Source organism: Pelobates fuscus, chromosome 1 (assembly GCF_036172605.1).
Source record: "Pelobates fuscus isolate aPelFus1 chromosome 1, aPelFus1.pri, whole genome shotgun sequence".
Classification (NCBI taxonomy): domain Eukaryota; kingdom Metazoa; phylum Chordata; class Amphibia; order Anura; family Pelobatidae; genus Pelobates; species Pelobates fuscus.
The window spans coordinates 419,799,633-419,871,721 of NC_086317.1; the positions used below are offsets into that span (position 1 = coordinate 419,799,633).

A 72,089-nucleotide genomic window follows, 5' to 3' on the forward strand; every position below is an offset into this window, starting at 1 on the left:
TACTTCCTGATATTATTTTTAAACCTTTGTCCCTCTAATTTAAGACTATGTCCTCTTGTTGTGGTAGTTTTTCTTCTTTTAAATATAGTCTCCTCCGTTACTGTGTTGATTTCCTTTATGTATTTAAAAGATGCGTGGAGCCCAAGGTAAGGATACTGACTGGGATGCAAGAAACTCAGGTTTGATCCCAGCCAGAACCAGATATACACAATATTGTGTATAGCACAATGGTGATCCTTCTACCTTCTAACTTAAATAGCATTAAAGCCATTGATAATTTGGACACAACTCAATTAGGTGGGTTTAAACGTGTATAAACATTCATATTTCATTTAACACTAAATGAAGGGACAGCACCATGGGACTTCATGCACTATAACCAATGGAATGAGATTAAATTTGTATGGTGGCTGCCATCAGAAATGTTGGGGCCCCTGATGCAGCTCAAGGTCTGAGCCCCCGAGTCCTCCCTCAAGTATGCAGTGTGTGTATAGTGGACGCAGATTGTATGTTTGTGTAATGGATGTAGTGTTTGTGTGTATTAGATGCTGCAATGTGTATAGTGGATGCAGAATGTGTTTGTGTAGTGTATGTATAGTTAATGGAGAGTGTTTGTTTTGTGTAGTGTGTGTAAATGTGTAAAATAAGCATTTTTTTTTAAATTTGTTTATTCCCTTCTCCCTGCTTCTTACTTGTGGCCAGGGAGACAGAAGGTTGCACTCCCTGGTGGTCTGGTTGCATTGCAAGTGTAAAACTGTTATACTTTACTTAAAGGGAAACTGTAGACACCAGGGCCTACAGTGTCCATTTAAGTAAAGTATAACAGTTTTACTATGTGGACCAAGAGTCCTTTTCTGTGAAGTGATGGGAGAGTCTAGAGTCTCTAGACAGTGGCAGAGAGCCAGAGATGATAAAAACTGGTATGAGTCAACAATAACAAACTACAGCAAGTATGTATATAGGTTATAGTTGTACAATAACACCATATTCTACCAAAACTCTTATGAGGTCATGTGGCACCCCTGGCAGTATTGTCTATTGGTACACCCCTCGAATTGTTAGTGTTTTTTGTGTATTGCTCTATCTCCAGTTTTGTCTCTCTGCAAATCCTCTCCTTTTTGTGTTTCTCCTGACTCTCTTACCCTACTATACATAACTCCTTAGACTTTTAAACACTTATGTGTCTCTTGGCACGCTTACTCTTTGTGTCTCTCCTAAACCCTATTTAAGTCTTTATGTCACTTACCTCTTGTGTGTTTTGTACCCCTTACCCCTTCTGTGTCTATTAATTTCCCTCAACCGCGTGTACATGGGCGTCCGCTGGAATTTTTCCAAGGGTGGATGGAGTGGGGGAAACATACTTATAATGACATCCATGCTTGGCCCCTTTTTGACAGTGACATGAAGGGGAGGGGCATAGTCATTATCACATAAAGCCAGGGTGAATAGCATTTTCACAACTATGGTGTCAGAAATGTATGTATTCCTGACACTATAGTATTCCTTTAATCAAATTAAAGGAACCTTCTGGTCACCATAACAACTTCATCTAAATGAAAATTCTATGATGCCAGGAAGTCCCTGTGTGCTCTGTTTTCTTTAAGGGGTTAAACCTCTCTCAAATGGTTTAACCCCAAAGACTTCCTCCAGCTCCAGATCTCCAGGTTGCTCAGTGGTATCCAGCTTCTGAAACAGAGTATCAAGAAGTGCAGATTGACATCAGGCATAGGTGCCACTGATTGGCTAGAGTCAGCTGACGTTCTAAGCCAATCGCTTCCCAGTTCATAAAAATGTTTTACTTTTTTATAAATTGGGAGCTACTGATTGGCTTAGAGTGCCAGCTGACCGCTCTAGTCAATCAGTGACACCCCTATCCAACGGCACTCTGTGCTTCCTGACACTCAGTTAATAAAAGACACATTAACACTGAGATTTTTTTTTTACCTGGAGAAATGAGAAGGTCCAAAGTTTGCCTGCCAGGCCAAGGTTCCAAAGCCTTATGATGTGGTGTCCAGAATAAAGTGGAGGGATCACTTCACTTGTCCTGCCTGCTCCAATCACCTTTTATTCTTCTTCATTTGACACAGTCTTCTTATTCTTCTTGGCTTCTTCTGCTCCTTTACCATTCTGCTACTTTCCGCTTCTTTTGCAACGTTTTGCTCCTTTCTCTTTCTGATCCCTTTCTGCTCCTTGCAGACCCTTTCTGCTCCTTCTCCTACTTTACCTTTGTGCTCCTTCTGCCCCCTTCAGCTCATTACTTCCCCCTTTCTGCTCCTTGCTGCCCCTTTCTGCTCCTTGCTGTCCCTCCCTGCTCATTTCTGTTCCTTCTCCTTCCTGCTCCTTCTCCTACTTTACCTTTGCATTCCTTCTGCCCCTTCCAGTTCCTTCCTGCCCCTTTCTGCTCCTTGCTGTCCTTTTCAGCTCCTTGCTGGCCCTTTCTGCTCCATTTTCTACTTTACCTTTGTGCTCCTTCTGATTGTTTCTGCTCCTTTACTTTTGTGCTCCTTTTGTCCCTTCCTGCCCCTTTCTGCTCCTTGCTGCCCCTTCCTGCTCCTTGCTTACCCTTCCTGCTCTTTGCAGACCCTTCCTGCTTCTTGCTGCCCCTTCCTGCTCATTTCTATTCCTTTCTGCTCATTCTTCTACTTTAACTTTGTGCTCCCTCTGCCCCTTTTAGCCCCTTGCTTCCCCTTTCTGTTCCTTCTCCCACTTTACCTTTGTGCTCCTTATGATTCGTTCTGCTCCTTAACTTTGTGCTCCTTCTGTCCCTTCCTGACCCTTTTTGCTCTTTGCTGACTCTTTCTGCTCCCTGCTGACTATTTCTGCTCCTTGCAGACCCTTCATTCTTCTTGCAGACCATTGCTGCTCCTTGCTGCCCCTTTTGGCTTCTTGCTGTCCCTTCCTGCTTCTTGCTGACCCTTCCTGCTCTTTCCTGACCCTTGCTGACCCTTCCTGCTCATTTCTGTTCCATTCTGCTCCTTCTCCTACTTTACCTTTGTGCTACTTCTGCCCCTTCCAGATCTTGCTGTCCCTTTTTTGCTCCTTGCTTCCCTTTCCAGATCCTTGCTGGACCTTTCTGCTCCTTCTACCACTTTACCTTTGTGCTCCTTCTGATTCTTTCTGCTCCTTTACCTTTGTGCTCATTCTGTCCCTTCCTGACCATTGCTGACTCTTTCTCCTCCTTGCAGACCCTTCCTGCTCCTTGCAGACCCTTCCTGCTCCTTGCTGCACCTTCCTGCTCCTTGCAGACCCTTCCTGCTCCTTGTTGACTCTTTCTGCTCCTTGCTGCCCCTTCCTGCAACTTGCAGACTTGTTCTGCTCCTTGCAGATCCTTCCTGCTCCTTGTTGACTCTTCCTGCTCCTTGCAGACCCTTCCTGCTCATTTCTGTTCCTTTCTGCTCGTTCTCCTACTCATCCTTCCTGCTCCTTGCTGACCCTTCCTGTACGCTGCCCCCATGCCTCACTTACCTGATTTGTAGGCTGCCCCCCATGCCTTACTTACCTGATCTGTATGCTGCCCCATCCCTCACTTCCCTGATCTGTAGGCTGTCTCCCCATCCCTCACTTATCTGATCTGTAGGCTGCCCCCCCCATGCCTCACTTACCTGATCTGTAGGCTGCCCCCTAATGCCTCACTTGCCTGATCTGTAGGCTGCCCCCATCCCTCACTTACATGATCTGTAAGCTGCCCCCCATGCCTTACTTACCTAATCTGTAGGCTGCCCCCCCCTCATGCCTCACTTACCTAATCTGTAGGCTGCCCCTATATCCCTCACTTACCTGATCTGTAGGCTGCCCCCCTCAATGCCTCACTTGCCTGATCTGTAGGCTTCCTCCCCATCCCTCAGTTACATGATCTGTAGGCTGTTCCCATCCATGCCTTACTTACCTGATCTGTAGGCTGCCCCCCATGCCTCTTTTCCTAATCTTTAGGCTGCCCCCCATCCCTCACTTACCTGATTTGTAGGCTAACCCCCACCCCCCCAATGCCTCACTTGCCTGATCTGTAGGCTGACCCCCCCCCATCCCTCAGTTACATGATCTGTAGGCTGTCCACCCCCCATGCCTTACTTACCTGATCTGTATGCTGCCCCCATCCCTCACTTATCTGACCTGTAGGCTGCCCCCCATGCCTCACTTCCCTGACCTACAGGATAATTAAAATCCTTAAAAAAATCTACTTTAAAAGGTACAGATCTATTCTAAAAAAAAAAATTGCTGTGATCCGCCATCAATGCTCCTCATAGAAACATATGCTTCTCTATGAGAATTACTCACTTCTTCATTGTTCAGAGTGCAGGAAGCAGTAAGCCCCCATGGCTGTCCACTTGAGGTGGATTTATAAAAGTGCTAATTTCTTTTACATTTTTACTAAACATAAAATATTGCAGTTAAATCTAAACTATGCAGTTCACGCATAATGGACTTCAACAAGCTGAAGAATTTTAGGGGCCTGAAGCGTCACTTTAACTTTAAGAACACAGCCCTAATGTGATAGAAGTGATGACTGAAAAAGGAAATAATAAAACAGGGCTTCTTGGTAGACATGCGTATGGTGTGAAAAAGTGTCACTGCATACTGCACTTTTTTAAGAATACATGAGAAAAGGCATCAAGAATAGGCTAAGAGGGTGTCTCAGATGCAAGAGCTGATATAGGAATGCAGGGTAAGCGTTACCACCCATTTGCATTATGAGATGGACAGTAAGGATATATCAGCACCTAGTGAGTAAGCTATCCAGTTTACTTGCCGAAAGGCAACAGGTTGAGCAAAGTAGCTGCTTAAAAAATACAGTAGGTTGTCACTGTGAGATAACTTTTACCTAAAATTGATAGGCAAAGGTTAAAATATACATGCTAAACATCAGGTAACAATGAAACTTAAACCGCTAGGGCCATAATATGGAAACATGGTGCTGTTTAATAGAGGATCCTCAGCTAAAGGGCCCATGAAGTAGGCTGAGAGACATTGGGTAAGGACAGTCACCCTATACCCAAAGTGGGCACTAGCTGCCTGAGTATGCTGTGTCGATTAACGTTATAGTCCTAATAGAGCCATTGCAAGTTTTCTTCTTGTCTTGGACTCTCATCATGATTGCCTGGGCCTCCAAGCTCGAGGGGCTCCACACCATGGTCCTCTCCTGGTTTGTGTCCCCACAGGACCTGCTCCGGGTGAATGGCAGTCTGTATCCTGAGACAGTTAGCAGCGAGCCCGCATAGGACGTCCCCTGGGTTTCTTATACTCCATGGACGCCATCTGGAGCAGTCTTGCAGGAAGATGTCCCCGGATATAGGGCAAAAGCTCGACTTCGAACCGCCGCATGCTTTACTCAGAACACTTCAGGAACAGGAGTGAGGGTATGCTCAGCATCAGCTGGCATCTGCTTTTGAGGGGGACATTCCGTCTGTCCGGTCATGCTTGGAATACGGAAACCAGGTGCTCGTGTTCCCACTGGTAAGTTGCTTCTCAGCCTTGCCTGTGGTCTGTAGGGGTAGCTGTATTTCTCACTGCCTTGCTGCTAAACTGGACCAGAATCTCTCAAATATGTGGTCCAGCACTGCTAGTGATGCTGCCACCCACGAGGCTGTGTTTCTGGTGCCGTTCTCTGCCATCTTGGTGGCCATGTGGTCTGACTGAGTGGTTACTGGAGGCTACAACTGTGATTGTGAGTGGTAGCAATAGGTGGACTCCTGGGACCGGGATGACCTCCACTGGTCCAAAGGGGGGGAGTAGATCGGTCAGATGCAATCAGCTGGAAAGAGCATCATGAGAGTGGCCGTCTCTCTGACGCCAGCCCTGCTAGTAGGCCACGGAATTTACAACTTGGGCAATCTAAGTGAGGGAAGCCCCAAGATTAGTATCGCTCAATACACCAGTGCACCCACTAATCAATAAAAGCAGTTTTGCCGATTGATCTGCTGCCTGCCTGTAATAATTTGATTAATAGCTCTGCCAAGCTCAGGAGCTCATGCAGCACACATTCAGTCTGGTTGGCAGTCAGGCCAGAAATCAGACAAAATAAAATATTTTGCAGAAAGGATTAATCTCGACCAATTGTGGATTTGGCTCGGTAGCATTTCGGTAATGAAGAACTGATTCAGGAAATGAATCAGATTAACCAAAAGGGTGTGAAATGCGCTAATCTGTGTACTGCTAAATATATTTATAGTATAAATATTATATTTATATTTTGCAGTACACAGATAGGAGCATTTTGCTGCCATAGTGGGGAATACAGATTTGTTTTTGTTTTTCCAGATTTTCCTTTTTTTTCCTCTTTATTGGTCACTTCTCAATTCTTAATGCATGGATAAAAGAAACATTTAGTGACTGTCCTCTAGCCATCAATAATTTTTTCCCCATCAATCATCTATTTTTTTGCTGCCAGGCAAATTGGCTATATTTTGGTTTGGAGCTCGGGAATTCAAATGATCACCCGGTTAGCCCAAATTCAAAAGAATTGACGTTGGGAACAAAACAAATCTACAATGTCAAAATTAAGAAGATTGCCCTAAATTACTAAGTTTCTACTATTGAATTATGTGTTGCAGATACAGCAGCACTTGTTTAGCTCAAACCCAGTTATGGGAAGTATTGGAAAAGCAGTCGAAATATATAATAGAATAATATTTTTCCATGCATACATACTGCAAACCAGCCCTGCTTGTGGTTGGCAGTGGGCTTACAGATGAGGACGTGGAGTGTGATCATGAAAACATTGTTAGATTATTTTAAGCAGCAAATATGCACAGACACGACAGAAAGAACCCACAGCGTCAAAATCGTTATTTACCTGATCATGGCAAAAAGTAACACTGAACCTATTCAAGTATGCTGGGCAAGAAGTTGACTTATTGCTGATTATTATTCTTACTTTTGAGACATGTGTCGGTTCCTAACCTGTATATCGATAGAGAAATCAAGCATTGAAATAAATTGTTTGCATATCACGGCCAATCAGATCGAGTAATCTCAGATTAGTGAAGCTCAGTTCACAAATAAACAATTAAGATTATTTGCAATTAACAGCTAGTTTAAGAATATCAATTCTTCCCCAAGTAGCACACAAGCCAAAGTCAAAGCTGAACCAGGAGGTCTCACAAGTATCAGAACAATGTACAATGAAGGGCTATGGATATCCTGCATATCAAGGTGTTCTGCTACATCGAATGGGATACACACATGACAGTTTGATACACCAGCTAGACTTCCTAAACCACAAACGCCATTTAGAGGTGAATGCTTTACTATAATGACACCAAGGGAGTTGAAAGGCTTGATCACTGACAGCAGACAATATTGAAAACCACAAAACAGATTATATCTTTAACAAAATAACCATCATGTTTATTTCACATTTATTCAAGACTTTAGAGGTGTTATTACTATTTGTTATTACTATTTTAATTGTTCGTTGGTTAGCAATAAAAATGTGAAACGTTTTAGAATTATTATGTAAAGTATTGACAACTTGCTCTTCCTCTTTTAGTACATTACTTTATACATACCTCCCATCAGTCTTTGATTATTACTACATTATAAAAATTGGGCCACTGCCCAATCCTGCCACCTTAGATTGTTCACTAGTGTCTCACTTCTTACCCAAACAGAAATCAGAACATTCACCTTGTGTGAGACAGCCCTGCATATAGGAAAGTGAGACACACTATATCGATACTCTCTCATTTTGGTGTGACTGCTACTTTTTCAGGTTGGAAGTATCTCACATGCATTGTCACTGATATAACCCAAATTGGCCTTTGCCACCCACCGCCACATTCCTGCTTCCCAATGTTATATTTCCGACTTCCTGTTTTACTTCTCACCTGGATGATGTTTTCAATTTCGAAAGTGTCTATTGTTATACATGAAAAAATGAGTTTGATGTGTAAATCTAGCATTTCTGATTTTATTTATTTGCGTTCTTTATTATGCCACAATCCAACATTTGACATAACTTACACAGGATATGAAATTCACAATATAGCATTCACATATCACAGAGGGGTGATGGGGAAATCATTAATTTAAAAATCACTTTGTATTTTTACTAATGATGTCCTTCGCAAAGGCATCCTGTACTCCTGTATTAGAGTTATGATCCTATCCCTTATGAAAGGAAGAGGATTTTATGAAGCTTGTACATATGTAATAGTATTGCTCAGTTGGCGCATCACCTCATCATTGTATTTAATAAAATTCATAATCACCAATTGGCTGGCTAGATGATTATGGATATACCGCTTTCTTCTCATTGTAGGATAAATTATCTTGACGTCCTTCTGTTCTAGTCCATTTTAGTTTTGAAACAGCTTGCTCGACCACTTTGATAAGTCTCAGCCGTAACATTATTTTGAGGTGGTACAAAAAAACTCATAGATTTGCACCTTGATCAGTAGTAGAAGAGTCAGTAGCTGCAGTCGTCTTGGGGACAGCTCTCTGATCATTTGGCATAACTTACACAAGATATTCAATTCACAATATAGTGTTCACATACCTCAACTGTCACAGCAATGAGATCCCACAGTAGAGGGAACACTAGAGAACTTCTACTGGTCCATGCACATGAGCAATCCAGACCCGAAAGACCATCACCTCTGACTCAATCAAATCTACCTTCTGGTAAAATATAAGCAGTAAGGATTATGTGTGCACATATCATTCTAGCATACATGTAGTATGGCTCTCCAGACAATCCTTTTGCACCCTACTACAGTGCTGACCTTTTATTTTATTTTTTATTTTTTTTAACAAACCTTACCATGGTATAGAATTTTTTGGAGTAGTGTTACTGTATTGCTGCTAATTAGTTGAGACTTTAGAAAAGTAGGAGGATGCTATCAAATGTTTTATTTTCCAAATGACCGTAGCTTAAAATCAGCAACATTGCATGTGTGTGTAAATATGATACTCTGTTGATGTTGCATTAGGAGAGTGCTGTGAATTGGCACCTATTGTTGAAAAGAATTTCTACACATCCAGTGAGAATAGCCTTAGTGCCTGCCTGAGCTTGTTTGAGTGTCTTATTTCAGTGTGTTGTTCATAACATACAATGCCTGACAGTGTGACTGTGTTGTACTTTTTTCCGTATCACAGTTTGTGTGTTAATGAACCATGTGTAACTCTGTGTACATACAGGTCTAATTGGTGGCATACTTAGTGTATAGAAAATGATACATTAGCATATTTTATAGCTGACACCCCACTGTATTTTGAAGACAACTGGTAATAATTGCAGCCTCTCCCTCCAGCTTCTTGGCACACCCAGATTGAAAGCTCCCGCTCAGGATAGACAGAGATATTCTGCGCATTCTTTTGGAAGCAAGGTTTTTCCAGAAGTCACAAACTTTTACAAAACCGGCAAAATGGCAAGTTACTCTCAGTCATCTGACTATGATGAGGCTCCATGGCAATCAGATAGTTTCAAGGGAAGAAAAAGCCCTCTCACTAGCACCCCTACGTCAAGATGTTACACTAAAGAAGAAGTTAGTTATACAAATGGCTCCTACTCTGAAATCTTAGAAGAGACCTTTACATCAAAAGTAAAGATTACAACGGAGAGTTCATCAGCACTACAGTTGGAAGACGCAGAGAACAAACTGAGTAACACACTCTCTTCCTATGTTGATAAGGTGAGCATTGGGGGAAGTGGGAGTGATGATTTCATCCTTGAGTCTTTGCACGAACATAAGGACGAAATGCAGGAAGCACGGAGAAAGCGAAGTGCACACATAAACAAGACAAAATATAGGAGGCTTATGCAAAGCATAATGCTACAATCAGGCTTTGTCAGCCAGGGAGAATCAGCTAGATGACTGATAATTATAGGAATTCACAGATGCTTGATCTTCTTGGGCCCTTGATGGACTGGATAGAACTACTGTAATAAGTATGTGTTTACTGCTTACATAAATAGCTATTACCTCGTATCACTCACTTCAGTGTTTCCCAAACTAGTACTCAAACCCACCATCAGTCCACGTTTTGTCAGCATCTCCATTGGGATAAAACAGGGAAATACATAAATCCTGGATTGTTGGTGGGCCATGAGGACTGGTATAGGAGCCACTAACTCACTTGACTAATGTTATACACAACTTGAAAATTGATGCAGGGTAGTGATGGCTAAAACTGCATATTTTTATAAACTACATTTTCCAAAATGCTCAGACTTTAAAGGACCACTATAGGCATCCAGACCACTTCGGCTCAATGAAGTGGTCTGGGTGCCAGGTTCATCTAGGGTTAACCCTGCCTGCTGTAAACATAGCAGTTTCAGAGAAACTGCTATGTTTACATATGGGTTAATTGAGCCTCTAGTGGCTGTCTCATTGACAGCTGCTAGAGGCGCTTCCGCGCTTCTCACTGTGATTTTCACAGTGAGAAGACACCAGCGTCCATAGGAAAGCATTGAGAATGCTTTCCTTTGGACTGACTGAATGCGTGCACAGCTCTTGCCGCGCATGTGCATTCAGCCGATGACATCCGAAGGGATTGAACTTAGATAAAATAGAGGATTGAATTTAATATGTATAGAACTATAAATGGTAGAAGGCTGCTTTAAAATAAGTTGTGTAATGCTTGAAAACATTTAGATTACAATGTGTTTTTTAGTGCTGTATTAAGGATATTGAGTATATGATAACACTTATTTTGCAAAATTAGACGTAACTTGATGGAATGAAAATATCTGTTTCTTTTTAAAAAGATCCTTATGTAATTTTATTTACATGGCAAAATATTGAACAAAATAAAATGAAATGTATCCAAAATAGTTGTGAAATGTATCCTGTATAAACATGGAATTAATTGGATCAACACTGTGGACCACTGACTTCTAAGAGTTAGCAGTGACTTGCAGCATCACCCTGGTGGTTTGAAAGGATAAGTTGAAGTGACAAGTAAAAGATAAAGGAGACAGGGATGATATCATGTGCACCAAGAATAGGAGTTGAAATCTTATTATTCACAATTTTCACATAGAAAAATAACATGCTGCGCATCTTACATTGTACTTTTTATAGTAAGGATCATGTGTCATTAAAACTCATAGTTGGGTCCACAGAAATGATTCAATTAATATTAAAATCAGCTAGAACCAATTAATTTTAAAATCAGAACAGGGACATATGGTTGTAACATATTCATTCTCACCTTGCGGTATTCAATCCATGCGTCTGTGTACCTGACTCCTGCAACATCTTGATGGATGCCGGCCGCTGCGGATCCATGCCAAATTATAGCCCCATGTCTGCCCACATTGATGACGACATTGGCGTGCGTGTGAGACACGCATGCACGTTCTGGGGTCAAAGGCCGATTTCGGCCAGTCAGATTTGTAAAGGGCTTATTTAAATGCAAATTAACTTTTCCTCATTGCCCTGTCGTGGTTTCCCTTAGTGGTTGTCCGAGAGTGTGTTCCTGAGCATTTATTTCTGGTTATTGACTTTGGCTTCGTTTTGACTTCACTGTATTTTGGTATCAGTGACTTCTGGCTTTCCCTTATCGTTGTGTCTCATTTTGTTGTCCCCGACCTCGACAAATATTCTGACTATTCTTTGGTATGTTAGGTCCGGCCATTCTAAGGTTGGGTAAGACGTTACCTTTTAGTCCTAGGTGTGATACAGTTCTATGTGCTGGATCAACTAGTAATCCTGACAATGGTGCCCATTGCTGGCCCTATTCAACCTGCTTGACATCAAACGACCATCTGTTTAAATGAGAAAATCAGATTTAGACTAATTGTGGTCACACTTTTAAACTGCAAAGATATAGCTTTAGAACTAAAATTAAATGATAGTTCTTACAATGCTGAAAAACGCACTCTAAACAGAATAACAGTTATAGCTCAGGGCAATGTTATGTGCACTGTTATGTAGAGTCTCTGCATCAATCCCACAGTCTTATGCCAAAATACTTAAAAGTGTTTTGATAAGAAAAACATAACTCTCTGTGGAACCAAGAGACCAACCCCTATTCAGCCAAATTGATCATGCAGAATTAATTATTCTGTCTTATCAATTAATTCTTTCATCTTCGTCCAAGCTAGATGGAAACTATTGGCTGAGAAATTGACTTTTATAATGTTAAGTGTAAGTGCAGTATCATTGTAACTGAATAGCGGGATGTCTCTGGGTGCAATTAAAGTAGTACTGTCACCATCTGGGGGGGAGGGGGAACAGGTAAAGGTGAGATGTACTTATCCAAACCTGTCCCTTGTGTGCGTAACCATCTTGAACTGGTGAGTCCTCTTCAGAGACGACGCCACTACTGTACTCTCCCACTTTATTGAGGTCTATAGAGGATCCCGTGAGCTTGGGAGCTTGGCCACTGGTAACGGCTATCAGAATTAAAACTTAGACTCCCACCTGAGTCTAAGAAAAGTAAGGCAGAGGGGAAATGCAAAGATAAAAAGTCCGTTCAGTATATGTCTTGACAATGTTGGAATATCAGTGAAATACACACATCAAATACTAATTTTTTGGGGGAGTGACAGTGTTTCTTTAAGAGCTCCGTTTTAAACTGTGCAACATAAAACAGTACTGGACAGTATTCAGCAGCTCTATACTACATGTGAGCACTACAGTGGGCTATAGCATTTATTTTGCTTACCGTATCACTTCAACAAATGTGAAATAGACTATATATCCTTTACTTTCTCTATTATAGATTAGATATTTGGAGAAACAGCGAGAAATTTTAGATGAACGCTGGACCATGCTGCAGGATGTAAAGGACTCCCAAATTGATCTGGAACCTATTTACTTATCATACATCAGCCGCCTTCTAGGGCAGGTGAATCGTGTGGCACAGAAGAACCACCAAACACAGACCAACTTGCTGGACATGATGGATTCCATAAGTGACGTCAAGGATAGGTTGGTTGGGTTGCTATGGATACATTTTATAAATGTTAATGATTGTTATAATCATGAAGAATGATATTACAAAGAGCATTAAAAGCTGCATTGGACTAACATTGAACAAAAGGACGCCAAAGATCACATGGCAGCACTTGGGTACATTTGTCCTGGCCTGTCTGAGATTAGTGGGAATTACATTGCAAGGCAGCTGCCACTATAAATTAAATCCTTCTCCCATTACTGATATATTGGAAGAGGACTTTAGAACCAGGGACACTGGGATTCTCTCTCCCAAGTGCTTCTCTCCCAGCATGTCATTAACCCCTTAAGGACCAAACTTCTGGAATAAAAGGGATTCATGACATGTCACACATGTCATGTGTCCTTAAGTGGTTAAAGGGATAATGTTACAATTAAAGATAGCAGCCATAAATAGCAGTTACTGCCTGGGAATTTACCTTCCACCAGACACGGGGATATGTATAACTTGGTGCTGCCCTAAAATTAAAGGCGTTCGAAAACTGGTTCTTTTTTTAGAAGTAACATTAGCATAACATTAACTCCAAGTATTCTTAAATTATTTTACCTTAATTTCATGTTTGTTTGTGTCTTGTGTTTATTATGATAACCAGAACTCCTTGATGGAATTTTCCCATAACACAAGTTCCATAGGTATATAAACATATATATAGTGGGGTAAGGATTTCCTAATGTTAAAGGGATTATCTAGTGCCAGGGAAACAAACCCTTTTTAATGGCACTAAAGAACCCTGTGGTGCCACCCTCCCACCCTATCATCCCATGTCACTGAGGGGGTTAAAACCCCTTCAGTCACTTACCTGAATCCAGCGCTAATGTCCCTCGGCGCTGGGTCAGGCTCTGCCCATACTCCTCCCCTGCCGACGTCAGCTGGCGCAGGAGATCAAATACAAATGCGCGGCAATGACCGCATTAAGATTTCCCTATAGGAAAGCATTATTCAATGCTTTCCTATGGGGATTCCGGTGACACTGGAAGTCCTCATGCATAGCCTGAGGACGTCCAGCATCGTTAAGATGACCAAAAGTCGTCTAAGCACCCCTTGTAGACAGCCACTAGAGGAGGACTTAACCATGCAAGGTTATTATTGCAGTTTCTCAGAAACTGCAATAATTACCACTGTAGGGTTAATGGACATGGGACATTGCACTCAGACCACTTCAATGAGCTGAAGTGGTCTTGATGCCTACAGTGTCCCTTTAAGTAAAACCATATCACACTCTGATTGAAAGAGGTGGGGGTTACATTGTTCTGTCTTCACAGTCTCTTTCCAGAAACATCAGCAGAGGGAATGCGGCTGCCTCAGAGCATAACTCCAACAAGCATCAGAGATTAGGGTTGCTGCACTGTAGTGTCAGTCATACCATGCACAATGTGATGTCACCCACCATGCAGTACATTATTACCATAGCCTATTTTAAAAAAGGGTTGTTATTATAGACTAAGTTAATATTTAGAATGCTATCGATAATTTTTTAATTGCATAATATGTACTTTTTTTTCCCCTAATCTGTTATTTGTGGAGGATATGTATAGGATACCATAAAAAAAAGGTTGCAAGAGAATATTGAAAATGGACAACAGCTCAAGTAGCTTGCCCTATGGTGGGTCTCTGCTCAGATCTCAAGCTCCCAAATGCAGGCCAGTTCTCTCTCCCCAGATGACTGCTTTGGCCTTGTTAGGCCTCGTCAATGAGGTTTAGCCAATATCCCTCTAGGCAACGTGAGCAAGAGATCCACATCTGGATTACCCTTTATATTTAGGGAGAGCAAAAAACAGGATGCAAGAGAATACTAAGAGAGACCAACAGCTCAAGTAGCTTGCCCTTCGGTGGGCTCCAGCTCAGATCTCAAGCTAGTTTTAACTCATCTTGTGCCATTACAAAGAGAACCGAACCTAGGCTATTTGCATATGACTGATCCCACCCAAAAGGGCGGTCCTGTTCTGAAATGCAGGGCGGCTCATCTTGCACGAGAGATCATTTTGGCTTTCTTAGGCCTTGTCAGTTAGGTGTTGCCAATATCCCTCTAGGCACCACGAGCAAGTGGTTCATGTCTAGATTACCCTATAAACAACAAGGACAGCAACAAAGCAGAGTGGAAGAGATTACTGAGAACGGATAACAGCTCAAGTAGCTTGCCCTTCGGTGCGTCCCTGCTCAGATCTCAAGCTACTTTTAGCTTCTCTTCTGCAATTCCATATTGGACTGATCCCACCCAAAAGGGTGGTCCAGATCCAAAATGCAGGTCAGCTCTCTCTGCACAAGAGATGCAGCAATGCCAGATGATCATGTAAGACTTGTAGGCCTTGTCAGCCAATTTCGCTTTAGGCACAATGAGCAAGGGGTCCACATCTGGATTACCCTTTAAACTTAGGGAGAGCAAAAACAGAGTGCAAGAGAATACTGAGAACAGACAACAGCTCAAGTAGCTTGCCCTTTGATGGGTCGTGTATTGAAGTGCACTAAGTGTAGGTCTGCTTAGTGTGCCTTGTACAGAAGCAAAATGATAAGTAAAATCAATCCAATATAGTAATCTGAGTATCTCATGCCTGTGTAGTAGTTATACTTACCAAAGTCTGTAGCATTTAATTAGGAATATCTACCTATGCATCTAGGTCTGGTGATTTGGACTGTTAACAGAAATCTTTGGGCCACTTACAAATCAAGCGCACAATTATAAACATATACAAAGCTACATACTGCCAGACAAACACACATATACATACTACCAGTCACACACAAAACGATACACATTGCCAGACACACATATATGTACACACTCAGATGCACGTTCACAGATACACACTGCCAGACATAAAATACACAGAGATATATACTCCCATATACACACACTCAGATACAAACTGCCAGGCAAACATACAAAGCTTTACTCTCCCAGACACACACACTCTCAGCAGGGCATTTGGCAGCTGGGGTGGATCCTTTATTTAACACCCCCCTCCCCATCCCCCAACTTTAAAATGTAAAAAAACATATGCGAATATATTTAATGTATTTAGCACTGAACAGTGTTTGTTTGAACGTAATCATGTTTTTGTATGGAGTATGTGTGAGTGCCTGTAGAGGTGTGTTTATAGGTAGTGTTGGTATTTGAATGCAGGTGTTCATTTGTGTGTAGTGTTGGTTTTTAATATGGTGGTGTGTTTGTCTGTAATGTTGACATTTAAATACAGCAGTGTATTTTCGTGTAATGTTGGGAAAACGCTGAGATGTATGCACATATACACCCACTGACACACATGCAGATACATAGACACACATGTGCACACTGACAGACAGATACACATACACACATGCAGATACACAGATAAACAGCTACACACACTGACACACATACAGGCACACATACAGATACACAGGGACACACTGACACACATGCAGCAACACAGACACACAATACCTAAACACAGATACAAACACTGACACACAAACAGATACACAGGCACACAGATACATACTCTGACACTCCTACAGATACACATATGCAGATACACAGACATGCATAGAGATACATAGACACACAGGTACAGACATAGACAAACAGATACAAACACACATACAGATACATGGATACACAGATTCAAACACTGACAAACATACACATACACAGATACACAAACAGACACAAACACTGACCCACATACAGATACACATACAGATAGACATAAACAGACACACAGGTACAGACATATACGCATACAGATACACAGACACATACAGATAGACATATACAGACACACAGGTACAGACATATACACATAAAGATACAGAGACACATACAAATAGACATACATACAGATACATGTAAACAGACACATGTACAGATTACAGGCACAAATACAGATACACAGATCCAGAAACACAGATACCCATATAGACACACATACAGATACACGGATACACGGATACACAGATACAAACACTGACAAACATACAAATACACAGATACACAAACAGTCACAAACACTGACCCACATACAGATACACAGACACATACAGATATACATATAAAGACACACAGGTACAAACATATACACATACAGATACACAGACACATACAAATAGATATATACAGACACACATGTACAGACATAGACACATATACCGATACATGTAAACAGACACATGTACAGATTACAGACAAAAATACAGATACACAGATACAGAAACACAGATACCCATAAAGACACACATACAGATACACAGACACACATATACACACATACACACAAATACATATATACAGGCACACAGATACTCACACTGTCACACATACAGATACACAGGTATAATTGTGTGTGTATAGTGGTTGCAGTGCGTGTATAAAGGCAGACTAACTTGTCGGGCCCATTACAGCAGACAAAATGCCGCCCCTGTCAAAGTGCACCTTGGGCAACACAATAATGAGTGGCACCCAAGGTGGATTGCCCCCACCCCCTCTTAGTACACCACTGACTCTCAGGAACCCATGCACATGATGCAGGTTGGTGGCTTTCTTGGTTTCTAGTGATCAGCTTTATCTTACAGTTCAAGGCATCCTTCTCTGCTGTCTAAAACCCTTTGAACTAAGTTGCAGCTTTCAGTTCATTGTGACTAGGTAAAAAATATCTATTGGCCAACGGAACCAAATAACAATATACAGCACCCTAAACAGGCACTAGAGCTTGGCTGTGCCTTTGCGGAGGTACTTCCTATACCTCCTAATGGTGGTCCTGCCAGTGATGCTAACTTTCAGCTCTGCTCCTGTTATGGACATTATTATCTGAAACTATAGCCACATTGATTTTGCGGGAGACTTTACACAAGTCAATTTGTGCTTGTACTTGTTCTAATTCTTTATAGACAACTAGGCCACCCCCTGTTTAGTTATAAATCACTTTAAAAAGTTACTTTATTTCAACTCTAGAACAGTCTCCTCAGTACAGTAATAAATTATTATGTTTTTTCTCCAATTCGGTGCTACCTAAAGAAAAGCAGGGGCACAATACGGTCCATTCCCAGCCATCTGTCAGTTTGAGAGCCACTAGAGGCATGGTAAACCCTGTAATATATTTCCTATGCTATCTAAGCCTAAATTGTCCAAATTTTTGATTAATAATTCTTAATTGATTTAAATAGTTTTTCATCTTTGCCTACGTGTTGTAAATAACTTGTTATTGAAGAAAGTAGTAGTTGATCTGATTTTTTTTTGTTACCATACATTAGCTTCAAGTGCTGAATTCTCTCCAAGCTTGTTAAATTCCATTGCTATTATTCAGTAGGTAATGTCATAGCTTAATTTGCCTATAAATCTAATTTTAAAACTGGGGAGTAGACATGTTAATTAAATTTAATGTTCGTTACATTAATTTCCCTTTGAATTGTGCAGAACAATTTTACTATAATTACTAGATTTGGCTACAGCTGACATCAATAGAAAACCTCAGCAAAGTTAATTCAACGTAGTCTGATGTCTTAATATTAGTTTTTTTCTATTTGAAAAACTGTGGCTCTTAAGATAAAATTTGAAACAGTAACAAATCTAATACAAAGTTGTTAATCTGCTGTAAATGTAAATTTAAATAGAATTCAACTACCTACTAATATGTTCTATAATCTATCTATACTATAGCATTCTATTTTTGTATAGTTCATTCTCAAATATTTGCAGCAACATGAATTTGGAGTGTTTCAAACACTATCCTACATCTGTTAGTCAACTAAAAGTCCCCTGACATTTTGACAGCTATTTGCTCAATTTTCAAATTGAAGTCTTCACAAGTGTTGTAGTCTGAGTCAAGTCTGAGGTCCGGAATTTGGCTATACAACCTTTTATTGCGTATAATCTGCTGGCAGGCTACCAACATCATAACATTCAATCTAATACCGTCTCAATCACATACACTGCACAGTTGTTGTCTTGTAATACTGATGCTGGAGGTTTTGAAGAATTAGAAACGTGTTTTTGATTCAGATGTTGCAGACTAGAGTTTGAAATTAACTTTGAACTCATTTTGATTCCCTAACAATTCACATTTAGAGAGTGGTTTACTTACTAGGCTGAGAGTGACTGGAGTGTTTGATGCTTGATGGGAAAACCCAGGAATAGCTTGAAGGACCACTATAGTGCCAGGAAAACAAACTAGTAGTTAATAGGTCCCCCCCACCCCCTCCCCCCACCCTCATGGCCCCCCTCCCGCCGGGCTGAAGTGGGAGGAAGGGGTTAAACGCTTACCTTTCTCCAGCGCCAGGCTCCCTCGGCGCTAGGGACTCTCCTCCTCCTTCAGAAGTCATCGGCTGAATGCACATGCGCGGCAAGAGCCGCGTGCGCATTCAGTTAGTCCATAGGAAAGCATGCTCAATGCTTTCCTATGGACGGCAGCATCTTCTCACTGTGAGAATCACAGTGAGAAGCGCGGAAGCGCCTCTAGCGGCTGTCAGTGAGACAGCCACTAGAGGCTCGATTAACCCATATTTAAACATAGCAGTTTCCTTGAAACTGCTATGTTTACAGCAGGCAGGGTTAACCCTAGAGGGACCTGGCACCCAGACCACATCATTGATCTGAAGGGGTCTGGGTGCCTGTAGTGGTCCTTTAACATATGCATAGCCGCCTTTTTCTTCATATGCTTAACAAACCCACCCAAAAAACCACAAACACTCAGACAGTTTTATTTGGGAAAATTATCACAGCTTTAATAATAATATAAATAATACTTACATTACTTTAAAGTCATTGTCCACATATTAACATAACATATCAACCCCAACTCCTTTAACAATCATACCCCAGACAATGACCCACATCACAATAAGTAAAACCACATTATGACATATAATTAACATATAAACATAACCATTGCCACTGAGGGTATGTTTTCCAGCTTTCTTTCATGTAGGGGCATACCGAGATACACCCTACACACACCAGGTTCGGAGCTACCAACGAGCTCGAACATACCAATACCCTTCCAACCTAACTGTTCTTAGCGAACTAAACTATTTTACATCAGGACAACCAACCTACACCCCAACTTATCTATCCATCCCTCGCCGCTGTGACCAAATGAGAGCAAACAACAATTAAGGGAGAGAGGGTGGGACAAAACAGGTGAGGATTAATTAAGATGGCCCATGATCTAAAATGGCCACTACATATACTCCTCCAGCAAAATCCCACCTCTAGTTATACTAGCCAGTGCCTCCCACTACACCCCTCATATGCCTGTCTCCTAGAAATGACAAGGCCCATTTTCCTTAGCTGTGTTGCTCCATGGGCTACAGTATGTAGGTCCAGCAAGGCTGGTGATTGTGGGATGGCCATCCCTGTGACCGCCATGCCCATATTCCTCAGGCAGCTGTGGGACGTCGACTATAAATTGTGCATACTGCTTTTCCCTGAAATACATGCTGCTACTCCTGATGCTATCACAGCACAGGATCACAATGACAATCAGTTACAGTGGTCCCAAGGCATGATTAACAGCTGATCCCCAGCTTCTGCAGTGTTTTCCGGGATCACTTGTGCACAACAAGAAAATTTGGTGACTAAACCAATTTTTCCATCAATATATTTTATTTCAGTTCAGCAGAATTTCCACCATATGGCAATTTAGCCCAACAGAACTTCAGTTCGAAACACCGATTTGGGAAATGAATCGGACAAACCAAACGTGAGCAAGAATGATAGGTGCATTTTCCTGCCATTTGGTCACATATGAAGTGATAAAAAGTAATCAATAGAGGGAAAAATAGGAGGAGCAGTAAAAAAAAAATGTATATTTATATATTAACACACAAAATGGGCGGTAGCAATGACTATAGTACACATCAGCCACTATACATAGAATAAAAACAAAAAAAGAGTTTCCTACATTAACAATTCACCTTGCTTTTTGAGCCAAAAAGGAAAATCTCTAATGGGACAGAGAGGGGTATATTTCTGAACTATTATACACCTATTAACCCTTAAAAGGGAACGCATGGGGATGATGGCAGCTCTGTAACGGCTATATAATTCAAAAGCAAATACAAACATGCAAAATTAAGCCCTGTGACAAAATTCCCACAACTGCTAGGCGACAGCAATAATTATAGTACACATTAGCCCCAATATATAGCACAAACACTATTAAAGAAACCACTTTTTATGGATGATTTGCACTTTGGAATGTAACGAATCTCCAAGTTTAGAAGCGAGCAAAGAGGAATGTCAAAATCAGGGCACATCTCTAATCTGATCTATAAATTGCCCTCAAACAAGACAAATATATACATTTGGAATATTGCTGTACTCAGCAACAGTAGCAGAATACAAAGCATTGTCTTTACAGAAGTGGCACATATATGATCTGTCAAATTAACCCTGAAAATGTTTAGGAAAATCACAAACAAATTAACTATACCTAGCAGTTTTGGCTGGGTTGGTGACAAAATGGTGAAATGAAAACTGGCAAAATACTGGTAGCTATGTATATTCTTTTGTGTAGCGATTTTGATTCGGTGACTGCTATGAAAGGGATAATATAAGTGCATGGAATTAGTGGTGTATTTAGGTTTTGTGCTGCCCTAGGCAGGACGGTGCTCGGGCACCCCTCCTAATTTACATTTTCCCCATCCCTTCCTGTCAAGGCCGCACTTTGACAGACGCTCACTCACTGACAGACGCACACTCACTGACAGACGCACACACTCACTGACAGATGCACACACTCACTGATAGATGCATACACTCATTGACAGGCACACACTCTCATATACACTGACAAACAATGACATACACACACTTACTGATTTGACACACTGATCGACAGACATACACTTATTCGGACACACACTCACTGACAGACTCACTGACAGATGCACACTCTCACTGACAGACGCAAGCACTGACTGACAGGCAGACTCACGCACTGACTGACAGACAGACGCACACACTGACTGACCGACATATACACACTGACACACACTCACTCAAATTCACTGACACACACATTCACTGAAACACACACACACACCGACACACACACTTACACATATTCACTGAAACACACACACACTCACATTCACTGACACACACATTCACTGACACACACTCACTCACATTCACTAACACAAACTCAGTCATTCACTGACACACACATTTCCCCACACTCACAATTATTATTATTATTATTTTTTTAAATTTAAATCAACCCAGCCTCCCTACATTTGAGATAGCTGGGTGAATTTCTCACCTGGGGTCCAGTGGGGCTGCTAGGCAGTAAGGTGGATGGATGTGCAGTTTTCAGCGAGGGAGCACTTTCCCCTGAGCGCTCTACTCAGCTCCCTTGCGCGACCTGCAGAGTGATGCCGGGAGCTGGAATATGACGTCATATTCCGGTTCCCGGCATTACTGTGGGTCGCACAAGGGAGCTGAGCAGAGAGCTCAGGGTAACTCCCTCGCCGCCCGCCCGAGAAACAACTGCCTGCTGCCCCGGGGGAGCCCAAAGGTGGCCAGCCGGCCTGTTCTTGGGCTCCCATAAAACGAGACAAACAAGATATTTGCCTGGGCATTTGGGGGCAGCGTTTTATTTTGCCGCCCCCTGGAAATTGCTGCCAAAGGCAAATGCCTTGTTTGCCTCGCGGTAGACACATTCCTGCATGGAATACAAAACGATTTGCATTAACCAAAATGGCATGAAAATTGGCCAGTCAGTGTACTGCAAAATATATAGACAATGTTAATATAATATTATAGATATATTTTGCAGTACACACCGATAGGCATATTTTTTAGAGGGCAACAAGAGGAGAAGTAGTAACAAAATGTATATTTATATATTATATATTTATTAAATACTTTGCTGCAGAGGGATATAGATAAACTGGGGAACAGGGCACTCAAATGGCAGGTGAAATTTAATGTTGAAAAATGCAAAGTTATGCACTTGGGCATAAAAAATGCACAAGCAACGTAAACCCTTAATGGAAGCAAATTAGGAATTGTTATAGACAACAAACTATGCAACAATGTGCAATGTCAATCAGCAGTGGCTAAGGACAGTAAAGTATTGTCATGCATGATAAAGGGCATTCATTCTTAGGATGATAATATCATTTTGCCTCTTTATATTTCACTGGTAAGACCACATATTGAATATGCTGTGCAATTTTGGGCACCTGTTCTAAAGAAGGATATTATGGCACTAGAAAAAGTGCATATGCGGGCTACAAAATGAATAAAAAGAATGGAACACATGAGCTATGAAGAAAGGTTAACAAATATGAACCTCTTTAGTATAGAAAAACATCACCTGAGGTGGGATATGATAACATTATACAAATATACTTGGGGCCAATACACACCATTGTGTGGAAATTTATTCACATACCGGACTTTACATAGGATATGAGGTCATGCGTTTAGACTGGAAGAAAGAAGATTTCGTCTAAGGCAAAGGAAAGGTTTTTTACTGTAAGAACAATAAGAATGTGAAATTCTTTGCCTAAAGAACTGGTTTTATCAGAGTCCATATAGATGTTAAAACAGCAACTAGATGCATACTTGCAAAAACAGAATATTCAAGGATATAATATTTCAATGTAGGGTAATAGCTGCTTGATCCAAGGATAAATCTGACTGCCATTCTGGAGTCAAGAAGGATTTTTTTTCCTAGGTTGTTGCAAAATTGGAAGTGCTTCAAACTGAGTTTTTTGCCTTCTTTTGGATCAACAACAAAAACCAAATGTGAGGAAAGCTGAACTTGATGGACTCAGGTCTCTTTTCAGCTATTTAACTATATAAATATATAATTATACATTTTAGTTTTAACTGCTTCTCCAATTTTTCACTCTAACAAATGTGTACAGCAAAATATAATTAAAAAAAAATAAACACTAAATTGGCAACCTATTTTTCAGTTAGCAATCAGCTTATGCGTACATCTCACAAGTGAAACTTTTGCTTTAAACATAAGTCTAAATTAAAAACAAACACGTATAATTGAAAAAAAAAATGCAGCCGTGGTGTGTCAATTAGATATTTTTGAGTACTGTTAGATTTTCAAGACACATATTTGAAGGAAACAACCAGGATATTTTTCATGTTTCAATAAAGAACCTAAATAAAATTCACACCGATAATAGATGATCATGTTTATTTTTGTTGCTTCATCTTCTAACTCTCCCTACGTTATTATCTATGTAACAAATAAACATTGTTCCAGAGCAGCACAGCTCTATGTGACAATAACTCTTTGTGCTAACTGCAGACTGTTGTCTAAGTCTTCTGGGTATCGAGGTTTGATAGGAATCTTCCTGTTGTGGTTAAAGAATAAATTTCAGTTATCATCATTATTAATTTATTATGGATTTTGTTTTACAGCCAGCTATTTTTTAAGGGGGAATCTGCAATATAAAACAGTCACAAACATGTTAGTATATGGGAAACAACGCACAAAATGTAACATGCCGTACACATAGATACTTACTAGCATATTCGTACTGAGCAAAAAAAGATGTCATATTAGGATTAAAAATCAATAAATAAGAAATAATATAATAAATTACTTTAGTGCCCTTCTCAACCCAAACCATTATATCTAATCTAATCTCACTCAAGCTCAGATTAGAGTCCATTTGTAAAAAAAAAAAAAAATAGGCATTGGTTTAATATTATTTAAAAAAGCTTTTCAAACAATGTCATATTTTTAAATAAATGTTTAAAGGGATTTTTCCAAAATATTAAAAATATCAAAATATATTTTATATATTTTGTGTTTATATATATATATATGTATATATCAAAAACATAGGAAATATGCAACAAAACGTTAATGTTTTTCATTATATTAAACAATTATTTCACTATTATGCAATATTTTTTATATATTTTTATATAATACTTTTTTTACATGATATATTTTTACATTATAATATTTAGCAAAGCCAGTTATACAGAGATGCGGTGAGCCTCTTCATGTGTAACTTATAGCATTTCTACACCTACAAAACTCCAGCACTTACATTCACTCTGAATCATATTTTGTTTAATGATTAAATTGACAAATTGCCACGGACAGCAATACCAGTAGCCAGAGAGCTATAATTTTCATATGATGCACCAGGTATGTGTTCATTCACCTGCTTTGCCAGTTCTGGGCTGAACAAGCTATATATTTATATATATTAATTAGTATATAATTATATCCAGATTTCTCCCAAACTGTTTCAATGCGTATTGACTCTATAATCTGAATTGTATTGGTGGTATTCCAAAACAGAGACACCAAATTACTGGGAGGAGACCCATAATTTAATCTAGATAATACAATCCTGTTTGTGTTTTGCTACAGTATTACTAAGGTTGGTTTAAATGTCATCACTATAATAAGGGAATTTTAAAAGGAGCTGTCATCACTCGCTTTAGTTTGTATCACACCTTAGAGTTAGAACATGGTTAGTAACAATCGCCCCTATGCATTTGCATTCCAAACGCTATGCTTAATTTACCATTTCACAATGCATTACAAAGCATTTTTCCAGTTACCTGTAAATATAACTTTAATTACAATGTGTTTAATAGTAGAAAACACCACAGTGGGTGCATATTTTGTTTTAGTACTGTGTGTGGATTTTTTTTAGCAGCACACACTGGTAAATAGTTTTCAAGTGCATTCATAAAACTGTACAGCATGTTTGCCTCTTACATATATTTATATTAAAGTGGTACTCTGCATTAATAAAGTTTTATGAATGTTTAAAGAAATACTATAGTGTAGGAATACAATTGTGTATTCCTCACACTATAGGTCTGAAAGCGCCATTTAGGTTGCCGGCCCACCCTTACCCTCATTACCTGCGGATCTCCTCGTGGTTGGCCCTGCCGCCACTCCTCCTCCTTGGCTGAGATCATCAGATTTGATGATTTCAGCCAATGCAATGCTTTCACATAGTAAAGCATTGGGACTGGGAGGCTTTTGTGCATGAATGGCAAAATGCTATGCTGGCCAATCAGCATCTCCTCATAGAGATGCTTTGAATCAATGACTCTCTATTAGGAATGTTCAGCGGCCTACATGCAGAGCGTGGGGACGCTGAAGGTCCGTGCTGCGCAATTTGCAGCACTGACACAGGAAGCACCTCTAGTGACCATCTGAGTGATGGCCACTAGCAGGGCCGGACTGGGAACTAAAAGCAGCCCTGGAAAAAAATTCTATACCAGCCCAATAATGCGTCGCGCCAACATAGTGTGCTGATATAGAGGGTGAAAAAATAACTTAAAATTGAAAACTATTACTCCAGCGAAAGAACGCATATAGGGCTTCCAAATAAACAAAAGAGCGCCTTTATTTTAAGCAGACATTCATTTGCATGTAATCAATGTTTCTGTACAACTAATTTGGCCTATTAAGGACAATTTAGTACTGGGATTGAAATGGTGAATGTATGCGGTTGCACAACTGAAAAGAAAAATGAAGTTATCTTGCTCATTTTGAAGTCCTATGGGTACGCTCTTCACTTTGAATATGTTATTGTGCATGAGTATGCAACTAGCAACAAGACTTGGCCAATACGTGCTCTTTACAAATATGTATGTATTAATGACATTTATGTGTGTATTATGTATATTAATATATTATAGGCATAATTATATATGTTGCTAATACACACATCAATATACATGCATATATATATATGTGTGTTTTACTGTCAGGATCACATCAATTACGTCTATTACGTTTACCTCGTTTAGTGTATCGTCTCCAATTGTCTCCTTTTTGTCTCTTACAGCGACCCTTGTCCTGTGTTTCTTTTACTTCATCCCAGTCCCTGTGTGTTTCTTTTTACCCTTCTCCAGCCTCTGTATGTCTCTTTCCCCCAGCCCCTTTGTCTCTTTCTCCCTTTCCAAATCTCATCTGTGTGTCTCTTTCTAACTCCAGACTCTGTGTGCCTCTTTCTTTTCTCCCAGCCACTCTGTGTCTCTTTTTCCCCCAGTCCAGTGTTTCCTCCCACAAATCTTGTGTTACTTTGTTCCCCTTCACTTCTGTATGTCTTTGTTCCCCCAACAAACCTTCTGTGTCTTTCTCCCCTCTCCTCCATGTGTCTGTCTTCCCCCTCTCCTCCCTGTGTCTCTCTTCCCCCATCTCCACCCGTGTCTCTCTCTCTTGCCCCCTTCCCCTGTCTCTATTACCCCTCTGTCTCTTTGCCCCCTTCCCCTGTCTCTATTACCCCTCTGTCTCTTTTTACCCCCTTCCCTAGTGTCTCTCTATTACCCCTCTGTCTCTGTGTCCCCCCCCTTGCCCTGTGTCTCTCTATTACTCTTTGTCCCCCCATCTCCTGTAACTCTCTATTACCCCTCTCTTTGTCCCCCCATATCCTGTCTCTCTCTATTACCCCTCTCTTTGTCCCCCATTCCCCTGTGTCTCTCCATTAGCCCTCTCTTTGTCCCCCTTCACTTGTCTCTCCATTACCCCTCTCTTTGTCCCCCTTCCCCTGTCTCTCCATTACCCCTCTTTGTCCCCCTTCCCTGTCTCTCCATTACCCCTCTCTTTGTCCCCCTTACCATGTCTCTCCACTACCCCTCTCTTTGTCCCCCTTCCCTGTCTCTCCATTACCCCTCTCTTTGTCCCCCTTACCATGTCTCTCCATTACCCCTCTCTTTGTCCCCCTTACCATGTCTCTCCATTACCCCTCTCTTTGTCCCCCTTCCCCTGTCTCTCCATTACCCCTCTCTTCGTCCCCCTTACCATGTCTCTCCATTACCCCTCTCTTTGTCCCCCTTACCATGTCTCTACATTACCCCTCTCTTTGTCCCCCTTAACATGTCTCTCCATTACCCCTCTCTTTGTCCCCCTTACCATGTCTCTCCATTACCCCTCTCTTTGTCCCCCTTCCCCTGTCTCTCCATTACCCCTCTCTTCGTCCCCCTTACCATGTCTCTCCATTACCCCTCTCTTTGTCCCCCTTACCATGTCTCTACATTACCCCTCTCTTTGTCCCCCTTAACATGTCTCTCCATTACCCCTCTCTTTGTCCCCCTTACCATGTCTCTCCATTACCCCTCTCTTAGTCCCCCTTACCATGTCTCTCCATTACCCCTCTCTCAGGGACCTGGCCACTAGAGGTATCACTAAACAGTAATGTTTCTCTGAAAAGGCAGTTTTTTAATTAAAAAGCCTGCAGGGACACACAGTAGACATCAGAACAACCATATTATGGTTGTCCTTTTAATGCTCCTTTTGTTTAAGCAAAAGGTGCCGCCTGGCACTGGAGTTTCCCTTTAACTCCTAAATGGCAGAGAATTGAGAAGTCAAACTTCAGAGGCATGGTCTATACATCAAAATTGATTAATTAATTTAAAGTTGTTTTGGTGACTATAGTGTCCCTTTAACTAATTTAGTCACATATTTTGTACTGTGTCCTCTTAATAGATATGAAGATGAGGTATGCCTCCGTACAGACGTGGAATATTCCTTTGTGGATCTAAAAAAAGTAAGTAAAGTAAAGTAAGTAATATATATATATATTCAAAACAAAAACGAAAACAGAAGATTTCCAAGACACATATTTGAAGGAAACAACTGAAAATACCAGGATATTTTTCATGTTTAAATAAAGAACCCAAATATCCTTTAATGTTAAAACATACCTACAAACACAGGCTCCCTAGCGTGGCCAGTCAAATGCTTCTCAAATACAAGCATTTAATTGGATCATTCTCAACAGTGTGGGGGAGGGAATGTGAGTAGATGGTCATGACTGGATACTATTTAAAAATATATATATAAAAGAAAACTATCTTTACAACATAGGGAGGCGGGGAGGATTGGGAGGGACTGAAAGGAGGGGGGAGGGGGCAGGGAAGAGCAAACTACCTCTTGCAGGCAATCTGCCTGCAACGGGAGAATCTGACCATGTCTGTTGCCAGCATTCACTGCATGCTGATGACAGACACGAACTGTGCTCAGAATAGACATTGGCAGATTGGAACAGTTTAGTCACACCTCCCTGCATGTGACTTGCACAGCCTCCCTAAATACTTCCAGAAAAAGAACATAAATATTCTAAAGGTTCCTTTATGGCACACTCTGTGACTTAAATTTAGAATTACACATTTAGCATTTCTAATCTCCTGTTTTATTAATTGCATTCTAGACCCAGCAGGAGCCACCTGTTTGTTACATTTACAGAGCAAGAGATAAAAATTTAAAAAGCAAGTTAACATCTGATCGAGCATGAAACCCTTTTTATCGTGCAGGCTGTGTGAGTCACAAGCAGGGGGCGTGTGGTTAGGACTGCATACAGATAAATAAAAGTGATATAACTGCTAAATGGCAGAGAATTAAGCAGTGAGACTGCAGTGGCATGATTTATACACAAACTGCTTTATTAGCCTAACGTTGTTTAGATGTCTATAGTGTCCCTTCAAGATTTATAATACACTGCGAGACAAGCTGCAAGCACAAACGGCGTGATCAACATGGTGGAGACGGCATACAACAAAATTCATCTGGAGGAGAAGTCCGGCATATTACTTCGGCTTGATAGTCTCTTCGAAGCATTTTGGCAGAAACAACAGCACATATACTTCCTACCTGACATACAAGCTCACCCACAGAGATTGACTGTGCAACTAACCCGGGGCCCTTGTGACCAAGGCCCTATAGCAGCCCACCTCAGGTGTCGTAGACCGCACTGCCAACGCCAGGGAAAAGCAGCACCCGGACTGAAGCGTGGCACCATCAAGTCAGGATGGAGCTCCTCCAGATGGGCTGTGGCACAGAGCAGAACGCACCATACTGTGCATAACTTTTCATCAGGATACCACCTTGCCAGCTTTCCTAATACGCGATCTCTGACCGCCGCCATAGTGTGGGACTATAACCTGCCATCAGTGGGCATAGGCTGAGAGATGCTCAGTAGGCCTCAATTCATCCTTGTTATGGACTTCCACACCACATATAGTACATTAACATGTGTTTTTCTCCAAGTTTCTACTCTCGCAGAGCTTTCTTGCTCTAACTTATTTTATTTTAGAAAGCTTGTTATACAGCCCTTATTTCAATTGTCAGGACCAGATTTTAATTGTCCTTTAACAGTTGCCAGCAGTGACTGGTTGAACAAATATTCTTGTTATGCAAGCAGATCAATAAACGGATGTGTAATAACTGTCTGTAGATGTGATCCCATTGCCAGGATGTAAAGCTTGTTCTAAGATCACTAAAGAGATAACATTTATCAAGAGTATAGTAATAATAATAATAATACTAATAATAATAATAAAGTATTTAACAAGGAAGAATACAACTTTTACAAGTTTTCAAGTATCTCCTGACGTCTAGACATTACTAATTCGCTCAATGTTTCTAGTTTAAGCAACCTCAGAAAGTTTAAAGTCTGAGTTGGCCTTGCCAAATGTAAAACCTGTAAGGCTTCCCACTGAGCTATCTCACAATTTATAAACCAAATATTTATTTTGTCCTCTTTTCCTGTAGAACAGCATAGTAAACAAATATTAAGTGGAGAGTGATTGACTGTGGGACGGATTGTCAGCTGCTCAGCTCATATTGAGTTCTCATTGCCTGATCTACATTTGGTACCTTCCAATCTGGAAGACATTTTGTGAAAAGAGAGACATGGGAAGGGTCGTGCTTCAGAAACCACAAACCTTTTGTTTTTCTTTTTTCTTTAAAAAAACACTAAAGAGATTTAAACTTGGAGAGAATACAGATTAAATACAAGATACCAATCTTTCAAATGTTCTTTAAGGGACACTATGGGTGATGTAGATTAATTTAGAAATAAACAAATATGTTTAAATGTCTATCTGTTCCTGTCCAAATCTGAGATGATTAAATTGCGTATACGCAGAAGTAAGCTCACACTGACACATGGAGTTCAGGTTAAAAGCACTTCAGAAAATTTAATGCCATCTAGTTGGAAAACAGTTATGCAGACCTTTTTAAAGGCAAAATGACATCATCATTGAATATCAGATAATAACAAATAAACATCATTAATTGGATTAAATGTTATGTGACTATATCAGTGTCCACCCATCAATATTATTAATTGGCTCAGGGGTTTGAGTGACCAGCTAGGTGTCCTCCCACCGGGAGGTGGTATTGTTCTGGACAAGGGTGTGGACAGAAGGCTCAGGCGCCATCTTTCCCAGCATGAGGTTTACTCGGTGGAAAGGGGGGCTTGAGCGTCATTTTACACAGTCAGTCTCATGATCAGGTGCAAGGTTCTTTTATGAATAGAACATTTCATTAGTACAGTGTTCTCATGGTCTTGGCTCTGGCCTTGGTTATACTTTGTTGCATGTTACAGGAGATTCAATAATTCCGGAGTCAGCTATGTCTTTATAGAAAATACAGTCTCTGTTCATTGTATTAAATGTTGCAGGGAAATTCTGTCATGTAATGTAGTTTAAGATGGAGAATCTGTCAGGTGATGAGGACAAAACGGAGGGTTTGTTACAGTGTGAGGTTAAAATGGAGTTAGTACAATAATTCAGTACAAGTTCAATAAAGATTTTTTATAATTCTACATCAGTCCCCCCTATGAAATGTTAATATTCTAAAAGATAAACTTTATTGGTTAGTTTCAGAAGACAGGTTAGCCCAAAGGCACAAAACCCTATGAAGTAACGGTTCTTAAAGTCTTCTTAGTTCTTCAGAGGGACATCATAAATAGACAAGCTTACATTACCATATGGACCTGTGTTATCTGGAGTATAGGCACAGCAAGTCATGGTGACAGGTAAACGTTATTGGTTGCAATAGATATAATAAATGCAAATCAAAATATTATTATTATTATTAGCAGTGACGGTTGGGAAAAATGGACTCAAACTTTCCTTTTACTGCAAAATCATCTGGTACCCCCCTTGGCACACCTATGGCATCAATATATATATATATATATGTGTCAAACTTTCCCTTTAGAGGGGTGCTCCTCTTTATGTTCTGAAGCATGAATGTGGTGTGTCAAGAGTACCTTGTCATGTATTATGTGTATGGACATAATAACCTTGGCTAGGGCGCATTTGCTTATGCATTGTAGTATTAAACCTGTCCCACGCTACATCAGCGTAGGTGGATTCGGATCATTTAGTCAATATTAATATCACCACAAACTCAGGATGGGCAAATAATCCTGAGGGAGCTTGGCGTTTGGATCTCTTTAGCTTCACGAGGTCTCCTTTTGGGGTCCTCGGCTTTCCATCGATGGCAGGTGGTCAGGCATTATTATGGCCATCAAACACCTACTTGTTGGTATCTTTTTTTATTATTATTTTTTTTTTAACAAGTCATTTTTTTCTTTAGAGTCAAAAGTGTGTCAAAATCAACAAATGTTACTTCTCATGTTGCAGAGAGAGAGAGAGTCTTGAATCTGGAACAATGAATCCACTGAGTGATCTCTGCAACTTTCACAATGCACTATTGGGTATATGGTCTTGGTTGTCACATTGATGACCGGCTAGGCTTCTGGCCATCCTGACAAAATGTCTATTATAACTAGTGCATATTTGACCCAGCAGCTCTTTGTCACCTGGATTCTTGAAAGGGATATTGAGAGTTAGCTAGGTGCTAAGGATTCTCCTCCTCTTCTGCCTGAGCTGTCCTTGGCACAAATAATACAGGATCGGCAGTAACTGATGATTAGAGGAGTAATTCTAGGTGCTTTAGAGTATTTAGAGATCAAAGAGTTCATGAGAGTCTTGGATAGGTATAAAGTTCCATGGGCTCACTGCCCAGTACATGTTTTTGGGTAAACAGAGCTTGAGAGTGTTGGAGTACAGCCCGTCTTCAAGGGTTGCCCCTTTCTGTTTTTCCAGCTTTGTATTTCTTCAGGGTCAGCAGCTGCTTGTCATTCTTTCAGAAGCTTGAGATCTGTAGGTAGGATCTACATGGTGAGTATAGAAGTTTCTTTAGCGGACGCCATTCTGTCCACTTCCCTTGGTGCACTTGTGGCTTGGTTGGCAGCTTTTAGTCAGCTGAGTGGTGCTTCTTATCTTCCAGATTGATCCAAAATAATGTGCTGCACCCAGGGCATATCTTGAGTCAGTGTAGGTATTGGCATGTCTTCCTTCAGGCATTTTGTATGCCACTGAGAAGGCTGTCAATTCAGCGTCTTGAGCAGATGTGAGTGAGGAAAGTGAAGATGCTTGACGTACCTGATCTTCTGTAGCAACAGCAAATCCAGTATGGTACCTTTCCTCTTTATCCGCAAACAGAGTGGAGTCAGGATCTGGTAAAGCTACTGCATGCTCTGTTGAAAGGTGTCTTGTTTCTTCTTTCATCTGTTCAAAGCAACCATGAGGAGCAGTAGAAGAGGTTTCCTCACCTATTTCTGTGTGAGATTGGGGGGTATTTGTCTTTCTATTTACAGTTCTCTTGCTGACCCCCCTCTGTAGAGAGTTGTGAATTGATTGTTCATGTTTTGTTCTAATGAGTCAGGTTCCTTTCATGAGATTTCTGGGGACTTAGTGTAGAAAAAACATGAGGGACAGCCACCTCCCTTACAGGTGTCTTACTTCCATGGGAATCTGGGTCAGGACCGCACTATTTCCTTGAGAGTGTCCAAAACAGTTCTTTCATGTCTGAATAATTTTTCGTTAGTGTGGTATTCCCCCCTGGGAAGTGGCGGAAGAGTGGCCAGAGCAACTTTTCTTCAAAATATAATGTCAGGTAGAGGCAGAGTTGTCTATGAGCGGAGGAAATTGGTGAGGAATAAGAAGGGAGGAAGCATATAAAGGATATAGATATGGTGGTGGGGAGATGGAAGAATGAGTAGTGGATAGAGTGAGAGGGAAGAAGGTGGAGTAGGAGGAGGAGAAGGTGGAGTAGAGGGAGGAGTAGGAGGAGGAGAAGGAGGAATAGAGGAGAAGTAGGAGGAGAGAGGAGAAGGTGGAGTAGAAGGAGAAAGTGGAGTAGAGGGAGGAGTAAGAGGAGGAGAAGGAGAAATAGAGGGAGGAGTAGGAAGAGGAGGAAGGAGTAGGAGGAGTAGAGGAGAAGTAGGAGGAAAGAGGAGAAGGTGGAGTAGAGGGAGGAGTAGGAGGAGGAGTAGAGGAGAAGTAGGAGGAGAGAGGAGAAGGTGGAGTAGAGGGAGGAGTAGGAGGAGAAAGTGGAGTAGAGGGAGGAGTAGGAAGAAGAAGGAGGAGTAAGAGCAGGAAGAAGGAGTAGGAGGAGGAGAAGGTGGAGTAATAATTCTACATCATGGGCAAAATAATCACTTCATCCTATTGAAGGTGTTATAGCATAGAAACATAGAAACATAGAATGTGACGGCAGATAAGAACCATTCGGCCATCTAGTCTGTCCAATTTTCTGAATACTTTCATTAGTCCCTGGCCTTATCTTATAGTTAGGATAGCCTTATGCCTACCCCATGAATGCTTATACTCCCTCACTCATCATGGACTCTAGTCACTATAACTACTTAAACATACATGACCGTTTATTGTGTCTAAAGTTTCCATGGAAACTGTGGAAAGAGAGTCCTAAATGTGTCTATATTATCTATTTTGTACCTTTCTGAAAATGTGTGTATGGCAAGAAAGCTTCTGAATGTTTTAATAAACATTGTGAAAATATCTCCAGTAGTTACATTCTATTAAATGACCAGTTAAGGTTTCCGGTAAATGTAAAGAGTATTGTATATCAAGTTTGTTTACAGAATATATTGTTCTTCACAGGATGTGGATACCTGCAGTTTGGATCGTACAAGGCTGGAATACAAACTAAAGGAGATGAAAGGGATGATAGAACTGATGAGAAACGTATATGAACAGGTGGATAAAATTAACTTTTGCCAAATTATCTTACATATGCCGTAATCGGACGTGGGCTAAGTACCCCCCGTCTCGTCTTTCCTCCAAGCTATACATGTTAAGTTCCTTTAACCTTTCTAGTGCATGGTGGCAGGTGATGTGAAAAAAAGTATCCCACTTTCTATGATAGTTCTATATGGTTTGTTGCGGTGAATGTTAACAGGGACGTCCAATCTTCATTAGAAATTGAACAGCCTAACTCCTTTTCCCATCCTGATTTAAAAGAAATGTTCTCTAAATATATATTGAGGATATTAGGGATTGGTAACATACCGAAAGGGATTAACCCCTTAAGGACACATGACATGTGTGACATGTCATGAATCCCTTTTATTCCAGAAGTTTGGTCCTTAAGGGGTTAATGCCCTTTAGGTGCATTTTTTAATAAATTAGAAAAAAAAACACCATCTGCCGCTGATCCTCTAGATAGCATTAAAGACGCCAGACAATGCAGAATCCTAAAATATTTATGAAAAATCACAGTGTGGAATATTATATTTTAACTGTATAGAAGTAAAATGTACCATCAAATCTTGGGTGAGAAACTCCTTCCCTGAGCCAGGACATTGAAAATGGGTCATGGATGCGTATTCCAGCATGACAATGATCCAAAACACACAGCCAAGGTAACAAAGGAGTGGCTCAAGAAGAAGCGCATTAAGGTCCTGGAGTGCCTTAGCCATTCTCCAGACCTTAATCCCATAGAAAATCTGTGGAGGGAGCTGAAGGTTCGAGTTGCCCAACGTCAGCCTCAAAACCTTAATGACTTGGAGAGGATCTACAAAGAGGAGTGGGCCAAAATCCCTCCTGAGATGTGTGCAAACCTGGTGGCCAACTACAAGAAACGTCTGACCTCTGTGATTACCAAGAAGGGTTTTGCCACCAAGTACTAAGTCAAAGGGGTCAAATACTTATTTCACTCATTGACATGCAAATCAATGTATAACTCTTTTGAAATGCGTTTTTCTGGATTTTTTTTTGTTTTGTTATTTTGTCTCTCACTGTTAAAATACACCTACCATTAAAATTATAGACTGATCATTTCTTTGTCAGTGGGCAAACGTTCAAAATCAGCAGGGGATCAAATACTTTTTTCCCTCACTGTATATAATTCCTGAATTAGTCCAAGGAAATGGAAAGACTTATACAAATGCACACATTTTCCTTTATCTGTCAATGTCCATGTCTCTGTCAATAGCAGTTGACCTTCAGGTTTTCTTGTGCCTATCACATGTATGGCAATGTCTCAGTTCCTGAATGTTTATACATAGGAATCACAACTAAGTCAGAATACAGTATTAGTATTGATTGATATTTGCTTCACATTTTTATTTTTAATAATTCCAGACATCCGTATTGGTGCTGGGTTGCACACTATGTTATATTGTCCTGATGATGATGTCTGAAGTTCTTCATAATAGGATGTTTATTGATTGGAGCTCAGTAATTTGTGTCCATATGAAAAGTCAGGATCATCTCTGTCTTTCCATAGAAAGGACACAGATTAAATAAGCACAACGGGGCATTTCCTCAGATGGAATTCAGTTCAAATATAGAATGTTAATTTACCAAAAATTGTACTTTGCATTAGTATTCACATTCAAATAGAACATTGTTATTTCCATTGTATTTGCAGGAACTCAAATCAGTGATGGAAGAGACTGGGGACTTATCAGTGGTATTGAACATGGACAGTCGTTGTTACTTGAACCTGGAGGACATTGTGAAAGAGGTGAAAGAACGATATGAAAACATTGCAGCCCGCAGTCGAGAAGAGGCTCAAGCATTGTCTAAGAGGAAGGTACACATGCAATTAAAAATTTAATTTGGTACTGTATAATGTACAATCGATTCACTGAACTGAATTTCATTAATGCATTAATTCAGTTTGTCTGAATTTCGTCATAATAGTCTGCATCTTTAAAACAATTACACAATTCATACCAGAGACATACCAAGCTTTGTAAACTTTCTGCATAGTTCCACACCCCCTTATTCCTTTATGTTTATCTCATGAGCCTTGTGTGTTTCTCCTAGTCCCCCCTTAACATGTTGTGTTATCTTACCCCATGTTACTTCTTGTGTATCTCTCAACTGCTTATCTTTTAGGTATCTCTTAACCTTATGTACCACTTTACCCTCTTACCTTTTTTTGCCCTCACAAGCATCCAAAGGCACATGGATACTGATATATATATATATATATAGAGAGAGAGATGCAATCATACATGCAATCACATACAAACATGGACACATGTATAGTCACATACATAGACACACAAATGCACAGACACACAATCCTATACCATGACATTCAGAACATAATCACACATTTAAACACACGGTCATGTGCATACCAAGTTTATTCAGTGAACTATGAATTGTAATGGTCTCTTGAATAAAAGTTCAGAATTCCATTCTATTTTGCAATTTGGATTTCAAATTCAAAAATTAAATTAATCACACTTCTGAATTTGCAGCTTAGGGAGTTAACCCCTAACCCCCTAAGGTTTGGTGTATTTCTTAAAGTGAAATATATTTGCTTGCTTGCAATGCTTCTCCCGGGGGCTCTCGTTGTAAATCCTATTTCTGCAGCTCCAGCCTAGCCTCCTGTTCCAGGCTCCTTCCCGCTCCCCTTTTGCCTACATCTTATCTCCAGGCTCCAGTAACACCATGGCCACCACTTAGTATCCAGTTGATCTAATACTACAGCTCCCAAACTCCTTGCAAACCTTAAGGCACTGTGGTGCTTTTATAAGCCATAACAGTGTTTGCATGGGTCATAGAGTGTGTCTGCATGGCTCAGTGTGTGTGTTTGCATGGGTCAGTGTGTGTGTGTGTGTCTGCATATGTAATTGTGTCTTTGCATTGGTCAGTAAGTGTGTGTGTGTCTGCATGGGCCAATGTGCTTGTTTGCATGGGCTAGTTTGTGTTTTTGGCATGACTCATGCCCAAAGCTTCCTGATTGGACATTCAGAGGTAGTGCAATGCAATAAGGTACTGGGCTTGCAGACCTTGGGGTTAAACTGTTAGTTAAATGTTTAACCCCTTAAAGTAAGACTGGGCCCAGGACCTTCATGCTTTATAACAACTTATATGATCACTATAGTGTCAGGAAAACAAACTTGTTTTCCTGGCCCTATATAACCCTTAGGTCCCCCCCAACCTTGGCGCTGAAGTGGTTAAAACCCCTTCAGTTACTTGCTTTAATCCAGCGACGGGCTCCCTCAGCCATGGTGACCTCTCCTCCGCCACTGATGTCAGCTCCCTAGTGGAGCGAAATGCACATACGCGGCAAGAGCGGCAAGATCATTCAAACAGTCCATAGGAAAGCATTTCTCAATGCTTTCCTATGGACGTTCTGCACACTGAATGTGATTTTCGCATCCAGCATCGCAGAAGCGCCTCTAGCGGCTGTCAGGAAGAAAGCCACTAGAGGCTGGATTAACCCTGCAATGTAAGCACAGCAGTTTCTCTGAAACTGCTATGTTTACATCTGAAGGATTAAAACCTAGGGGATCTGGCACCCAGACCACTTCATTGAGCTGAAGTGGCCTGGGTGATAATAGTGTCCCTTTAATTACAATTAAGTTATTATGGTGCCAGATTAGACCTTTAAAAAAGATCTAAAAGTGACACCTCCTCATCACCTCACACTACTAGAGGATAGTGAAGCCCTTACTCGGGTGAGTAGTGTAGTGTAGGTAAGTTAAACAACACAATTCTCCACGGCCTTCTATGTTCAATGGGTTGTCATTACCTGTATAAATCTCATGTGACAGATCATTAAATGGGGATCTTTCATTTATCTGAACTGCACAGTTGGAACATAATTCTCTGAGAGCTGGACGTTGTGAGGCAGAACTGGAGAGCAGTCGCAGCCACATTACTCAGCTTAACGGCAAGATTCAGCGAATAAGATCAGAGATTCTCACCACTCAGACTCAGGTGAGTGCTCTTGTCTGTTAAAGTTATGCTTTTGAAACATATCCAGGTAGTAATACATTAAATATTGTGAATGAATCAGAACCAAAATAGTGACCTCTGTACTATCCCTGAGTCCTAATCCTTATGATTATTTAAATAACACAGTAGCACTATGCACCACTTGATATCTCTGCAATTAAAGTGTAAGCTCACCTACCAAATTCAAAACAAACCTCTTGATAACAGTTCACCTGTTGCTTTCAGGCAAACTCTCTAGTTAGACAAGGATATTCCTATAAAGTAATTAACCCTTAATAGGGCACACATGAGGTGGGCAACTATACTTTAATAAGGTCGTGGAATAAAAAAGCAAATAAAACACAGAAATTAGTCTTGCCACAACTTGTACAGGATCAATTTCTATAAGATTCATAAATGCATACACAAAACCAGAAAGGTTACATGCTGTTGTTTTTGGTTTTATAGTTGCAGTGTTTTTTAGTATTCCCAATGTTGTTTTCTTCACAATTGTATAACCAAATGAATGCCGAGTAGGAGAATACTTTAGGTATTGATCACCCATATTAAATGGTAGTAGCAAGGACCAAATGGCATGGCCTGTGCAGGTTTTACTTACTTCTATTTTCTCGTTATTTGAAAATGTGCACTTGGAGCTTTGTTGGAGCTTGTATGGTGGAACTCCCCTTACTTACAGACTAAAGCAGGGATAGGCAACCTCCGGCACTCCAGTTGTTGTGGACTACATCCCCCATAATGCTCTTACACCCATAATGCTGACAAAGCATCATGGGAGGTGTAGTCCAAAACATCTGGAGTGCCGAAGGTTTCCTATGCCTGGACTAGAGTCACTAGACTGTGAGCTACTGTGAGCTGGACCCTCAATTACTCCTTCCTCATTTGTATTACCTTATATATGTGTTCATTGTGCACCATTTAACTAATGCCCACTTTACAAATAAACTAAACCAGGGGTGCCCAAAAGCTAGACCCCGAGATGTTGCAGAACCACAACTCCCATGATGCCTTTATAATGACAAAGCATCATGGAAGTTGTAGTTTTAAAAACATCTGGGGATCTAAGTTTTAAAAATATTATTGTATGCAATCCCATTAATCAATGCAGTGTCCACTTGGTCGAGTGCAAGGCAGTACACCGAAGCTCATCATAGTTATTTAAATAGATGTTATAACCTCTAATTTAACATGTCATTCTAAGCACCATAACAACTGTGCATTATTGAGAACTCTTTTTGCAGAGAATACTTTGGTTCCGGTTTTTGTAAATACTGCTGCAGCGATAAGACTGCCCCATGGTGCGGTGATGTCAAACAGGGAGTTTATTTTGTCCTTTGCTATCTAAACTCCAACTTGTAGATATAGTAAATGCATCTGAGCAACTAGGCTTTGGTTGCACACATGCGTGGTCTGTAGCTCCCTGTAAATAGCTCAGTTCACAATGTTAGAGGCTGTAGCTTTGGGGTGGTTGCTTTAGTCATTTATTATTTTGAATGCATTTTCTGTGCTATCTATACATGTACTAAACCTGTTTTGTCTCTGCTCTGTTTGATATATCAGTGTGTACATCTGGAGCGAGAAGTGTCAGACAGTAAGGCCAAGAGTGAAATTACCCTCAAAGATGCCAAAATGAAACTGGAAGAGATAACAGATGCTCTACAGAAGGCCAAGCAGGACATGACTCGCCAACTGCGAGAATACCAGGAGCTGATGAATGTGAAACTGGCTCTGGATATTGAGATCGCCACGTACAGTAAACTGCTTGAAGGGGAGGAGAGCAGGTAAGACAAACATTAAATAGGATAGATGTAAATCAGTCAGAAAGCAAGTGTACAGTGCTTTCTAAAAGCCTCCAGGCTGTCATTCAATATTCATTACATGACAGAAGGTATATTGAAATTACACTCTTTATTGTATATCTTTTTACATTCTGAAATTCATGATCATGTCTTAATTTTACATAGTGATGAAGTTCGGCATTAACATATCTATATTACTGCTATTGATCCAAAAGAAGGGAGGTGGAAATGAAATTGAAGCAACTTGCAATTTCATCCCAAAACGGGATACAAAATCCTTTTTGAAAAAGGTCAGAAGGAATTGATCTAGCTGCAAAAAGATCTGTATGACAGTCTTATCTAGATCAGCCTTGTACAAAATCTTACAAGGTACACACTCCATCCAGAAGTGGTTCTAAGTCAGCATCGGTAAACATTCCCTTTCTTTTTGTGGTTTTACCAATAATCAGACTGCTTTTTTGCAGCTTTGAGATATGAGTCTGTCATGGAATGGATGAGAAATTACATACAATAGGTGATAGGTGTGCTTTTTGGTCATGCTCATGTAAAAGTTGTGGAGTAACTTTCCAGAATTTTTATTACTATGTTTACCTATCCCTATATTTAACAAACATGTAGAATTTTTTATTGATTGTGGAAATCTATACCTCCTAATCCTGCAGTTGGGTGCCTCTATCTTTGCTATACGTCAATCATCGTTATAAACATTGTCCTTTGCACCTGGCATTCAGCATAGAGAAAGCATATAGAGAAGAGGAAAATAAAAAAAAATAATGTTTCTATATCTGTAACATAAATTTAAAAGAATTGGAGTATTTCATGGAAAAAAAACAAGTTACGAGTGATGTATATTTTAGAGATGTTGCAGTTACCTTTTAACTTGGAAAACAAAATGTGTACCTTGTACAAGTTGTTCAAAATGGAAACACAATATATTGAAAATAAATTCTTCCTATCAACAGACCTCTAAAACAGACAGTGTTGCAACTGTGAGCAGGCACGATTAGGAGAATGTGGAGTGCAGAACTGTTACCAAAACGGTGAACTGTGCTGTCACTATCAATTTCTGTCAATTTCGTAGTTCAAATTTGATAAACAGGACTGATGCTGGGGCTGAATAATTTATCCCACAAACTGCTGCTGGACATGCATTTATGGTATTAGATCAAAATCCACTCACTAGAATGGTAGTGTCTAGATTGGTGGAGCCTCTCCCTGATTTGTGAGTCTATATGTTGCCATTGCTTGCCTGTGAAAATGCAGCAGTAACATGAAATATAAAAGTGAGCTTTTTTGTCTTTTATTTTTGCATATTCTTAATACATTAAAACTGAGGGGGCACTCGCAGAACAGGAGTGTCCATTATATTACAATTTCTGTAACTCAATTGCTATATGATGGATTAAAGGAACACTATAGGGTCAGGAACACAAACATGTATTCCTGACCCTATCGTATTGAAACTACCATCTAGCCTCCCCTGCCTCCTCCCCCACTTTGCTTCCCTAAATATAGTAAAATCTAACTTGTATTCAAGTTTGCAGCTGCTGTCTCTGTCCCTGATATGTGCTGCTTGTCTGACATCATCAGAAGTGATTTTGTGAGCCAATCACAATGCTTTCCCATAGGATTGGGTGATACTGTCAAGGAGGAAGATCAGGGGCAGAACCAGCACAAGTCAAACTCAGACGTGGCCAATCAGCATCTCCTCATAGAGATGCATTGAATCAATGCATCTCTACAAGTAGTCATGCCCTTCATGTCGACAATATGAGCTCTGATAGGCTAAAAGCAGTCAGATGACACTCTCATTCAATCACAGCTGCCCATTGCTACTTAGGCTAATACTTCCTCATCAGCCAAAGCAGCATAGAGGGGATGGCATGCTGAGAACTCTTGTTTAACATGAAAACCTTAAAACTATTTAATGCTGATTGAAATGACACCACCAGGGAATTCCAGACACTATAACCAGTTCATTGAAGTGAAGCAAATACAGTGCTCACAGTCTACCTTTAATATCATTTACTGTGAAGGCATTCCCTTCCTAGTTACAGTTCAAAATGTGATAGAGCCTACTCATCTTGCTGACACAACATCTCACAAGCAGATGGGAAAAAAACTGAGACTATTTTCTCACTGAGCTGAAATGTTTAGCACTTAAATCCCAACAGAAATATAAGTGTGTAACCACTTCATGGCCAAATATACAGGCTTCCTTTATGCAACCTCTTTTCTTACCATATACTTGCAGAACCAAACTAAATAACTCCTTCACTACAATGAAACTGCAGATTGCCATGTCTGGCCCTGGAAAAGCTACTGATGAGAAAACCATTTAAAACTGTTTTTTGCTAAGACAGAGTGTTGTAATAAGACAGGAAAGTATAGTGCCAGACGTATGTGCATAGCGTCCTATATCATACAACTCGCAACAAAATCGTAAGTGCTATGAGCCACGTATGTGTAGGCTCAGAAGCAATGCCCCCATCAGGAGCACATACCGGGGCAGGATATTAATAGACAGAGAGCCAAGGGTCCCATCCCTCATTTTGAAGTCAAATTCCGATAGATTGCTTTGGAGATGAGATTGCTCAGTGCTCACAAAGGCTGCCCAGGATAAGGCACTTTAATGAATATCTTTCTGGCTCGGGATGGTGCTCAGTTAAATGACAGTCATTTAGCATGGTGGTCAAGCCCTCTGTCCATGGGCGTAGGAACCCAAATAAATCTGGGGGGATAGCATTTTTATTCGGTAAACTAGGAGTTGTTTATCCCATTGTACAGCGCTACGGAATTTGCTGTCGCTATATAAATGATAAAATAATAACATTAAAGGGTCACTAAAGGGAAGGGGTTTTACTTACGCGGATACAGCACCGGGATCCTCCTGATGCCGCGCCCCCTATTTCGTCAAAATGACAAAATAGCAAGGTGCTAGCAGGGAGCAACAAAACGCTTCTATTCAGAAGCGTCATTGCTCCCTGGTGCGCATGCGCAGCTTTGCCGCACATGCGCAGATACTTCATAGGGTGGCATTCATGTCTTGACTAGGAAGCACCTCTAGTGGCCATCTGAGTGTCCACTAGAGGTATTCCTCAGCAGCAATGTAAATACTGCCTTTTTACGAAATGGCAGTGCTTACATTAAAAAGCCTGCAAAGACATGCTATAGACACCAGAACTACTACGCTTAGCTGTTGTGGTTCTGGTGACTATAGTGTCCCTTGAATATAGAGGGGGAAAAAGAATCATCACAAATGTAAGAAATAAAATGTCTGTATAATTATTCTAAAAATTATTTTAAAAAAATAAAAAATATGCACATTCCCAGCTTAATTTTTAGCACGACACATGACACCAAACATTTTGTACTTTGCAGGTTGCTTTTTATATTTTTTTATACATATACAGATTGTGTAATACTGCCCCTGACTTAGGGTGACCACATTTCCTAACTGCTATTCAGTGACACTGTCAGAAATGCATTCCATACATTTTACTACCCGTCTCTACCAGGGCCGGACTGGGAAATCAGCCCTGGAAAAAAATCTATACCAGCCCAATAATGCATAGTGTGCTGATATAGAGGGTGAAAAAACGTAACTTAAAATTGAAAACTCTTACTCCAACGAAGGAACGCATATAGGGCTTCAAAATAAACAAGAGCGCCTTTATTTTAAGTAGACGTACATTTGCATGTAATCAATGTTTCAGTACAACTACTTTGGCCTATTAAGGACATTTTAGTAATGGTACTGAAATGCTGAATGTCTGCAGTTGCACAACTAAAAAAAATGAAGTGATCTGGTTAATTTTGACGTTCTATGGGTGCGCTCTTCACTTTGAATATGTTATTGTGCATGAGTATGAGTATGCAACTAGCAACAAGACAGGGCCAATACGTGCTCATTACACACACACACACATATATATATATATATATATATATATATATGTAACGGAACGCAGTATATTAGTCCACGATATCCGTTGGTATCTTCAGGAAATCCACAGTCAAGACAGAAAGCACGGCAATATTCCCCATCCTCCCAATAACCGGACGAAACACAGTTTGGGAGTCAACTAACTCGCTTTATTCACAGACTTCTGTATTTATGCAATTCCCCGTGCAAGGGGTTTCCTTACAGTTATTACAGGGGATTTCTCCCATCAGGCATTGTAATTATCCCAACAGGCATTGCGGCACGAGAGGGATACTCCCACTAAAATGGACGATTAAGTGGATTATCCCCTCGTGGCGCAAAACCGACAATTTATACAGAAATCTATATTTTATACATTTTTACTCGCTTTTAGACGAGGGACCGTTCGGTAGATAGCTGGGGTCGGCGGGCACATTTAGTGAGAATACCGCTCCGATCCCAGCTAGACCAACCGAACGCCGCACAAAATACATTCAAACATGGAGTTCGGTCCAACAGTACCGGACATTTATGGGGAACACAACATATCAAACGCGGCACTCCCGAATGCTCTGGAAGTCCAGCGGTGTTCGGATCATTGAGTAGCCGTTTTTGGTTCCAGGCTCTCGACGACCGAACACCGCTGCAGAGACAAAGGATCCAAGATGGCCGACCGCCGCATGGTCGGTAGCCGATCGGCGGCCACCTAGGAGAGCCCTTGGTTACCGATTGCAACATTGTTGCAATCGATTAATTGGTGCCACACGACTGGTGAATGTGTGGTCTACCCGCAGTCGTACGGTGAACGGCCGGAATAGCCATGTTCCGTCAACGAATGCTTTGTGTGCTGGCAGGGTACGGCGGCCAGTATGCGAACGGCTGTAACATAGCCTTATTACAGGTAAAGATTTACAGTATACATTCAGCCTATGGACAACCTACAATACATATAGTTCAGAAGTGGCTAGGTTTGCCACAATGCTCCCCCAGAACCAAGCCGGCATACACAGTCTGATCCCAACGGATCGGCTTGGGGATGTCCGGGGGAGTACTCACAGATCATTTTTCTAATTCAGTCTGTCTGGATAACCCGTCGGCGTTACCGTTTTGTTTTCCTGGCCGGTAGTGAATGGTAAAGTCAAAGGGCTGCAGCGCCAAACTCCAGCGCAGCAGCCTGGCATTGTCCCCAGATACACGGTTTAGCCACACCAACGGGTTGTGATCTGTGAGTAGGGAAAAAGGTTGTCCATACAAATACGGCTGTAACTTTTTAAGGGCCCACACCACGGCCAGGCATTCCTTCTCAATGGCGGCGTAGCTCACTTCACGGGGTAACAACTTGCGACTTAAGTATGCTACGGGATGCTCTCCGCCATCGGCTCCCACTTGGCTTAGCACTGCCCCCAATCCAAACATTGAAGCGTCTGTGTGGACAAGAAATCTTTTAGTTGGATCAGGAGCCGTTAACACAGGAGCATTAGTTAGGGCGGTCTTGAGCTGTTGGAATGCCTGCTCACACTCTGGGGCCCAGACAACCAGTCGAGGAATGTTCTTTTTGGTCAGGTCCGTCAGGGGTTTGGCCAGGGTGCTGTAGTCGGGTACAAATTTCCTATAATACCCTGCAGTCCCTAGGAACGCTAGCACCTGGGTTTTGGTCCTGGGGGTAGGCCACTTAGCTACGGCCTCAATTTTGGCTGGCTCGGGTCTCTGCTGCCCACACCCTACTCGGTGTCCTAGATACTGCACCTCGGCCATCCCTACGTGGCACTTACTTGGTTTTAGTTTTAACCCGGCTTCCCCAATACGGTCTAGGATCGCCCCTATATGTTGGAGGTGATCTTCCCAGGTCTGGCTGAAGATGGCTATGTCGTCCAGGTAGGCACAGGCATAGTCCTGGAAGCCGTCCAGTAGCCGATCTACCATCCGCTGAAAAGTAGCCGGAGCGTTTTTCATTCCGAAGGGCATGACCTTGAACTGGTACAGGCCAAACGGAGTGACAAACGCCGACTTGGGGATGGCATCATCGGCTAAAGGAATTTGCCAGTATCCCTTACATAAGTCAATGGTAGTGAGATACTGACCCCGTGCCATCTTATCTAGTAGTTCGTCTATCCGGGGCATCGGGTAGGCATCAGACACTGTTTTGTCATTCAGCCTCCGGTAGTCAACGCAAAATCGGGTCGTGCCGTCCTTTTTCGGCACCAGGACTACCGGCGATGCCCAGGGGCTATCTGAGGGTTCGATAACCCCTAACTGCAGCATTTCCTCCAGCTCGGCCTTCATATGGGTCCGGACTGATTCCGGAACCCTATATGGCGCCTGTCGCATAGGTAGCTGTCCCGGAGTTTCAACTCGGTGGGTGGCCAGCGGAGTGTACCCAGGTAAATTGGAGAAGGTAGCCCCTTTAGCTACGATCAGCGCCTGTATCTGGGCACGCTCGCGAGGGCTTAGCCGCTCCCCCAGTTGAACTCCCCGGGAGGGCTCTACCGGCTCTTCCGGTTCTAGTAGATCAGGTAGTGGCAAGTTCTCCTGATCTTCTATGGCGGAGGCACAGATTGCCGTCACATCCTCTATCCGCTCGTGGTAGGGTTTGAGCATGTTTACGTGAAGCATGCGTCTCTTCCCCACCCCTGAGCAGGGGCCGATCACATAGGTAGTGTCGCATCGCTGCTCCACTACCTGGTATGGGCCTTGCCAGATGGCCTGCAGCTTGTCTGTGCGGACAGGTTTTAAAATTAAAACCTTCTGTCCCACTTGAAAGCTGCGGTCCCTGGCTCCCCTATTGTACCATCGCCGTTGACGTTGCTGGGCTGCCTGGAGGTTGGTGTGCACAGCCTGGGTTAGCGCCTCCAGTCGGTCTCGGAACTCCAGTACATACGATACGATAGGGGTTTCGCTAGCGGTACTCTCCCCCTCCCAGTGCTCTCTAATCAAGTTTAAGGGCCCCCGTACTCTTCTCCCGAACAATATTTCAAATGGGGAGAACCCGGTCGATTCTTGGGGAACCTCTCTATACGCAAAGAGCAGGTGAGGTAGGAACCTCTCCCAGTCTTTGTGGGTTTCCCCGAACGTCCGAAGCATCTGCTTCAGCGTCCCATTGAATCGTTCACATAGTCCATTGGACTGGGGGTGGTAGGCTGAATTGACTATTGGCTTAATGCCACACACCTTCCACATCTGTTGGGTAACCTCAGCAGTAAATTGGGTGCCCCGGTCGGATATTATTTCCTGGGGAAACCCTACCCGGGAAAATACTTTTATTAGAGCTTCCGCCACGGTTTCAGCGTGAATGTTAGAGAGGGCTACCGCTTCGGGATATCGGGTGGCGTAGTCCACCACGGTTAAAATGTACTTTTTCCCAGAGGGACTGTGTTTGGGCAGGGGCCCTATTATATCTACTGCTACCCTGCTGAAGGGTTCGGCGATAATGGGGAGGGGGCATAATTTGGCCTTGTGGCGATCCCCTCGCTTACCTACTCTCTGGCAGACGTCGCAGGAGGTGCAATATTGTCGTACATCCTGTGAGATTCCGGGCCAGAAAAACGCATGCGTTAGGCGGTATCGGGTACGGGTCATCCCTAGATGTCCTGACAAGGGGATATCGTGAGCAATTCTGAGCAGCTCCTGCCTATACTTCCGGGGTACCACTAGCTGTTTGTTAGTCAAGGTGACAGACCCCCCCACGTCCTTGGCCGTGATACGGTACAATAGCTCTTTCTCCCACGTGTAGTGCTCCCCCTCTAGCCCGGCCTGGTCAGCTTGTGCCCGGTCCCTATAGACTTGTAGAGTGGGATCGGTCTGTACTTCAGTGACAAAGGTAGTCGGGGTATCCCAGGATATGGAAGTCGGGTGGGAGTCGTGGTCTCTTACCTGAGCCTCAGAGTGTATCGGTGTAGCCGTGGTGCGAGCCTGTTGCCGTGTGGTTACTGGATGGGCTTCCTGGTAGGGGGCCTGTGGAACAAAGGCAGAGGTCATCTGACCCAAATCATTCCCTAGCACAACATCTGCTGGTAAGTTCTGCATTAGCCCCACTTCTACTGTCCCCTCTCCCGCACCCCAGTTCAAATGTACTTTCGCCGTGGGTAGTTGGTATACAGCTCCCCCGGCTACCCGAACAGCCACAGATCCGCCGGTATGCGTGCCCTCCGAAACCAAATGGGGGGCTATCAGGGTCAAGGTAGCTCCCGAATCCCGCAGTCCCTGAACCTCGTTTCCCTCAAGTGTTACCAGTTGTCGGTGATGCTGCCGGTTATCAGTGGCTCGGACCGACATGACTTCGTGTAAGATACCCAGAGGTTCCTCCGCCTGCACACTCCATAAATCCTGAGTGGCGGGTTCCCTCTGGTAATGGTGAGCAGCCGCCCTGGGTGCGGGGTTTGGACGGCCCTGAGTCCAGGTGGGCCTGCTGCGATTCTGGGTGCATTCTCGGGCCATATGCCCCCATTGTTTACAGGAATGGCATTGGATGTTGGCCCGCCCGTTGTATCTGGAAGGCGGCGGTATCTGTCCTTGTGAGGGACGGAACGGGGCAGCGGTGGGCGCTAGAGGTGGTGTAGCGCTAGGTAGTCCTGGGGGTCGGGAGTAGCTTTTGGCTACGGGTCCCAGGGGTCTCCGGGCATCAAAGTGTTGATCGGCCAATCTAGCCGCTTCCGTTAAGGTGAGGGGTTTCCTGTCCCGCACCCATTCTTGCGTCTCCGGAGATAATCCAGTAAAAAATTGTTCCAGCAACATCAGCTGGCATAATTCCTCCATGGTGGTGGCGTTGCTGGCCTGGATCCACCCTTGGGAGGCTTGATCCAATTTGTGTGCCCATTCTGCGTGCGAATCTCGCTCTGGTTTGCGTAAGTGTCGGAACTTGCGCCGGTATGCCTCTGGGGTAATGGCATACCTCTCCAAGATTGCGCGTTTTACTTTGGCATAATCTTTGCTGTCCTCACTGGGTACAGCACGGTACGCTTCGGCTGCCCGACCTGCTAGTTTGCTTGCTAGCAGTTGCACCCATACGGACCGTTCTAGCTCATGCAGATCACACAGTCTTTCAAAGTCCTGCAAGTACCCGTCTATCTCGTCCTTTTCCTCGCAAAAAGCCCTGAAGGCCTGGTACGGGATCTTGGGCTTTACTGGGTTGTAGAGGGACCCTGTGTTGGACTCGGTTCGAGTCAGGGTGTGTTGCGGGCTGTGTGCCATAACATATTCCTGCACATTTGCCATTACCATATTCAACATGGCATCTGATATCGGTTGCGGCAAAAACGCTAGCCTGGTCCTCATCTCTCTTTCATAGAGCGTTTCCTCCATAACTACTGGGGGTGTAGCGCTGCGGGCTTGGTCTCCCTCCATCAGCTCGGCAATTATTGTAGCCTTGGTTTTGCTGCTGGCTACTTTCCCTCTGGCTTCCAGTAGTTCCTTTAAAGTCTGTCGTTTCAGTATGGTATAATCAATCTCCATACGAATTGCCTTTGCTTTCCTCGTTCGGTAGTTCCAGTTACACGAACTCCGTTTTTCGGCTGTAAGGTTCGGATCCCACCGCTGCCACCAATTGTAACGGAACGCAGTATATTAGTCCACGATATCCGTTGGTATCTTCAGGAAATCCACAGTCAAGACAGAAAGCACGGCAATATTCCCCATCCTCCCATTAACCGGACGAAACACAGTTTGGGAGTCAACTAACTTGCTTTATTCACAGACTTCTGTATTTATGCAATTCCCCGTGCAAGGGGTTTCCTTACAGTTATTACAGGGGATTTCTCCCATCAGGCATTGTAATTATCCCAACAGGCATTGCGGCACGAGAGGGATACTCCCACTAAAATGGACGATTAAGTGGATTATCCCCTCGTGGCGCAAAACCGACAATTTATACAGAAATCTATATTTTATACATTTTTACTCGCTTTTAGACGAGGGACCGTTCGGTAGATAGCTGGGGTCGGCGGGCACATTTAGTGAGAATACCGCTCCGATCCCAGCTAGACCAACCGAACGCCGCACAAAATACATTCAAACATGGAGTTCGGTCCAACAGTACCGGACATTTATGGGGAACACAACATATCAAACGCGGCACTCCCGAACGCTCTGGAAGTCCAGCGGTGTTCGGATCATTGAGTAGCTGTTTTTGGTTCCAGGCTCTCGACGACCGAACACCGCTGCAGAGACAAAGGATCCAAGATGGCCGACCGCCGCATGGTCGGTAGCCGATCGGCGGCCACCTAGGAGAGCCCTTGATTACCGATTGCAACATTGTTGCAATCGATTAATTGGTGCCACACGACTGGTGAATGTGTGGTCTACCTGGGGAGCCCGCAGTCGTACGGTGAACGGCCGGAATAGCCATGTTCCGTCAACGAATGCTTTGTGTGCTGGCAGGGTACGGCGGCCAGTATGCGAACGGCTGTAACATAGCCTTATTACAGGTAAAGATTTACAGTATACATTCAGCCTATGGACAACCTACAATACATATAGTTCAGAAGTGGCTACTTTTGCCACAATATATATATATATATATATATATATATATATGACATTTATGTGTGTATTATGCATATATAAATGTATATTACTATATGTGTAAATATTATAGGCATAATTATATGTTACTAATACACACATCAATATACATGCATATATATATGTGTGTATTACTGTCAGGATCACATCAATTTACGTCTATTACCTTTACCTTGTTTAGTGTATCTTGTCTCCAATTGTCTCCTTTTTTTTTCCTCTGACAGCAACCTTTGTGCATCTTTTACTTCATCCCAGTCCCTGTGTGTTTCTTTTTACCCTTCTCCAGCCTCTGTATTTCTCTTTCCCCCAGCCCCTTTTGTGATGTTCTTAGCCCCAGCCACTTTGTCTCTTTCTCCCCTTCCAAATCTCATCTGTGTGTCTCTTTCTAACTCCAGACTCTGTGTGCCTCTTTCTCTTCTCCCAGCCACTCTCTGTCTCTTTTTCCCCAACCCAGCGTTGCCTCCCACAAATCTTGTGTCACTTTGTTCCCCTTCCCTACTGTATGTCTCTTTGTCCCCCCAACAAACCTTCAGTGTGTCTCTCTTCCCCATCTCCTCCCTGTGTCTCTCTCTTACCCATCTGTCTCTTTGTACCCCCATCCCCTGTGTCTCTCTATTACCCTATCTGTCTCTGTGTCCCCCCTTCTCCTGTGTCTCTCTAATACCCCTCTCTTTGTCCCCCCATCCCCTGTCTCTCTATTACCCCTCTGTCTCTTTGTCGTCGTCCCCCCAACCTGGTGTCTTTCTATTACCCCTCAGTCTGTGTCCCCCCTTCCCCCGTGTTTCTATTACCCCTCTATTTGTCTCTCCCCTTCCCCTCTATTTGTCTCCCCCCCTTCCCCTCTATTTGCCCCCCCTTCCCCTCTATTTCTCTCCCCCCTTCCCCTCTATTTGTCCCCCCCTTCCCCTCTATTATTTGCCCCCCTTCCCCTCTATTTGTCTCCCCCCTTCCCCTCTATTTGCCCCCCTTTCCCCTCTATTTGTCTCCCCCATCCCCTCTATTTGTCTCCCCCTTCCCATCTATTTGCCTCCCCCTTCCCCTCTATTTGTCCCCCCTTCCCTTCTATTTGTCCCCCCCTTCCCCTCTATTTGCCCCCCTTTGCTCTATTTGTCTCCCCCTTCCCCTCTATTTGCCACCCCCATTCCCCTCTATTTGCCCCCCTCCCTTCCCCTTCTGTGTCCCTTCTGACCTTTTTTACAGGAGGACTGAGGGAGGGGGCGGAGCTAACTACCGTGCTCCCTTGCGGTTCCCATAATTCCCAGCATCTACACATCATAGAGTAATCCCTACTCTATGATGTGTAGATGCTGGGAATTATGGGAACCGCAAGGGAGCATGGTAGTTAGCTCCGCCCCCTCCCTCAGTCCTCCTGTGCTGACAGCTGCACGGCTGTCATTATCAGTGAGTGTGCCGCCGGACCAGTTAGGCAGCCGCCCGGCACACTCGCTGATACTGACAGCAGCATAGCTGTCAGCACAGGAGATGGGGCCGCTGGCTGCAAGGTGAGTAATCACCTCTGAGTGTGCCGCCGGACCGGCCACCCAGCGGCACTGACATGCGGCCCTCGGCCGCGATATTATTAAAATATAGGGAGCAGGGCTCCCTCTCCATCTCCAGCCCCCCAGGTGCCGCGGCCCACCGGGAAATTTCCCGGTATCCCAGTGGGCCAGTCCGTCCCTGGTCTCTACCCCTTCCATTTATATTAGAACCCCACCTACCCCTTCCATGAATATTAGAACCACCCCTACCCCTCCCATGAATATTAGAACCACCCCTACCCCTTCCACGCATATTAACCCCACCTACCCCTTCCATGCATATCAGTACCCCCTAACCCCTTCCATGCATATTAGTATCCCCCTAACCCATTCCATGTATATTAGAACCCACCCTACCCCTTCCATTCATATAATTACTCCCCTAACCCCTTCCAATTATTTTTCTACCTCCCCCATCCTCTCATCCATATTAGTAGCCCCCCTAAAACCTTCCAATTATTTTTCTACATTTGTCCCCCCCTTTTACCTGACATAGCAGGGGGGCCTCTGGACGTCCGGCGGGCGCAGTGTCAGACTGAGCGCCAGGTAGTCAAGTGACAGCCGGCCAGGGCTGGTGCAAGGATTTTTGCCGCCCTAGGCAAAAGTAAAGTTTGCCACCCCCCCATGTGACATCACAATGCCCCACCCATATGATCTGCCATGTTAACTAACGCCAGTGCTGCAGTGCCGCCGTGTTTACATTAAAAGGCCTGCAGGGACAGGCTATAGACACCAGAACCACTACATTAAGCTGCAATGGTTCTGGGGACTATAGTGTTTCTTTAATGTTAGGTAAATTAGAGATTAGTGCCACGAATAATATACTAGATTGCCTACTTACACCCAGATGAGCATGATGATGGGCTCTAGCTGCAGTCTGGCTCCACTGGTCTGGTGTAGAACAGGTTCTCTGGAGGCTGTTTGTAACTGTGGTCACAAAAATCAATGTTCTGGGGGAACAGGAAGCAGCTCCATTTTTTGGGGGCCCTTTACACAGCTCAAGGTCTGGGTCCCAGGTTCCACCTTCATGTTCCACCAATTGTTCACAGGGGGTGGAGTGTGTAGGGAGTGTCCTGATATGTGTGTAAGGAATGCATTGTGTGAATCTGTGTATGTGTAAGGGCTGCAAGGTGTGTTTCTGTGTATGTACGGGATGCAGTGTGTGCGTCTGTAAGGGATGCATTGAGTGTGTGTAAGGGGTGCATTGAGTGTGTGTAAGGAATGCATTGTGTGTTTCTGTGTGTGTAAGGGATGCATTGTGTGTAAGGGTTGCATTGCTTGTGTGTGTGTGTGTCTAATTCATTGTGTGTGTAATGCATTGTGTGTTTTTCTGTGTGCAAGGGGTGCATTGTCTTTGTGTGTAAGGGGTGCATTGTGTGTGTGTGATGGATGTCAATCTCTCCCCCATCCCTTGTCACTCTCTTCTCCCCCCTCTCCCTCCCTTGTCACATTCTTCTCCCCCCTCCCTTGTCACTCTCTTCTCCCCACCTTGTCACTCTCTTCTCCCCCCTCCCTTGTCCCCCCATCTTCTCTCTTCTCTCCCCCCGTTGTCACTCTCTTCTCCCCTCCCCTTCCCCACTCTCATTCCCCTGTCAATTCCCCTCACTGTCAATTTCTTTCTGTCCCCCCCATCCCTGTCAATTTCTTCCTCCCCCCCATCCCTGTCAATTTCTTCCTCCCCCCCATCCCTGTCAATTTCTTCCTCCCCCCCATCCCCGTCAATTTCTGCCTCCCCCTCCCTTCAATTTCTTCCCCCCCCTCCCCTACCTCTGTTGTAGCGTGGCCGAGCCCTGTATGGTCCGCGGGAACAGGGAGCTTTTGTTTCCTGTACCCGGCCGGACTGAAAGGAAGTGCACACTCAGTGTTCACTTCCTGTTAGTCCGGCCGGGTACAGGAGACAGATGCTCCCTGTACCCGCGGACCATACAGGTCTCGGCCACGCTACAGTGAGGGAGTGACAGGAGGGAGCACCGAGCACTGAGCGCTGCCCTCCTGTCAGCCCATCTCCTCCAACTGCGCCCGGTCGGTGCGCCCTCATGGACGCACCAGCCCGGGCAAAGCTGCAGCCGGCTGAGGCTCTCCATAGAATGCTCGGGCGGCTGCAGCATGAGGGGGGCAGGCGCTCCTGCGCGGAGGGGGAGGTGCTCCCCTTCCCAGTCTGCAATGCGTGCCATTCCCTGATGGAGCCGCACGCAGCCAGAGGGCACCCGTGGCCGGCGGAGCTGGGGGGGATTTATCTATAACCTGTCCCCACCACGGTCGCAGGACAGCTCAGCTCCTGCACATAGGGCCACAAATAGCCCACAAATAGCCAACAAAACGCACTTTTAAGGGGAAATCCCGGCAACTACTTACCTGCGACCCTCGATGTAACCGGGCTGCCGAGCCGAGGAGAGGCTTGCTCCCGCAGTTCTAGTCCCTCGGAGGATGGGGCCCGCTGCACCAGGCGAGACCTATGCTGGCGGTGAGTGAAGCGGACGGCCGCCGCAACACTATCCCGCCCGACGGAGCCCGACCCGCGTGAAGAGCCGACGGACCCGGTCCTGCTTCCCCCCCACCGGACCGGGGGGGTGATCCCGGTCCAAACCAAACCGAGCCAGACTCCTCTACCCTCGGAGACACGGATAACGGGTAACCCGCGACCAACACACAAGATGGCGGTGGCCATGTGAGCACAGCAAGCTACCTCGAGCACAGGCCGACCAACAGCCTTCCTGTATTCCTGCATGAGGGGTAATGCCACACGGGGTCCCACACACCCAGAGATGCCCCTGACTTATGTCACCCTCCAACTACCACACCTATGCATGCCACTGTTTAGAGGCCCGCTCACTCTTCTTCTGAGCCGGGCGCTCACAGGGGAGGAATTTTCCCCCCACAGCCTGCCATACACCCAGGGAAAAGCCGGGGAAACTCCTGCTGTTTCGGCACTGATACCTTTAGCCGAACAACTGACCGACTACTGTACCGACCCGGCGGAACCCTGGGCCCACGGACCTGGTGATGGGCCCAATGGCGAAAGGCAAGAGCACCTACACAGGCCGAAGACCAGCGGCCCTAGACAGCAGGGCAGCCACCAAAGGGAACGTGGCGTAGCGACGCCAGCCCACAGCGACCACCAGCGGACCCGGGGCGCACATAAGCGGACTGACACCTAAGATCTACAAGCCAGGAACCGGCATGGGCCAAATGGGACTGTTCTGTGGACTAGTGATACTTGTTCTCTCTACGTCCCCCTGCAGGAACTCTCACCAACTCACGCTTTGGTTAACCAGTTATGCCACCCCTCACCGATTCTGGATGGGCTACCATAAAGAAGCCTGCTACCACTCTTGTCTCCCTGCTTACCGCATGGTATAATGTTATCTAGGCTGCAGAGATGCTTTTGCCAGCTAGCTTAACGTGATCTTCCATATAAGTGTGTCTTTAATCTGCATGTAACATATGGTGTAGTTTTACCGTGTTTTCCAGTAGCCAACACTGCAGAATCTTATGTGCCCTACTATACCTTTTACTGTAATACCCATAGTGTGACATCATTACTTACAATAGCAACCGTAGTAAAGCATGTACACCCATCTAAAGCGAGGACAATCAACGTAAATGTTAAATTAATGCTCTTAACCGATTGATATTAATTTGTATTAACTAAAAAAAAAAAGTGCTCTGTTCATCTATTACCCTATGTAACAAATGTTTTGAAACCTACATATGGAATGCCGTTGGGGTACCATATGTAAGCATGTAATTACTATAAGTACTGCAAAAATAAAGATTTACAAAAAAAAAAAAATATATAGGTAACGTCCTGTGCACTTTTACCATGCCTGCACAAAATCCCACTGGCATCACAATCCTACTGCCTGGCTTCTCTAAGCAGGGAAAGATTTTGCACTGCTTAATAAAGAACCCTCTCTTGATGCATGCAGGAAATTGGGAGAATGGGTGATGATATAGTCTGGCATGGAGTGTTTATAAATAAAAATATGATTTCCATTTTTTATTGCATTTACTTATTTATTTTGTGGAGGCACCATCCACTTGTGTCTTCTCAGACATATGTAAATAGAGATGGAAGGTAGGGAGAGTGTGTCAGGTTGCCACTAATTAGTGGGGGGTAACCCCTATACAAAACATTGATACAAGAAAGAGCAAAGAAGGTTTAGTCATCGATACATAAGTATAAAGTATTCCAGATCTAAACCTTAAATCAGGGCAACCATTCTAAATAATCTCTTTAAAACATAACCTTTAATAAAACTTAGCTAAAAGTACTGTGTGCACAACATCAATGAAAAGGGAAAAAGGGATCATCGCTACAAGGTACTTGCTAAAGTAATAGTAGTACCTACGGCACGGGGGTAGTCATAATAAAGTAATCTTAAATCCAAATACCCAAAATAAAAAAAATAATAATAACCAAATTAGAAAAAAAGTGAATAAGTATATCTCCAACTCCCTTCACTCAGTTCCAAAGTAGCGTTGACTCCCCTTCCCCTAATGCTAGAAGTATAGCCTAAGCTAATAAACTGCTAGCTACCTATCTATTTAGTGAATAAAAACAGTAGCAAGATGGCTAATCTAGAAGAAAGTAAGCTGCAGCATCATCCCCATATAGCTCTGCCACCCACTGCTCTAAATTCCCGACGCGCGTTTTGCCGACTACCGACTCTTCCAAGGGAATCGGGTAAGAGAAAATCGATAGTTTAAATATTCCGCCCTCTACTCTTGTTGGATAGTAAATCCGCCAACCGGATTGGAGGGCTGAAGAGTGACGTCCAATTTGTCCGTTTAACCCTTAGTGGGATGGGTAAAAAATCAAAATACAATAATAATTAGTTAGTTAGTAACTTAGTGTGCCAATTATTATTAAAGTATTACACCAAGCTAGAATTATGCATTAAGTCCCTTCTGTATGATAGAAAGTCCAAAGGTGCTGAGAATGATTAACATTCTCAGACTCATAAGTACACCCATAATTTCGTTATGTCTCTTGTAGCAAAAGTTTGCTACAGTAACTATCCATTCAGTATGTTACCAATCTCCAGTAACTGTAATTGTATTCATCAAGTGATTATACAGTCCTTATGCTGGGATTTACCAAGTCATAGAGAGAGATGGAATTAAGCAACAGCAATCATGAACTGATGGTCGTTATTAAAATCAAACATGTTTACAAATGTTTTTGTCCAATCATATCTTTCAAAATTTCCAATATGAAATTAATAGCTACTACAAGGCTTTTCGTTCGTGGTTGGAGTATATATCTAGGAGTATTTCTTGCAGAAAGCCCAGAAGTGAAGTAATTTCATTGATGAAATGGTAATAAATTCTTATAGCTTGATAAATCTCGTTTTGGGTGAAGAACAACCCCCAGGGTCAAGGATAATACATTGAGTAAATAAATATAATATAAAGTAATATTATGAACCATAACCACTGTGTGTCAAGGTACATTATTTATGAATGAAAGTTTTAATTAATATTTATTTTTCGATTGTATTGGTATAGCATCTTCAAAGAGAAGTTTAGTAAAGTAACCTATAGTAATGTAAAACACCTTAATTCTTAGGTGTAAATACACATTATTCCGAGATTTATATACACATTATTCCTAGATCTATACATATCCATAGTTATTATGTGATAATAACTACGGAGAGATCTTTTAGTCTACTTATGGCCACAACAGTCCTCCTGGTTGGAGCAATTCCTTTTGGCTCTCAGATATTGGCCATATGGAATATTGGCCTTTAGATGATAGGGGTGAAAGCTATGCCAATGTAGGTAGCTGTAGGTTTTCTAAATAACGAGGTAGTCACCTCCCCATCATCTAAGATGTTAATCTTTAAATCCAGGAAGACTAGTTCTCTCTCATCAATAACGTGAGTAAGCTTCACATTTATTTCATTATTGTTGAGGTGTTCTACCATTTCCTCAAACAGTGTAAAGGAGCCTTACCAAAAAATTAACACGTCATCTATATATCTATACCATTTGTATATAGATGTAGTGAATTTAGTATTGATACTGGTATACACTATAGTTTCTTCCCACCAACCTAAAAATAAATTGGCATAACTAGGCGCACATGATGAGCCCCTTAGTTGTAAGTAATACTTGCCGTTAAATGTAAAGTAATTGTGAGTTAGTACAAACTTAAGCAGAGACAAAATGAAAGACTGTTCTTGTTCATTAAAAGTTTGGATTTATCCAAAAAATAAGCGACGCCTGCTAGTCCTTTGTCATGTGGGATATTATTATAGAGTACCACCACGTCCAGACTAGCTAGTGACGTGTATGGGGGTACAGTGAGGTTCTCAAAGGTTAACACCGTCTGTTTAGTGTCTCGTATATGGGAACTGAGGCCTTGTACTTATGGTTGTATAACTTATCCAAGAACTTACTGGCCGGTTCCCTCGGAAGAGCCAGTAGTCGGCGAAACGCGCGTCGGGAATTTAGAGCAGTGGGTGGCAGAGCTATATGGGGACGATGCTGCAGCTTACTTTCTTCTAGATTAGCCATCTTGCTACTGTTTTTATTCACTAAATAGATAGGTAGCTAGCAGTTTATTAGCTTAGGCTATACTTATAGCATTAGGGGAGTGGGAGTCAACGCTACTTTCAAACTAAGTGAAGGGAGTTGGAGATATACTTATTCACTTTTTTGGGGGGGGGGGGGGTATTTGGATTTAAGATTACTTTATTATGACTACCCCCATGCTGTAGGTACTACTATTACTTTAGCAAGTACCCTGTAGCGCTGATCACTTTTTCCCCTTTCATTGACCTTGTGCACACAGTACTTTTAGCTAAGTTTTATTAAAAGTTATGTTTTAAAGAGATTATTTACAAGGGTTGCCCTGACTTAAGGTTTAGATCTGGAATACTTTATACTTACGTATCGATGCCTAAACCTTCTTTGCTCTTTCTTTTCTCAGACATATGAAAACAAATACACAAGTTACAAGTCAACTTTATAAATGCAATATGCTTTTCAGTCAGATTAGATGGATCATCTTTAATAATGTAGACGTTTACATTATCTAAATTTGTTTGGCTTTTTTTTTTCAGGCTGCAAGGTCCACCTCCAGTTGTAAATGTCCAACTTGAGAAAGGTGAGTACCATAATTATTTCCTAAACCCAATATTTTTTTCTTATTTGATATTTATCTGCCTCCTCATTCAACTATTCTTCCTTTTTGCTGTAGGCTTCCAGAAGTCCAATTACCAAACACCTTCAGGACGTTACAGATTTCGCAAAAGTAGAAACTCCAAGAAACTTTAAAGAATCATTCCATCATGAAACGGTCTCCTTAAGACCTCTCAACCCACCTGCGTACACATAAGAAATGGAAGTCTTATCTTCAAGAAGTTTCAATTACTGACTCAATCATAAAATAAGCTTGCTATCGTTAAGATGTTTTTTATAAACACAATTGCTCCTCTGCTTAGAATTCAACAAGCGGATTTCTATCTCTTTTTTTTTTTATTTTTTATATTTGAATATTTTTTTATTAATGAAGAATGCAGAGGAGGAGATTAAATCCAAGCCATTTTAAATCCTTAGTATTGTCCTAGATCTTTGTATGAATCACTGTATGACAGATCTGTCCACCTTTCTCCCCTGATATTTAAACCAGTCTGTGAACAGTGCACCAAAAAAGGGTGGAGAGGGGCATGTGTAAGAACACCGCACAGCAGAATGGTGTACATTCTCTTGGCATGCGTTCATCAGCTTTCTGTCATTGTGGCATGGAAGAAATGACTGTCTATGAAAAGGTGAAGCACTCAACAAGAGAATGACATTGCCAAATCAGGGATGCATCACACCACATCTTATCTTGAAATAGCAGCTGAATGAGGGAGGTTCCATTCTATCCACACAATCCAATACTTTTCAAAAAACACAAGCACACAATACTCTCTGATCTGTTCCAAAATGCTTTCCTTGCTGGATGAGGTGCATGGCCACATGGAATTTCCATCTGCCCATTTGGTTCCCCAGCATAGGAACCAGATATACGATAGATAGTTAAAGCGTTACTCCTAACAAAAAAAACACAGTGTTTTCATAAAATGCTGGTTTTGGTTAGAGTAATTATTTCTGTGGTGGTCCGCCCCTTCCCCTCCAACACCAAAAAAAATAAAATAAAAAATAAAAAAAGCTTAAACTTAACTCTTTACCACTGCCAAAGCCTAAGTCTTTCTCTTGGTCTGGGCTGGCTAATGACACCACTGTGATGCTGCCCGAGTTGGAGTTACATGTCTGGCAGCAAAGGGGTTAATGTTTGTATATGCAGCATTTCATAGCAAAGAGCTGCACATACAGACTCCAGGCACCAAGACCACTTCAAATCAGTGGTGATTGTGCTCTGAATAAGTCTTACATTTTAATGTACTTGCAAACAAGCTATCCATTTAACAGGTTAAAATAAGGGTTTATGTAAGACTTATGACAGTTTTATAGTTTATTGAATAATGTAACATGTTTATACAATGCTCTTCTTTACAGGTGAATACATATATGCATATTAAAAAATGTGACCAAGGGATTTGTCATGCAGAATTGTAAATCAATAAATTCACTATGAAGCAAGCTACATGATTGACTGTGACTACCTATTAAGGAACATTTGCAACGATATCCTTATAGATTTACTTTTCTTGCATCACCTTTGATTACATTGTAAATACAAAAAAAAAGTAATAATACTCAATCCGCTTATTTTGTATGTATATTTTTGTCTGGAGTTTGTCTTTATGTTTAGCACTTATTTTAGCTACTGTTAATAATAAAGAGGTTGCAGTTGCAATTACAGATACTCACAGATAGTGTGTATTCATTCAGCGCAGCAACAAAAAAGATGACATATTGAAATAGATTTCTAAATACACTTGAAAACCAGAGTGAGATTCTCTCGGAAGTCAGAAGTAAGCTTGGCAAGATTTGCTTGCAGATCTCACAGGTTGACTTCCTCGTGTGACTCACTATTTGTAGTGTTTGTTTTTCCTGGTGTAATTGCTGAGTTTTTACAGGCTGGAAAAATATGTCAAATGTGGTCAACATCACAATTTACATGAAAAACTAAGTAAATAATTGCACAGTAGTAAATGGTACTGGAGATGCACAGAAGACTGATCTTAATGCCCATGGGGCCAAAGGGTGTCCAATCCATATGGGTTCCCAATCCCACCTTCTCCCGTTATTAGGACAAGAGGGTAACCAAATTAAATTGTAAGATCCTAATACAAGAATGAATCATCCGTCCCCTACACAAGACAATGAATGAATATCCAAACCACTTGTCCGGAGTACAAACGTCCGAAAACAGTGGTTCTTAACCTGTGAGGTGTGCCTTCTCTGGGGAAGTGCAAAGGTGTTAGTGGGGAGGTGAGACATTCCTCCTTAACATTTTTGTAATTTGCTTTTTTTAGAATTTTGTTTAGATACAGTTCAGTTGCTATAACCAGATTCAAAAAAAAGTTGGAGGCATTCGGTTCAAAAGTTATATAATCGACATGTCAGGTTAAAATGACGACTGCTGTTATTGTGTGCGGGGTTGTGTTTAGTAAAATGAAGACTAACTATCCATTTTGTTTAAGCTTGTACCAAACCCCTGTGCCGGAAGTGACTGACATCACTTGAATACAACAATTGCAAGAACAGTAGCAGGGCAGTCACACACAGGGCCGGTGCAAGGATTTTTGTCACCCTAAGCAAACAAAAATTTGCCGCCCCTCCATAAGTTCTGCCCACCATGTGACATCAGAATGCCCCACCCATATGATCTGCCATATGGGCCAATGCCAGTGCTGCACACAGTGTCTTTTATCTGAAAAGGCAGTGTGTTTACATTAAAACGTCTGCAGGGACAGGCTATAGACACCAGAACCACTACATTAAGCTGTAGTGGTTCTGGTAACTACAGTGTCCCTTTAATGTGAGGTAAGTTAGAGATTAGTGCCACTAATAATACTCAGCATTGCCTACTTACCACCAGATGAGGACAAGAGGATGATGATGGGATCAGGCTGCAGTCTGGCTCCACTGGTCTGGTGAAGAAGAAGCTCTCTGGAGACTGTTTGTAACAGTGCTCACAAAAACCAACGAGCAGGAAGCAGCTCCATTTTTTTGGGGCCCCTTACACAACTCAAAGTCTGGGCCCCCAGGGCCTGACCGTGAGTATTCCTTCAAGGCCCGCCCATAAGTCCACCTACATGGCCCACCCATGAGTTCGCTCACAGGGAGTGGAGTGTATAGGGTATGTGTTATATGTTATAGTAAAGGATGTAATGTGTGTGTGTGTTCTTATGGAATGTAGTGTATAGGGATACCAATTTGTGTAAGGAATATAGTGTGTGTATAGGGGATGCAGTGTGTATGTTTGTGTGTAAGGAATGCATAGTGTGTTTCTGGGTGTGTGTAAGGGATGCAAGGTGTGTTTCTGTGTATGTAATGCAATGCAGTGTGTGTTTGTAAGGGGTGCATTGAGTGTGTGTAAGAGATGCATTTTGTTTCTGTGTGTGTGCAAGAGAAGCAGTGTGTGTGTGCGTAAGGGATGCATTGTGTGTTTCGGTGTGTCTGTGTGTGAGTAGGGATGCATTGTGTGTTTCCGTGTATGTGTAAGGATGCATTGTGTATGTGTGTAGAGTGAAAGATAGGGTTTGTGGGGTAGGATAGGGGCTGAGAGGGGAGCAGTTCTTTATTTTTTAGTGCTCTCCCCACCCCTCCTGTCAATCAATGATCTCCCTTTCCTGTCTCTCAATGCTCTCCCCCTCCTGTCTTTACAATGCTCTCCCTCCCCCACTGTTTCTTAGTGCGCTCCCTTGCCCCCCTATCCCTTAGTGATATCCCCTCCAGTCTATTAGTGGTCTCCCCACCCGTCCCTCAGAACTCCCCCCTTCTGTCCCTTAGTGCTTTCCCCTAGTGTCCCTTAGTGATCTCCCTTGTTCCATAGTGATCTCCCGTACCCCTCTGTCCCTTAGTGCTCTCTCCTCCCCTCCCTTAGAGCTGTCCCTTCCGTCCTTAGAGCTCTCCCCTGCCCCTGTCCTTTAGTGGTCTCTCCCCTCTCTTCCCTGTCCCTCAGTGTTCCTCTCCCCTCCCTGTCCCTTAGTGGTCTCCCCCCCTCTTAGTGATCCACTCTAGTTCCACCTCTCCCCCCTTAGTGGTCCTCTCACTCCCCCTCCCATTAGTGGTCCTCTCCCGCCCCTTAGTGGTCCTCTCCCCCCCCCACCCCCTTAGTGGTGCTGCTCCCTCTCCTCCCCCTTAGTGGTCCTCCCTCTCTTCCAACCTATTAATGGTCCTCCCTCTTCCCCAATCCCTTAGTGGTCCTTCCTCTCCCCAACCCCTTAGTGGTCCTTTCTGGGGGGAGGGGGGGGGGGAGGGAGGACCACTAAGCGCATATGCACATATTCCATTAGCCCATTTTCATGCCCCCAATTCAACATCGTCACCATTCAACTGCTTCTGATTCTTCTAGTTCCTGGAGTCTGCAGGTATTAATTATTTATTTATAAAATATTTTACCAGGAAAGATACATTGAGAAAATATATTATACAGAGAGCAGCACTATACAGGGAGCACTGACTGTCCCGGCTAATTATACACACAGACCTGTATTATACAGAGAGCAGAGGCGGCTCTAGACTTTATGAGGCCTTAGGCGAAACACAAACATGAGGCCCCACTAACAAAAAAGTGTCACATATACACATTGATGCACTGTCTACCTGTGTATGTGCCTGAGAGTGTGTCTGACAGAGAGTATCCTTGTGTGTGCGAATGTATGTCTCTGTGAGCATGTTTGCGTTTTTGTCTGAGACCCTATGTGTATGGGGTAGCTGATGGTGAGAGGGAGCGGGGGGTGTGATGGTGAGAGGGAGCGGGGGGTGTGATGGTGAGAGGGAGCGGGGGGTGTGATGGTGAGAGGGAGCGGAGGGTGATGGTGAAAGGGAGCAGGGGGTGATGGTAATGTGAGCGGGAGCGGGGGGTGATGGTAATGTGAGAGGGAGTAATGTGAGAGTGAGAGGAGGTAATGCGAGAGTGAGAGGGGGTAATGCGAGAGTGAGAGGGGGTAATGCGAGAGTGAGAGGGGGTAATGCGAGAGTGAGAGGGGGTAATGCGAGAGTGAGAGGGGGTAATGCGAGAGTGAGAGGGGGTAATGCGAGAGTGGGGGGCTAATGTGAGAGTGGGGGGCTAATGTAGAGTGGGGGGCTAATGTGAGAGTGGGGGGGTAATGTGAGAGTGGGGGGGTAATGTGAGAGTGGGGGGGGTAATGTGAGAGTGGGGGGGTAATGTGAGAGTGGGGGGTAATGTGAGAGTGGGGGGTAATGTGAGTGGGGGAGGCTGAGGGTGGTGACGGAGGGTTATGCTGAGGGTGGTGATGATGAGGGTGGTGGGGGGTAATGCTGAGGGTGGTGAGTGGCGATGCTGAGGGTGGTGAGGGGTGATGCTGAGGGTGGTGGGAGGTGAGGCTGAGGGTGGCGGGGGTTTATGGGGGATGGTGAGGCTGAGGGTGGTGGGGGTGAGGCTGAGGGTGAAGGGGTAATGGTGAGGGTGGTGGGGGTGAGGCTGAGGGTGGGGAGGGGTGATGGTGGTGGGGGTGAAGCTGAGGGTGGTGGGGGGTGATGGTGGTGAGGCTGAGGGTGGTGATGGTGGGTGATGGTGGTGGGGGTGAAGCTGAGGGTGGTGGGGGGTGATGGTGGTGAGGCTGAGGGTGGTGATGGTGGGTGATGGTGGTGGGGGTGAGGCTGAGGGTGGTGGGAGTGAGGGTGGGGAGGGGGTGAAGCTGAGGGTGGTGGGAGTGAGGGTGGGGAGGGGTGATGGTGGGGAGGGGTGATGGTGAGGGTGGTGGGGGGTGATGGTGGTGAGGCTGAGGGTGGTGATGGTGGGTGATGGTGGTGGGGGTGAGGCTGAGGGTGGTGGGGGGTGATGGTGAGGGTGGTGGGGGGTGATGGTGAGTGTGGGGAGGGGTGATGGTGGTGGGGGTGAGGCTGAGGAGGGGTGATGGTGGTGGGGGTGAGGGTGAGGCTGAGGGTGGTGGGGGTGGGGGGTGAATCTGAGGGTGATGGTGGTGGGGAGTGAGGCTGAGGGTGGTGGGGGGTGATGGTGGTGGTGGGTGGTGAGGCTGAGGATGGTGGGGGGTGATGGTGGTGGGGGGTGAAGCTGAGGGTGGTGGGGGTGATGGTGGTGGTGGGGGTGAGGCTGAGGGTGGTGGGGGGTGATGGTGGTGGTGGGGGGTGGTGAGGCTGAGGATGGTGGGGGGTGATGGTGGTGGGTGGTGAGGCTGAGGGTGGTTGGGGGTGATGGTGGTGGTGGGGGTGAGGCTGAGGGTGGTGGGGTGATGGTGGTGGTGGGGGGTGAGGCTGAGGGTGGTGGGGGTGATGGTGGTGGGGGGTGAAGCTGAGGGTGGTGGGGGTGATGGTGGTGGTGGGGGGTGAGGCTGAGGGTGGTGGGAGTGATGGTGAGGGTGGGGAGGGGTGGTGGGGGTGAGGCTGAGGGTGGTGGGGGTGATGGTGGTGGGGGGTGAAGCTGAGGGTGGTGGGGGTGATGGGGGGTGAGCCTGAGGGTGGTGGGGGTGATGGTGAGGGTGGGGAGGGGTGGTGGGGGTGAGGCTGAGGGTGGTGGGGGTGATGGTGGTAGTGGGGGTGAAGCTGAGGGTGGTGGGGGTGAGCCTGAGGGGGGTGGGGGATGATGGGGAGGGAGAGCCTACCTTTCCCTGGTGGTCCAGTGGGCTCCCTGGTGGTCCGGTGGCCACTGCTCACGGTCTGCAGCTCCTCAGAGCTGCAGACCGTGTAATCTCGCGAGATTCAGAGCGTTGCCGTGGTAACCCGCGGCAACGCTCTGATTGGCCAATTCTCGCGAGTCACATGGTCTGCAGCTCTGAACACTGCGGAGCTGCAGACCAGTGTCTGCGGTGGCTGGCCGGGCAGCCAGGAGGGGCCTCGCACCCGGCGGCATACCGGGCAAGCCGCCGGGCCCCCTCCTGGTGTCAGGTCCTCGGTCACTGCCCGAGGACCTGACACACTCTGCCAACAGGCGGTTTAGGCGGCCGCGAGGCCCCAGCCAGCGCGAGGCCTTAGGCGGCCGCCTAAACCGCCTAATTAGAGAGCCGCCTCTGACAGAGAGCAGCACTATAAAGGGAGAACAGACTGTCCCAGGATATTATACACAGACCTGTATTATAAGGAGAGCAGCACTATACAGGGAGCACTGACTGTCCCAGGATATTATACACAGACCTGTATTATACAGAGAGCAGCACTATACAGGGAGCACTGACTGTCCCAGGATATTATACACACATACCTGAATTATACAGAGAGCAGCACTATAAAGGGAGCACTGACTGTCCTAGGGTATTATACATACAGCGCAGGTAACTTTTTTCCTTTGGTTTTTACTATATGTATTAGCTGATGTGTACTGTAGTCATTGCTGCCGCCCAGGAGTGATGGGAGTGAGCGCAGGACTTTTCTTTTTGTATTTGTATTCACTTTTTGTTTCACACAGCTAGGTTACAATGCTGCCGCCCATTCCATGCCTTCCCTATTAACGGTTAACAAGTATATATGGGTGTATATAAAAAATACCCCTTTCTGTCTCATTAGAGATTTTTTTGCCAGAAGCTCAAGGAAGCAAGGTGAAGGGTCAGAGTAGGACTCATCTAGGGGGGTCTGCCTTGACGTTGGCAGGCGGGCATTCCCTCCAGTGGCCATTGGAGGTAACTAAATGACCTCCATTTGTTTAAATATACATAGTGATTTAGGAGAGAGCGCAGGTAAACAAATTTCCTTTGGTTTTTACTAAATGTATTTGCTGATGTGTACTGTAGATGTTGCTGCTGCCCAGCAGTGATGGGAGTGAGCACAGGACTTTTTTTTTGTATTTGTATTATACATACATTTGGAGTGAAGGGAGGGTCAGTGCTCCATTCCACAGTTTATATACAGCACAGCAGGTAAGCAATCCAGTCCAGGAGTTTTGGATCACCCAGATAGCTGCTCACCTGTTGGCAATGATTAGCACAGGACTGGTATAAAATGTCAGGGATTCACAGGGAGAAGAACAAGCAGTGTGTGAGACTGCATTTCTTCCTACAAGAGTCTTTGTATTCTGAATGAGAAAGGAAACATTTATTTGGAAAAAAAGGTCTGTGTAAAAATGTGTATTTTGTATGGTTGGAAGCGGGTAAGCCGCCCAACAGCAGTTTAAGGAAAAAGGAAAAACTTTGAGTTAGTGCTCAGAAGAGCAAGGCTTTTCTTTTTGTTTGTTTTGTTTTTGTTTGTTTTGTTTTTGTTTAAATTGCCAGACCTCTTAATAAAGAAAAATACTGCATTTACAAGAAATCTGATTTGTGTGGTGTTCCGATCATTCAGACTATGTAATTGTATGGTCCCATGTCACTATATATATATATATATATATATATATATATACTTTGAAAAAACTCAAACCAATCTTCAGTCATTCAGACTTCATACATATTTTTTGTGACCTCGAACAATGGACATAAGAATGTTAAGTGAAATAAGAAAACCCTGATTTGATTGTGGTATATCCTGAGGGCTGATTTAACTTATATTTTACAAATTCCTTTAAAATGGTGCATATCTAGTTATTATTCTGTCGATCCATCACTCATCGTGCTTTAAACCTTTCCATTTCTTATGCACTGCACTGTGTAATTAATGTGAAAGGGAAATACTTGCTAGAGTAATATTGTCATTACTATTATATTGTTAAGTATATAAAAATAACATAACCCAGAGCTCTGTCTAGTGCTGTTAGAATTCTCCAACAAAAGAATGTTGTTGTTTTTTTTTTGTGTGGTAATTTTCATAAATATGTCATGAAAACCATAGTATTGTGGTCTCAGGCGTATAACACGTAAATGCAATAAAGCAAGCTGTGCACGCAACATGTACAGTTCAATATAGGATGTGCAAGATTAAGGCAGAGAGAACAACTGATTAAAATAGCAGAGGTAACCCTGCAAAGAAAATATTACCATTCTGCAGAACGGCGATGCTCTCGGCTAAAATGGGGGGTGGCACACGGCACCCAGACCATTTCATTGAGATGTTACTTTATTCTATCTGGGATTTGTCTGAGGAGGCTTATTCAATGAATAACAAGGTTATTTACAAAAGCGAGCACTGAAAGTGAATTAAATGTAATTTCAAATTTAAGGCCAGAGTTGCCGAGCTGAAAGCATAGCTGACAGAGAATTCTCCAGTTTGGCTACTTTATACGTAAATACACTTTGAATTCTCACTTTAGTGACTAACCCTGTAAGACTCCACAGGTAAATCCTGGACAGGTTAATTTGTTTGGGGATGGATTAAAAGGAATCGCATTCATTCGACCCACCTGAAACGTATTTCTGCATTTGAAAAATCTATTATATGATATGCAGTTATGAATCATATTATCCATGATAATGGAGAGGCAATTGACATTTTAAGGAATCCTGCCTCTCTTTAACACATGAATGAGAATCCATCATGTTATTATTATTATTATTGCTGCAATTTTCCACCAGCAGGTGATTGGACATGATATGAATCAAGGCTGTACAGTTATCTTATTGTTGGCACGTCTTTTCTATTTACAATAAAACAAGATGGTGTGAAATTCCAGGCATTGATTTGTACTTTGCTTTTACAACACAATGTTTTATAAATGTATATATTCTATAAAAGATTCTATAAAAGTTCTGAAAACAAATTATACTGTTTCCATGGTAACTGGTTTACATTTAAAGGAACACTATAAGCACCTAGACTACTTCAGTTCATTTAAGTGGTATGGGTGCAGTGTCCCAGGCTCCTTAACCCTGCCATTGTAAGTATTGCAGTTTTTGATCAATTGCAATAATTACATTGCATGGTTAACTCACCCTCCAGTGGCAGCCACTAGAGGGACTTCCGGGTGGTTAGGCGACTTTTGGTTGCCTAACTGGCGCTGGACGTTTTCACGCTTTGCATGAGGACATGCAGCGTCACTCAAAACCCCCTAGGAAAGCATTATACAATGCTTTCCTATGGGGCAGTGGCGTACACATAATCCATGTTTCTCCCCCCTCATCAACAGAGCCTGAACCAGCTCGAGGGACATCAGCACTGGAATCAGGTAAGTGATGAAGGGATTTTTAACCCCTTCAGCACCATGGGGGGGGGGGAGAGAGGGATGGGGGCCTCTAGTGCTAAGAAAACAACTTTGCCGCCTTTAAACCTATAGCCAGTAAATAGTCTTTACATAACCCCCATGCAAGTCTCTAGCTGTTATCCACTTAATGGCTGAAATTGGAATCTATACAATATTTTGTAAATTTATATTTTCAGTTTACCACTAATCCAGCCTTTAACATCAATATTTAGCAGATATATCCTTAATTTCACTTTTTAGAAAGTAAACCAGCTGAGTGCAAATAGTAAACTGATTTATTATATTATATGTTAATGGAATAGGGAGAAAATAAATGACAATGACATATTTTCTCTTATAGTATATATGTTATTTCTGTACGTGAATGGTTGGATCCAGGTATATTACTGTGTGTATTGTAAACAGAGCGGTTGCCAGGTAGAATACAGAGTGCAGATGAGTCACATTTTTTGTCGCTCAAGTAATATCACCTGCATGAGAACTTAAAGCGTACATAAGGTTTAGAGGTTTGCTATGACTTTGTTCCCTGGCAGGGTGGGGCTGCAGTATGAAAATGAGTCCGGTAGGCTGCGTATTTGATTCTGAGAGAGCTTTACTCCAGTTTTATGTTCGATGAAAAGTTCCAACAGCCAATAAGAAGAGAACAAGTGTAATATATTCACATTGCCCCAGGGAAGGGAGCGACATAAACCTGTTAGTGGCATACACACATGATTATTCCAGCTCAGATAGAAGGCTGAGTCTTACATTGTCACACACCCCTGCCTATACTTTTGTGCTCATCAGCTTGTCCCTACCACCACACCCATAGTTATCCACCCAGACAGTGGCTTTAGAGATTGTATTTCACCCCCTTCTGGACAAACAGGAACCTGCAGCTTTGGAATTGCTCAGATCTGAATCAATGTATAGAAAGCACAGAAGGCACCAGGCAGTTGACGATATTTCCTTTTGCCTCATACTCACTAAATGGTTTTAACCATTTAGAAGCCTAACATCATATAGACCTGTTTTGATTTGCAAATCGTTACATCTATACAATGTGCAAGGCAAATAACTACCTAGTGCATTTATTTGAAGATACAATAAATAGATTTGTGTGTGGACAGACGATTGGGTTTATGAAAATATTTTCATCAGAAAATGTAAAAAAAAAAAAACGTTCGTCCAGACCGAATTTTGCCCCTATTAAGTTTCGGTACGTCCGAATTTGGTCTGCGCATTTTTTTCTGCAAATGAAATTTGGACAAACCAATATCATTTTTCACTTTTACATTAGTACAGGACAGTGAAGGGTTAAGAATGCCAGAGGCAGAGAGCAGGGCTCCCCACCATTTCCTTCCCCAATTCTTGAGGGTTAAATTTAGAAAACAATACAAAAAAAAACATTTAGGGGTCAATATATCCACTTTTTATAATTATAAGGGAGGTTTACAACTTAAATGTTACTACCCACCGGGTTTAATGGCTTTTTTTATTTGGCTTTTCTTGGGGTTGATGAAAAGTAGCTTTAAGAAGAAAGAAGACATCTGATGATCAGTATATATTTCTTTCTTGACAGAATCGTAGTTGATTGGGTCACCCTCACTATTATTAGGGTGAGGCAGATATTTTTTTTTATTAGAGGGGTTGGCTTGGGGACAGCCGCTGAGGGGGGGTTTAAGAATCCCAAAGTTTGGGGTTTGGACAATAGTAGGTCCACCCCACTTTGTGTATTATATTACTAGCCCCCACCCGCCGCTCTTGGGTGGAGGCTTGGGATTGGCAATAGGTCTCCCCTGTAATTATTCTTAACACTCACTCATGAGTAGGGGCTTAGGGTTGGACTGTACATTCCTCTGAAAATGAATGCCCAAGTCTAATAATAAATACCCCTAAGGTTCCAGCTTGGTCATGGAACAGGTCTCAGGAAAATCCTGTACCGATCCACATTTCACCTGGCATGTAATCTGATTTGTAGCAGAAAATATGATGCTAAAACAAATCAGAGAGGACACCAGGTGACACTACTCAGTACTGTTATAGTGTGCCCTTACTAGTGATTTAAACTCCTCATGCTGTCTTCTAAGAACTCAGGTTATACATTCCTCCCAAAGATCAGTTTTACATGGAATTATAAAGTCAAGAGGGGAGCATTATGGGTGATGGCACTACATCCTAAATGGATTCTGAGTAAATTGGTGGAGCGGGACATAGACTTAACAAAAAAACTAAAAAAATCACCTTTTGCTGGGCAGGCAGGATCTCTGCAGGACCCCTGCCAGCCTAGTATTGTATGAGTTTAATGTGAAACCAGTGTTGTGCTTTGGCTGGTAGCTTGTAATGTTTTCTATTTGCCACCCAGTCCACAATTTGCCCATCCTCTCTTGCCTAACCAATGCATCAGAACAGACCTTTGTTTAACGAGTTCTGTGTTTGTTCTCTTGCATCTGGGAACACCAAGGAATTGTTCTCA

The 72,089-nt window shown here is 43.1% G+C and overlaps 1 protein-coding gene across 1 annotated transcript; it reads left to right on the plus strand.

The window, feature by feature from the left end:
* Positions 1-9,260: 9,260 nt before the first annotated feature.
* LOC134570604 (keratin, type II cytoskeletal 80-like) lies at positions 9,261-60,061 on the plus strand. The gene is made up of 9 exons (XM_063428536.1): positions 9,261-9,629; positions 12,667-12,875; positions 28,314-28,374; positions 34,586-34,681; positions 36,357-36,521; positions 38,543-38,668; positions 40,244-40,464; positions 59,535-59,578; positions 59,672-60,061. The coding sequence occupies exons 1-9, from the start codon at positions 9,363-9,365 to the stop codon at positions 59,746-59,748; spliced, it is 1,266 nt and encodes a 421-aa protein (XP_063284606.1). The 5' UTR covers positions 9,261-9,362; the 3' UTR covers positions 59,749-60,061.
* The last annotated feature ends 12,028 nt before the right edge of the window (positions 60,062-72,089 follow it).

Bases quoted from the DNA above. Each gene is read 5' to 3' on its own strand.
- LOC134570604 (XM_063428536.1), top strand. From the start codon at position 9,363: ATGGCAAGTTACTCTCAGTCATCTGACTATGATGAGGCTCCATGGCAA. The intron at 38,669-40,243 runs GTGAGTGCTCTT...TTGATATATCAG, and splicing joins TTCTCACCACTCAGACTCAG to TGTGTACATCTGGAGCGAGA. The intron at 59,579-59,671 runs GTGAGTACCATA...TTTTTGCTGTAG, and splicing joins AAATGTCCAACTTGAGAAAG to GCTTCCAGAAGTCCAATTAC.